Raw genomic sequence first — 72,089 nt, forward strand, 5'->3', positions numbered from 1 at the left:
ACACATGCACATATGCATACATAGGCATGTACATTTAGACATGAAAACAGACATGTGCATACATGTATGACAGCTACATGCATGCATGCATGCACATAGGCATGCACACATAGACATGCACACTTTCTTTTCCATATGCACACTTCACTAGTCAGTTTATTCTGTGGCACACGGATTATAGTAACTACGTGGGATCTGCATATTTTACTTTACAGCTGGTATTTTTGTAACCCACCAGTTCAAGCTGAAAACAACCAGAGCTGGGATTATCCCTCAGTGGTAGAGGGTGGGCCTAGCACTTGCAAGGCCTGGATTTGATCCCAGAATTGACAGGAAAAAAGAAAAGAACGGAGAAACCAGAACGACTAATGAATTCATAAAATTTGCAAGATAGGAAACCAACACACACAAAAAGTCTACGAAATTGGGAAGGAAAAGACACTGCTGCTTCACTATTGACTCATTTGCTGCTCTCTCTTAGCCGTTCTGCCACCAGAAAAAGATGTTGAGTAAAGACATCAAAAGGGATGGGTCCCTGCCACTGTTCCCAGTGCCAGGACTGGCCACATCTGGAGGAACCGAGCTCTGGAGCTTCGGCTGAGGCCATCGGCTCAGCTTCTTTAACCTCCAGAACCTTGAGAATGGAAGGGCAGCTGACTTCTGGAAAGAACTGTAAACCCGCTAGTCACTTCTGTTCTGTTCCAAGCCTGGGCTGGATACAAATAACTGGACATCACCTTCCTTGTGTCTTCCCTTTTCCATTAAGAAGCTGGGCTTCTTCAAATGGTGGCATTGAATGTTTCCAGGAGCTTGATAAAGTTAGTTCCTGATCCACAGAGCCTTGCTAAACACAATTTCCTGTTGTGTTCCGAGCGCTGAGACTGGAGCCCTCTTGGGAAGAAGTGACAGATTCTGGGCCCTTCTCTTAGGGAAGCCACTGGAACCAGCCACTGTGCAAAGAGGATGGTGTCAGCCCAGCTTGGCAGCTAGCTTACAAAACCCATGAAATGGGGGCTTACAAAGAAAGAAGATGGACTAGAGAGATGGCTGTCCCTTAAGCGCTTGCTGTGCAAAGCAGAGAAATCTGAGTTGGATTCCATGCCCCACATTTAAAGAGCTGAGTGTGTTTGTAATCTCTGGGCCTTACCTGCCCACCAGCCTAACCTAACCAGCAAATTCTAGACCAGTAAGAGACCCTCCATCATAATTGTGACAGACCAGATCTGAGGGGTAACACTTGAGATTGACCTCTGGCCTCTGTACATGCACCTGTACCTGCACAGGCACCCACAGAAACAGAATCTCCCACCTCCACCAGGAGAATCAGCAGCCAGCTAGTCATTGTGATCATCTGGGCCCAAGAACACACTCTCCTACTTTTTTTTTTCTTGGATATTTTCTTTATTTACATTTCAAATGTTTTCCCCTTTCCAGGTCTCTACTTCGGAAACCCCCTATCCCATCCCTCCTCCCCCTGCCTCTATAAGGGCGCTCCCCCACCCACCCACCCACCAACTCCTATCCTCCCTCCCTGGCATTCCCCTACACTGTGGCATTGAACACCCTCAGGCCCGAGGGTCTCTCCTCCCACTGATGTCCAACAAAGCCACCTTCTGCCACATATGTCGACAGCACCATGGGTCGCTCCATCATACTACCCTACTTTAGACACTGTTGGGAAATTGCTTTTCTCATTGGATGACATGACCACCTCAGCATGGAAGTATATATAAATGTTATGTGCCTTCCATGATGATTCCTTCATATATGTCACACATATACACACACTCACACACATTCACATGCACACATATGTATCACACACTCACATGCCCACACACATACAGAGCTACACATATGGACACATACAAAACACACACACACATATGATTCCCTGCCAGCTCTTCTGGGGTTGAGTTCCTTGCTGCTGTGGCTAAGTTTGGCTCTCTGGTTGTCTGTTATGGTGACTGGCATCCTGCTATGGCTCTTGCTCATTCACAGCCTACATGTGCTAACCTGCTGTTTCCGCCATGTATATTTCCAGATACAGAAGAGCTAAGTTTAACATCATGCACAAATGTTCACAAACTTTGTTCCCCAGAAAGTCAGCAATATCTCAAATGTCACTCATAGAAGGAGAAGTTCACACTCCTTGGAGACCCTAAGATAGCAATGGAGTAACTGTAGAACCATGTGTGATGTTGAACCCAGTCACTGAGCCTGAAAGCCTGGGACTGACTGAAGATGGGGCTTGCCTGTCTGGCAAAACAGGAAAGAAAGCCTGGGCCTCATGGTTCCCTGTGTCTCTCTTGCTTCAAGGCACCTGCGAAAGCTGATTTTCCAAGAAGCCTCCCCTCACCCCCCCCCCATCCTTTATGGAATGAGTCTGTGGCTAACAGGAGAATCTCAACCAGTCTAAGCCTAGGAAGCTATTTTTGCATCAGGACATGGCAAATGGTGCCACGTTTGAAAGTGAAGACACAGTTCTTGATCCCTCATTACAAAGGAGCCTCTGGGCCATAAATGGGGAGTAATAGAAGCAGAGTGGGTGGAAAGACCAGCCCCGGGGGGCCAAAGGAGGTCAGCTAAGGGGAGAGAGGCTTGTTCTGGGTCACAAAGCAAGCACTGCTGGGAAGAGAGCTCGCTTGGTCAAGTGTTTGTCTAACAAGTATGCAGACCAGCATTTGACCTGAGAACCTATGTAAGAAAGCCAGCATGGAGGTACAAACGTGTAATCCCAGAACTGGAGAGGCAGGCACAGAGAGATCTTGGGGTTCACTGGAAATGCCTAACATAAGTTGGCAATCTCTAAGCTAGTGAGAGATTCTGTCCCAGAAAGAAAGAAAGAAAGAAAGAAAGAAGGGAGGGAGGGAGGGAGGGAGGGAGGGAGGGAGGGAGGGAGGGAGGGAGGGAGGGGAGGGGAGGGGCAGGGGAAGGGAAAGCAAGCTCTATAATGTTTGGTGGATGATGGGGTTATTTTCTGATGTCCATAGATATCACATTCACATGGGCTTGTATACATGTGTGTAAGTATGTGTATATGTGTGTATGTGAGTATGTATGTGTAGGTATATATGTGCGTGTGTGCATGTGTACATATGTGAATGTATGTAAGTATGATGATATGTGTGAGTGTATATGAATCTGAGTGTGTGTGTGTATGTGTGTGTGTGTGTAGGCCTGTGTAGACAAGTATATGTGAGAGTGTGTGCATTTATAGGTGTGTGTGTGTGTGTGTGTATATGTAACTGTGTGTGAGAGTGTGCATATGTGAGTGTATGTGTGTGTGTATAGGTGTGTATGTAGGTGTATGTGTGTGTGCATATATATATATATATATATATATATATATATATATATATTCTCATCATGAGTGAGAATGTATAGATGTGTGTGTGTGTGTAGGAACAGGTTGAGAAGTAGGCTGATCCAGTCTGTAAGTCTATAATGAGGTAACTCTAGCCTCCTGGGGAAACAGGTAACCATGACAGCACCGCATGCCTGGATCTACAGCATGGGGCTGCTTGCTGTCACCTCAGCACCTCAGCCATCATGACAGACCTTGTGCTCTGTGCCCACTGTTGCCCTGGAGCTTGGCAGGTAGCTGCTAAAAGCCCCAGATCTGAGAAACCAGAAAACTCAAGCCCTGTTTCTGCTTATCTCTCACTTTACTGCTGTTTTCAGGAGCTCTGCCGCAGTGCCTACAGGACATGAGGAGGACAGAGGAGCTTTGCATATGGATCTGATGGGCAGTGTCAGAGTCACCATCCTCTGCCTGGCCCCATCCCTCTCTCCAAATCCTCTGACCTTCCTTTCTTCATGGTGTGTGTGTGTTGGGCGGGGTGGGGGTGGGGCTGTTGTGCTGGGTGGGTTTAACTCTTCCCTCATTTTCATCTTCCTCCAGTTCAGGTGAACATAGTGAAGCTGGAGGAGGTGACAGACAGCAACAGATGGACCAGCATGTGGCCTCTAGACTAAAGGTCCCCGAGACAAAACACAGCTCTATGGGATGTCCTGCAAACACAGAGAAATCTTCGTTATGAAGAAGGTGGCATCCCACGGGTCCAGGGCCCACATACAGATTACCTTGGGCTATCTTGGCCCCCCTCTAAGCTAAAAAAAGAGGTAAGAGATCATTTATTCTGGAGGCAAATAAAAGTGACCAGGCCTGGGATACCTTCAATTCCATCTTCTACCACAGTGCAGGTTCAGGAAGCTTTTCTAGCAACAGAACAAGGCTAGTCATAAATCAAGACATTTCCAAATACATTGATAGAAATATAAAGTAGGTGAACTGTGGCAAACTGGGGACATCTTTGCTTTAGGCCTTAGATGCCCTGATGACATCTTAGCCCTTGGGTTGCTAGAAGCAAGGGGTCCATTTATGTATTCCAAATCGTCACTAGGGGTTGTGAGCAGGGGAATATGATGACCGTAACTGTTAGGCTCTGCTCTACTTCCCAGTGTTTTCACCTTCCCACCTGTACAGGAGTCCTCAGTCAAAGCAGTGCCTGCTGGGAAATACAGCTTTCCCTCACCCTTGGCAACCACCGACTTCCTTCTAGTCCCAACCCAGAAGGCATGTTTTTCCTGTTGGTGCTGTCTTTTGTCAGCGTGTGTGGGCATCAAATCCAGGATCCTTGAAGATGCCCACATGCCCAGAATGTAAGTGCTTCCTTCCATCTGCCTCAGCACACTGAGATCCCTGCAATACCCAATGCTCTGCAGTGACGTGAGCTGCTACAGTGTTTGGGGTGATCATGACAAGAAAAAGTAGGCATACTCAGTACAGAAGCAAAGATTGTTAAAAAAAAAAAAAAAAAAAAAAGGTCTGTGGTTCACTAAGTCCACAAATGGGAGCCCACAGACACAAAGAACTGACTACCCATTCACATGCAGACTAAGTACCCTGACCTGTAAGTTCTAAGTGGTACTCAAAATGCCAACTACGGCCACAGTTAATTCCCAATTACATAGATTCTGTGGGTGGTGCATTAGTCTCAGGCTGGCCTCTTAGGCTACTTAAGAGCTAAGTAGCCCTTTGCTCTCTCTTACCTCCAGCCCCTGTGCAGTTCTGGGGAGCTCATGGCAGAGTCTGACCACCAAGCTGCAGGTGGAAGTGATGTGTGCCATTTCCAGGCCAAAGCGTGGAAGAGCCGGGGGCAAGTCTCCAGCTGCTCCTCCGCCTGCTGCTCGCTGCAGAACCTAAGATCAAAAGCGCCTCACTTGCCCCCGGATCCCCGCTGGGAGCAGGAAGTAACTTGTTAGGCCGCTGGGCTTGAATACAGTAGATCACACCCCGGGTCTATTTAAACATCGCAGTCTTCTGTGTCGCTGGTCCAGGTCACCCCTTACAAGCTAGCTCCCATATGATCCAAAGCCCACATTAGTCTAATGGAGTTCCTTATAAGACACAAGTGGGGCGGGGGGAGTTGCCAAGACAGATACATGCATGAACACCTCATGGTCTACAATAGTATGTAGATCGGTAGGTAAGCAGAGAGATAGTGACATACACAGAGAGATGAGACAGACAGACAGAGACAGACATGCCAGTGTATCATGACTAGGAAACTGGACAGAAAAGCTCTTACAATTCTCATATTGTTAGGCAATATGATTTTAATGTCTGAGTTGAACAAGAGAAGTGGAAGTATTCCATTCTCATCAAACCTGAAAAGATTCTAGAATCCGACTCACGCTGACAACTACTCTGGGCCCACGCCACCATCAAGAGGAAAAAGTCCCATCTCTTAGGAAGGTGACACCAGAAGTCCCATTTCTTAGGAAGGTGACACCAGAATCCAGAGGCTGATGCTCCGTGATGGGCAGTGGTGAGGCTGGCAAGGTGTCCCGGCAGGACAAGCGCTTGCTCGCTGCCCAAGTCGGACAACTCACGTTCAACCTGGAACTTTGCATAAGCATATGAGAGAACAGGCTCCAGAGCACTGCCTTCTGCCTTCCACTACAGCACATGCCATGCAGGGGCCCCGTGAGTGCACACACACACACTAAGAAATTAAACAAAAAGTGTAAGATCCTAAAAGATGGATTTTTGTTGTTGTTGTCGTCGTCGTCGTCGTCGCTGTTAGTGGAATAAGAGATTTGGAGATAATTGTGGGAATGACTTTAACTCATCAAATTACACAATACATAATAAAGAGAAAGGGCAAGGCACGATCTGGGAAAAGAGAATTGCCAATTTGCACTGAATGAGAACCAGTACCCAGGATGGGTGAAGAAGTAACTTTGGAGAGAAGGAAGAAACCACCCACTGACAGAAGGACGGAGGCCATGGGTAGCCACTGCCCTCAGGTGTGGAAGAGTGAGGAACCCAAATGTGATCAACTGCTGTGACAAGCAGTGTTGTCCTCCAGGGCTGGGCTCTTAGCTACACTCTGTCTATCACAGGAAGCAAAATAACACAACACCCAAAGAGAAGATCTGCTTAAAGACATACACACACACACACACACACACAGAGAGAGAGAGAGAGAGAGAGAGAGAGAGAGAGAGAGAGAGAGAGAGAGAGAGAAAAGCATCTCGGGGTCCCTGTGCTGGGTCAGTGTGCACAGCCAGAATGACAGATACAAGCTACACTTACCCGCATCAGGAGTCCCTTCTCTTTGGTCCATTTGTTCTGCTATAACATGCTACCACAGACTAGAACATTTATATTGAACAGCACCTTCTTTGGCTCAAGTCTTTGGAGGTTGTGATATTCAAGGTCAAGAGACCACACGCACTGAGGCCATTCTGGCTCATTATTCCATAGTGGAAGGAGCCAGAGGGCACCAGCAAGCTTCAGTGTGTAGCTTCTCCCACATTGGGGTACCAACCTCCAGCCCATCTCCTCCCTACCTAAACACCTCATTTAGGCTCCACCTTCCAACACTAATGTAGTAGGGACTCAGTTTCTAAATATGCTTTTAATAGACCATCTTTACATCAGCCTTTGAGAGAAAGATGGGAACAGAACTGATAGAATGAATGGGTATCACAAAGGGATTTATTAAATTGGCTTATAGGATACAAGCTGGGTAGTCGATCCACTGTGAAGTCCAGCAATGTCTGCCTTCACAGTGCAGAGGTTGAAAAGGCAGCCAAGGGCCTGGAGCGTTTCTGGGAAGCCACATTGGGAAGCCGGAAAGGTTGGAGTCTGACATCAGTGAAGGACGCTGACTGCCATGACAACGGTGGGGTAATGGGCTCATCAGCAAGGACTGAAGGCAGGCAGGTAAAAACAGCCCTGCTTTTACTTCAGACATCTTCATAGCTGATCCCCCCTCCCCCCACAGGAAGTTGATGGCCACTCTGAGGAACAGCCTTCCTCCCTTCAGTCAGTTCTTCTAGAAAATATCCTCATAACCGTCGCAGAAGTGCGTTTCTCGATTGCTCTTGAATCTAATCAGGCTGACAACCAAGATCGGCTATCCCAGTTTCCCTTGTCCTCAGGATCTGCTTGCTGTCATGAAGCTTCGAGGATGCCAGTGGGATGTGTGTGTTAAGGCTCCCTTCAACAGATGCCTCAAGAAGACTTCATTGTAATTGGGACAGCCAGTGAGAACTTCCTGGAAACTGTTGTAAAATATTTCATGCTGCTGTCAAAGAATGTGTTGCTGGGCTGGTGCCCAGTGTTTGCCTCGTCGCTGTGGACAGACTGTAGCAGTCCACGCCTCGCATTGAAGTAGTGAGCAACGCTTTTGGGGGATTTTTTTTTTTTTTGCGTGTTTCACTGCGGGCAGTTACTTATTGGAAATGAGATTTATTGGTCCTTTGGTGAGATGTTAAGCTTGAAGCGTTAACTGAGGGCAGAAGCATTTGAAAGTAATGAGAACCAACTTTCAACTCCAAGTTACAGCAGGGACCCGAGCTTGCCCAGAAAGCAGAGTGTGGCGCTAGGAACAGCTAGGATGTGGACCTGCCATGTAGGATTGGAGGAGGTTGGGTGACTTCCTTGAGGTCCAGTTTCCCCATTCATAAGTTAGTGGAAGAATCTGCAAGTGTAGGAAGAATGAGAATGTCCACCATGTCTGACACGTTAGCTGTCAATCAACGTCAGCACCTGCTAGGAAAGAGAGGAAGGGACTGACCGTGTTTCTACCCACATCAATGACTCTTTCCCAGCCACAGTGTGAACACCGTGGACATTTCTCCACCAAAGCCCTGAGTTGGCTACAAGTTAGCCATGTCCTTCCTCACTGAACTTGTTGTGCCCCTCACCCTTTATCGATGAGACAAATGGTCAAGAGGGAGACCAAATGTGGACAAAGCACTATCCAGGTCCTTGTGAAGGAAGCTTTGATTGGATGCTCCTCAGGGTACCTCCCCTCTGGGTGTCTGCACTCAGTCTTGCCCAGAGGCCGGCTATCAGTTAGACAACCTTTTCTCCTACAACCTTTATGGATGTTCAACATACCATTTACTGTCTTCCTGTCCTAGAGCATTCAGGTCGTAGATGCATCCCAGTTTATATATGGGAGTATAACACCAAGTAACTCAGAATGGGACTGTCCTCAGAGATGGGGATTTTAAAGAGGTAGCTAAGGTAAAATGAGGTCCCGTGTGTGGGCTCCAACCTGACTTGACAGGTGTCTGTATGAGAAGAGGAAATTTGGACACAGCCAGATGTTAGAAAGATTCTGAGAAGATGACCAGCCTCAAGCCCAGGAGAGACTCCTGGAGAAGCCATGTCTGCTGACAGCTTTATCTCAGGCTCCTGGCCACCAGTACCAAAAAGAATTTGCAGCGGTTAAGCCACCAGCCTCAAGGCCTTTGCTATATAGGAATTCTTTCACCCCGGTACGTTTGCTGAGTGAGCCCTCTGTAGCTGAACTAAGAGAGTACAGCAAAGCACTAAAGATTTAGTTCTCCATCCTCAGAAACAGGATCCCCTCCCACATATACTCAGAAAGAGCTGCACAAATCCCTTAGGGAGTCTAGAGACTGATGTGCTTCCTGGTCTTATGGATCAACTTGACGAAATAGTTATCAGAGAAGAAGGAGCCTCAGTTGAGAAAATGCTTCCATGAGATCCAGCTGTAAGTCATTTTTTTTCAATTAATGATCAATAGGGGTGGGCCAGCCAATGTGGGTGGTGTCAACCCTAGGCTGGTGATCCTTGGTTCTATAAGAAAGCAGGTTGGGCAAGCCATGGGAGGCAAGCCAGCCATTAACACTCCTCTATGGCCCTGGCTTCATCTCCTGTCTCCAGGTTCTAGCCCTGCTTAAGTTCCTGCTCTCACTTCCTCCACGGATGGACTGTGATCTGGAAGTGTCAACCAAATAAACCCCCTTTCTCCCCAACTTGCTTTTTGGCCGTGATTTTTTTCATTGCAGTCATAGAAACTCTAATCCAAGCAGAGAAAGTTTTAATGCTGACAGACTCCAGACCTTCCCAGGCCACACTCTTACCAGGGAAGGCAGGACAGGCATGTCTAACCTCTGCTCTGGGTCCCTGGGGGGCACTTCTCATGGTATTGCTCATTGAGCAGACATCGGTGTCCACACAAGGACTTGGGCATGGGTGGGTGTGTCACGTCCTACTGAAGATTTGAAACGTGGCAAGACTGGCCACCACAGTCACACTTCATCCCGACAGAGAGGAGGGAGTCATGTAACCTGCGTCAGCTGGTTTGTTCCTGACTTCAGGCCTTTCCCCAAACCTTCAGGTGGCTTCCTGTCTAATTAGGAACGCTCTTTCTGCCTAGGCTTCATGTGGGGCCCTGACCCATCTGAGTCTTAGTCTAGGTGCTGTGCACAGAAGCACCAAAGGAAACAGAGTAGACAAGAAGAGGAGGTGGAGCAGCGAATGAAAACATCCAATCCATTAATTATTCTCTCTCGTTCTCTCTGTGTGTCTCTCTGTGTCTCTCTGTGTGTCTCTCTGTGTCTCTGTCTCTCTCTCTCTCAGGTCTGCCTCTCTTCCTGGGCATAAGATGGAGAGAGAGACAGAGACAGAGACAGAGACAGAGACAGAGAGACAGAGAGAGATACAGAGACAGAGAATATCAAAGAGGTATTCACAACAGCTTCACAGCATGCAAACACCACTAATACTGCTCCTTTGTCCTCTCCCGGATTGACCAGAGCTTTATCTGGGGTGGACACTGCAGGAGAGGATGGGCAAAGATTCCAAGAGGCTGAGATATGAGGTTGTGGTGACTAAGTCATCCTTGGTGCAAAGAGGCCATGTTGAGCACCAGCATAGCAGACAGAGCTCAGAGAGCAGAGAGTCAGGCTTTAACATTTGCCTATGACAGCTGAGCTAAAGCTTCACTGGCTACAAATGTCACCTCCTTTCTCCTCCCTGGCCCTGTACAAGTCCAGCTGAGCAGTCACCATGTCTGCAAAGCCATCTCTGACTCCTCTGCATCTGTAACAATCATGCTGACGCTTTTCATCTGTGTTGACATGCTGGGCAGCAGGAAGCAGGGAGGTACATGAGTGAGTCCCTTCTTTCTACCTGCACTCAAGCTTCAGGACACATGTTAGAATTCTAATCAAGAACCTGTGGAAGTGGTTTTTATTTAAAAAAAAAAAATCCCTTAAGCCAGTTTTTTCAATGTCAAGAAAAATGTGCAATGAGTCTCTGGTCTACTCTCTGCTGAGTGTTCCAATTCTAATGATGGATGGGGTACCGCTTCTTAAACACTCCCAGCTCCCCTTAATTGACTGGATTTTGGCTCTGTTCCTAGAATCCGCTCCTTGGTGGCCTCTGACCATGTAGACCATTCAATGTAGTGGAAGGAAGGTGGTGATTTCGCCTGTCTTTGAGCGACACCAGCTCCTCGATGCTGGCTTTGTTCCAGCCTGAGCAGTAGCTGCTCTCAGTATTCGGATAAGATGGTCTTCCCTCGTAATTCTTCCTGTGAATATCAAGGGCTCGAGCCACACTCTTACTAAAGCCTAAGCTTACGTCCCCTCACTGCAGTGTGGTACATCTCAGTCACCCGTGTGTGTCTTCGCTCTTCTGCAAACATGAAGGGAGAGATGTGGGCTGACAAACGGACTGTCAGCCAAAGCAAAGACACGGTGTGGGGTGGGGTGGGGTGGGGGAGAGACAGAAGAACACAAGAACTAGAAGAAAGGGAGAATTCATTTTCTCTTCACCACAGCAAAGCAAGCATGTGACAAAGCAGCCTTAGGGAGGAGGGTTTATTTAGCCTCATGGTCTCAGATACCTCAGCCTATGATTTCTGGGCCCATGGTGAGGCAGAGCACCATGACTGACAGCAGGATAGTTGGAGATGGAGCACTGGAAAGAGAGTGAGAGACAGGAAGGAGCCAGGAACGAGATAGCCTACAAACTTGCCCTGTGACCCACTTCCTCCCACTAGGTCCCGCCTTCCTTAATCTCCTAAAATGGTGCTATCTACTTTGAGTTCAGCCACTAACACAAGAGGCTTTTTGATAGAGATACTTCACATCCAAGTCATAAGCAAGTAGTGGGGAGGGAGACCATCCAAGTGAAGCCTTTGAGCCCAGACTCGTGTTCTCACCATGTCTTAGGTCCAGTGGGCTCTTTCTGGAACGCTTTATCCCCTCTTGTGCTGGCTTGAATGAATGGCCTCCACCGGCCCATAGACTTGAATGCTTGGCCATCAGGGAGTGGCACTACTAGGAGGTGTGGCCTTGTTGAAGGAAGCATGTCATTGTGGGTGGTCTTTGGGGTTTCAGATGCTCAAGCCAGGCCTAAGAGTCTCTCTTCCTGCTGCCTGCAGATCCAGATGTAGAACTCTCAGTCTACCTCTCAAGCACCATGCCTGCCTCCATGCTGCCTTATCTCCTGTCATGATGACAAGGGACTAAGCCTCTTAAACTGTAAGCCAGCCCTGAGTAAGTGTTTCTCCTTATAAGAGTTGCCATTGTCATGGTATCTTCTCACAGCAATAGAACACTCTCTAAGATACTTCTCAACCAAAGGTTTGGGAAGACAGCTATACTTATTTTGCAACCTATTTCTGGGGCTCTCTGCCTAAGACTGGTCACAGATAGAAGCTCTGGCAAACGTGGGACCTGAGTGTGGAAATACTTTGGGCTGACCCAGAAATTCTCCTTCCCCAGGCAGACTGGATGGAACCACCTGTAGCTGGGTGACATCATGACAGGGTCTTCCCTATTGAGCATAAGCCTTAAGAATTTGTTGCATTTACCTGGCATGATGATTAATTTTAATCGTTAACAGGAATCCTCTAGAAAGAGAGTCTCGATGCAGGATTATCTAGGTCAGATTGGCCTGTGGAGATTATCTTGATTGTGTAATTGATGTGGAAAGATACTGCCCACTGTGAGAGGCGCCATTCCTTAGGTTTAGGTCCTAGGTTGTATAGGACTGGAGAAGGTCCATGAGTAGTAAGCATGCCTGATTATTTTCTCTGTTCATGACTGTGGACGAGAATGGCTAGCCATCCTCCTTTTTGCCTTGACTTTCCTGCTATACTAGACTGTCCTTTGGAATTCTGAGCTAAAATAAACTCTTTTCTGACCTACTCTCTGTCAGGATATTTTATCACAGCAACAGAGAGAAAACCAAGATACTTGGACTATCTTGGTCAGTCCCAGGTCAGTATTTCCACGTTTGCATATTTTTGCTCTTGCCAGGAGACATATATTCATTTCAAGAGCAATCACTTGCTGGACAATCCACATACTTACATAAGGAGGATCCAACTGTACTTCCAGGTCCTATGAAAGTGATTCTTCTTTGAGTTCTGAAGCCAGCAATCAATATGAGCAAACCTGGTCCCTGGAAGATTGTATGTGTCCCTCATCTTATCTTAAAGGCAGACATGAGGAAGCCTTGGCCTTCTGGTTCTGAGTCTTCAGCAGTTTGCTTTCCAATGTTCACTGTCTTCCTAGTTAGTCAGCCTTCTATGGCAGTAACACTGCAGATTTGGAAGGTCCAATAGAAGGTACTCTGTCTCCTGGGAAACTCTGAAGTGGACATCATGTGACCAAGAAGGATACAAACCAGGACAGAGGTAGCTGAAGTGTCTCAACTCGGGGCTTGGTGTTTTTTGTAAGAGGAAAGATCATGTTTGATCTTGCCCAGCTGTGCAGAGGCAGGGTAGGGGGCACTAGGCTCCTCCCCCTGTGGTCAGGACTGCTGGTCTGTGTAGGCCTGAGCAGTCCTACCTTTTTGCCTGAGTACCTGCTCATGTAACAAAAGGTTTCCAAAGGCCTTTACAAGAAAATAAAAGAAACCCAAACCTTAAGTGCATGTTAAATAGAGAGCTGGGTAATTAAGCTCATTAGCAGAGAATAATTTGCTCAGCTTGCTGCAGGTCGCTGGCTCTGGGCTGCCCATGGAGCTTTAGAGGCAAAGGAAGGAGACAGAACTGGAGTAAGGGATAGAGAGTGGGGAGTCAAGCCTGCCACAGCCCCAACTAACGGGGCTGGTGAGGTAGGAAGGAGCAGTGGTCTCTGCAGCACAAAACAGGGCGAGCTCAGGAGTCTACAGAGGGTCATGAACCTAGGGTAAGTGGGTGTCTGATGGGGGCAGTGCACAGGCGTCAGAATCCTCCCTGCAGACTCTATCCTGGGAGCACCTCTCTCCAAGGCACACGCCCTTGTTTGAAGACTGTCTTTGGTTTGTATCAGCTGCCAGAACACATAATGCAAAGTATTCTTATTTTCTCCTTTCAAAAGGAGCATTTTACCTTATCTGCCCTTCTTTTAGACTCCTCATCGTTCCCATGACTTAGAGGACAGAGCACACTTCTTTGCTTGATTATTCTTAATTTCTTCTTCACCACCCGCTGCCCCTCTTGCAGCTCAGCCCTTTAGCCATCCTGTCCACCGGTTCAGTGTGGAAAGCTTCCTAAAGGCTCACTACAGGCCGGTGAGATAACTCCGCAGGCAAAAGGGCTGCAGCGCAAGTGTGATCCAAGAGCCCATGGGCATAAACTGGAGGTAGTAGAGAGCATGTGTCTATAGCCCCAGCACTTCTAGGGTGAGATGCAAGGCAGTGGCAGGAGAATTTCCCAGATGTGCCCTGCCTAGCTAAGCTGTATTATATAGTGTGACAGAAACAAGAGAGCCTGCTTCAACAAGGCAGGGGGAGACACCTGGATTCCCCAAGTTGTCCTCTGGCCTCTATACACATGCCTTGGTATGCACATACATGTACCTGCATATATAAATGATGATGATGCCTCATGACTTACATATACCCTCTCCCCTTAGTCTAAAATTCTGTTTTTCTTCCTTGTTTGCTTGGCTAACCCCTATCCATCCTTCGAAGTTACTTATTCTGTACATTCTAAATAGCCGCTTTGATATGCTTGAAGAATGCTATTCTCCCTGTCTCTCATCCTCTCTCCCTCCATCTCTCTCTTTCCCTCTCTCTCCTTCCCTCTTCCTTTCTTTCTGTCCCTCTCTGTCTTTGTCTCTGTCTCTGTCTCTCCCTCTCTGTCCTGTGGTCAGTGTATCCAAAGCACAGAGCTGGACATTCTATCCCATACATGACTTCAGTGTTTTTCAGAGACTGCCCCAAGGTAGTGAGAGCCTCAGGGGCATAGTGATGTCTTTCTTGTGTTAATGCCATCAACATTAGATTGAGGGACAAAGCTGTTATGGGCACCTACATTTCTGAATCCTGGCCTGTTCCTGCTTCTACATGCCTAACTGACCAGGGTCTTTCGGGCCTGCAGCACAGGGACAATACTTGCTATCATGACATTTCTTCAGTCTCTCTCCTTGCTCTCTGTTCTGAGCCTATGGCCTGTGCTTTTTTGTTTCTTATCTCCACCATCATCTTGATATATCCTACTCCTTCTAGTTTGCCTCAGTTTACCCACAAGTTAAATACACATAAAGAACACCCCCAATTTCTTTTTACATCCAATATTACATGCTAGCAAAAACATGTAATTAGTGTCTGCCAGTCAACCATTGTGTAAAACCCAAAGGGAAAGTAATGGTGAGGACAGATCCCGCTCCACAGCGGTTGTTCATGGCATAGAGGAGAAAGCGTGCCCTGTGCTGGTAACCAGACTGAAGCGTGCTGGGGGCTGTACAAGCTCGCATGTTATAAGCTGAAGAAGCACATAGAAGGGAAGAATGTGCGGTGTTCACATCCTGCTACATATTGACGCATTTCCCCAAGAGTGAGAGTCTCCACCTGTCAAACTCTGGTGCAGCATCTTTCTGTAAGACCCTGCTCAAGAATACAGCAAATGGTGTTCCCAGGATGCCTGGGAATATCAGAAATGAATGGTCTACCTCCTAGGGAGGTAGAGGAGGACTGCAGATACAGCTAGGTGGTAGAGCACTTTATAGAGCATGTACAAGGCCACAAAACAAGCAACTGGGGAAAGGTACAGAGCAGTGCTGGTGGTGGGTGGCAGATGGCTGCTGGTATGGACTCTCAGGAGACTGCAGATCTGCAATGAGCTGTCTCCAGGAACATCAGAAACACTCCTTATAGAACAGACAGGAAGCCCAGAGATCCTGGGCCATAGAAGGCATCCCTGGTCCTCAGCACCATCCAAGGGGATGCTGAAGCCAGACCAGTGTTACTAGGAAGCCTGGTCTCCTCCACATGCAATCGGTAGGGTGCTAGGGACTGTGTGTGTATAATATCACGCACTCACACACACACAGAGACACATATACATACACACAGAGACACACAGAGACACACATACACACACATATACAGAGACACACGTACATACACACACGCATACACACAGAGACACACATACATACACACATACACACACAGACACATATACACACATACCACACATACAGACATAAACACAGAGACATAAAGACATACACACATAGACACATACATATACAGACACACAGACAAATTCACACACACACATATATATATTCACACACATACACACATAGAGTGAGCATGCACATTTGGGAAACTCCTCCTTAGATATAAATAAGTGTGTTAGAGATTTTTCAGATTCTTTGATAAACTACTGTGTTTTGGAAATTTCATAGAGGAAAATAATCGGAGTAGCATTTCTCAAGCCTGTTAACTATACAACCGATATTTTATGGAGGGTTACATTGAACTTGCATTACCTATAGTAATAAGACACTGGGAGACAGCGAAGGTGTCTCTTTCTTCCTGGTTCCATCTCACCTGAGTTCACTTATTTAAGAACAGCCGCTTACCTCAGAGGGGCGTTCAGAAACTGTGGATGCCCTGCCTGTGTCTGGCTGATGGGAAGAGAGGGACTCACAGGACAGTGGCTGATTTTAAACCTCAAAAGTCTTTCCTGGTCTTAGTATATTTTTCTTTGTTGCAAATGTCACCTGCAAGGAACTCAAATGATGGACCACTTTTTGATCCAATTGTATTGCGGCAATCCAGACTGGTTTTGACCAATTCAGTGAGACACAAGGCCCAGACTGCTCGTCTTGAGAAAATGGGCTCTGGTTTTGGCGCTCTCTGTGAATTTCAGAGCGGGAAGAACTGTGAGAGTCATCGAGAAATCTCCCAAATCTTTTTCTTTTTCTTTTTTTTTTTCAAGATAGGGTTTTTCTTTGTAGCCCTAAAGAAAAGTGGCTGTCCTGGAGCTCACTCTGTAGACCAGGTTGGCCTTGAACTCAGAAATCTGCCTGCCTCTGCCTCCCACGTGCTGGGATTAAAGGCGTGCACCACCACTGCCCGGCTCCAATTCTTATTCTACTGGATTCTTGTTTACCTGGAGACCTAAGCACAGACAAGACCACACTGAGCTTGAACCCATTTGCTTAAAGTGGCACAGACTTTAGCCATCCCCCTACCTATTGGACATGCACAGCACCTTCTGGGACCCAGAACTCCTGACTGTCAGTGAAGAGAGATCACATATAAGGATAGTCTGCTGGGTGCGTTAAGCTCCTGGGCTTGCCTCTGACTCCTCCCCCATTTTCATGACAGAAAGTTCTTACTTGTATAACACTGATGGGTATTTTGCAAGCCCCCTCCCCCCACCTGTCCTTTTTCACTTCTTTCCAAGCTCGCAGGCTTCTGCCACCTGGCCAGCTTTTCTCAGTCTCATCTTTATAGTCCCTTTTCAGTCCTCCTTGGCCGGGTTCTGATTGATTCATCTGACTACAAAGTTCCTTCTCAAGTATTCTGGGCACTTGTTGAGTTTGAGAGACTCCTCTGGGCACCAATCCCCAAAGGTTAGCCTGCTAGCTGATGCCCCCACCCGAGAAGGCTGATGGGCAAATCGCCTATGAATGGTGGTACTGTCAGGCCCTCCGCCTCCACCAGCATGGGCACCTTTATCTCCAGGCTGAATGGTGGAGCACAGGAAATACTCTCCAAAGAAATCAAGCCGATCTGCCTAGAAGGGCCTGGGGTTCCCAGGGTGGAAGCTGATGCCTGAGAATAGGGCCCGCCTTGTTTTGGCATCAGTCAGAGCATGGGTTCAGATTTCTGAGGGGGGGAAAGGAAGGTTTAATTCTAGACTTCCAGTGTTCACAATACACCTGAAGGGAAACCCACGGTATGATGTAGGAGAGACAGGAGTCAGAAATGGCAGAAGGAACCTATAGGAGCCATACAGGAACCAACCGAATGCCACACTTAACAGCAATGGATAGCAGACACAGAGGCAAACAAGAAGCAAGAAAAGGTGTGATGACAGACATTTAATCCATCATTTTTTTTTCTCTTCCTTTTAACACTGTACATATGTGTACTGTGTGCATACCTGGTTCCCATAGAGGCCAGAACGAGGGTGGTGGGGCCTCTGAAACTGGAGTTGCAGACAGTTGTAAGGCATCATGTGGGTGGTGGGAATGGAACCCAGATCCTGTGCAAAAGCAGCAAGTGTTCTTAATCGTCGAACCCTCTCCTCAGTCCCCCAACTGCTGCTGCTGCTTCTGCTTCTTCGTCTTCGTCTTCGTCTTCGTCTTCGTCTTCGTCTTCGTCTTCGTCTTCGTCGTCGTCTTCTTCTTCTTCTTCTTCTTCTTCTTCTTCTTCTTCTTCTTCTTCTTCTTCTTCTTCTCCTCCTCCTCCTCCTCCTCCTCCTCCTCCTCCTCCTCCTCCTCCTCCTCCTCTTTCTCCTCCCCTTCTCCCTCCTCCTCCTCCTTCTAAATGTACAAAGATCTTTGAGACAAAGGCATCTTACTCAAGGGGAATCATCTGGGTAGTGTATGTGCTTTTTGAATTAGTCAAAACCAGCCTGGAATCCAGCAATGCAATTGTATGAGAAAACTTCAGCCGTCATTTGGGCTGGGGAGAGGGGTCCACCTGTAAAGGTGCTTGCTACCAACCACGAAGATTTGAATTAGATCCCTGGAACCCACATGGTAGAGGAAGAACAGTAAGGGCTATATTCAAATCTGACTGATTACATTTCCATTGGTGGGGTGGGGCTACTAGCATTGATACTAGATTTGCTGGAGTGCAAGCATTGTGCTTAGATGTGTATGTGTGTGGTCTCATCTACCATGCATGCTATGGCAGACACACCTAACACATAGACTCCTCTGATGAAGGCACTTGAGGTCAAGTCATTTGTAGAAGGTTACATGGCTAACAAATTGAGAGTTCGGCTCATCACTAAGGCAGTTTGATATGAAGTGCCCGGTCAATATTGACAAATTACCACTACCCTCCAAGGTGGACAGAAGTATACTTTGGGTCTAGTTAGAACAGTTTAGTCAGGTGTGAAGAAAAACTTAGAGGAGGAGATTTGGAGCAAGATATGAGACTCAGAAACCAAGTGGCCTGGGGGAAGGAAGAAGTTGTGTGTGAAGCCTGTTATGTTTATGGTTTGCAACAATTGGTAGGGGCTCTAAAGCTCTAACTGGCTCTAGTGTAGAGTTGAAGAGGAAGCTGAGCTAGGAGCCATTCTCCCGAGAAAGGCTCATTATAGCTCTCTCCTCTCTGTCATCTCTATGACTATCTATCTATCTATCTATCTATCTATCTATCTATCTATCTATCATCTATCTGTCTCTTTCAGGGAAGAGCTAGTCTTGGTCACACACATGCACATGCACACGCACACACACCCTTCCTCACTCCCCAGAAAGCAAATACTACTCCAGGAAAACACAAATGAACAAACACAAATAGTAATTTAAAAAGAGTTGCAAAAGCAACAAAACAAAGGCATCCAAGAAGCAAGTAGCATACCCTGAGAAAGGATGGTCAGTTCTGGTTACAAACAGTGACTGCCTGGAACAGGCAGGAAGCAAGATCACAAACCAGAATCACGAAACTCATGGAGAAACAGTGGCAGAGCAGTAGAAAGAAATGAAACAGGGGTTTTCTGCATTCTGGAATCAGGATTTCATTGGTTTAGTTAAAAATTTTTTCCATATAAAAATGTGATAAAGTATCTGGTTTCTTTTAACATTAGAAGGGAAAATAAAAAATCTAAACAAACTACCATAGAAATACATCTTAAATTGGGTGGGGTGGGGTGGGGTGGGAAAGGTCTCAAAAGTTCTCCAGGCTACAGAAAATGAACATTATAAAGAGGGTCGAAATAGCTCAAGGAGATGCCCCTGTGGTTAAAGCGCTTGCCGTGAAACCGTAAGGACCACAGTTTGGATCTCTAGAACGTGGGTAGGCCAGGTAAGCATGGTGGCTCGCCTGTAAACCCAACACTCAGGATACAGAGACAGGGAGTCCTCCAGAAAAACTAGTGAACCCTAGGAAAATGGTGACGTCCAGGTTCAACAAGACATCCTGCTTCAATATATAAGGTGAAGAGTTATCACATACACACATACATGTAACCCCCCCCCCCACACACACACACATACATGAGAATATACTAGTAAAAGAAATTAACAGCATCCAATATAAGTAAAAAACAAAAAAGAAATAAAGAAAACCTGGTGTTAAATACACACACACACACACACACACAGTTAAAATAAAACTCTAAATGTGGAAACTAACAAAACAAAACCCAAAAACTCAGGTGTGATGGCTCATTCTGTAACCTGAGCAGTTGACCGCATGATAATTTCTCTCAAGAGAGAGAGGGAGAGAAGGAGCTCAGGGGTTATGATTCAGTCTATGGTGTGCTTGCCTTACAGGTGAGAAGATGGAAGATGAGTCCCTAGAAGCAATGTATAACCCTGGGCGTGCTGGCATGTGTTTATAATCCCAGGGCCTCAGAGATGGAGAAAAGCATATACCTGGGGTTTCACTTAACCTGAGAGAAACTATCTTAAAATGCAGATGAATAACACCTGAGGGATGCCACCAAAGTTGTCCTCAGGTCTTCACATACATGTGCATACATACATGGTACACATATTGATGCATGCATGCACATACGCACATGCAATGATACAGGAAAAATAGAAAATAAGTTCAATATTCATATAATTGTAGTCTCCCTCCCCTCTGCCTTGATAAAACCTGAAAGCAGGCAATAGTTTGGTGCTGGTAGAGGGCATAGTGGTTAAGAACACTTGCTGTTGTTGCAAAGGACCCAGGTTCAATTCCCAGCACCCACACAGTGGCTTACAATCATCCACAACTCCAGTTCCAGGGCAACAGATAGAATTTCCTGGGAACAAACTATAGATCCTATCTCATGTCTCCTCACATTCAGCCCCAGAAGACAAGGAAGCAATATTTAAATGGCATTTAAGGACTGAAACCCCAATGGTTCAAATGTTTTAGAATGTGCTGAACTGTGTATACCTAGTTACAGAGAAAACATCTTAAGATGAAAACCTCAAAAGTAAGATGATAGCAGTGTTAAATACATAATCAAGAAAAACCAAGTCCAGAGCTTTAGCAACAAACCAGATGCCAACATTGTTGGTCCAGGGTGTAGAAGCAATCCAGCTGGTTACATTGTTGGACAATCCAGCTGGTTACATTGTTGGTTCAGTGTGTAGAAACAATCTAGCTGGTTACATTGTTGGTTCAGTGTGTAGAAGCAATCCAGCTGGTTACATTGTTGGACAAGCCAGCTGGTTACATTGTTGGTTCAGTGTGTAGAAACAATCTAGCTGGTTACATTGTTGGACAATCCAGCTGGTTACAGTGTTGATCCAGTGTGTAGAAACAATCCAGCTGGTTACACTGTAGAGAATATAAAACAATAAGAGGAAAGAGAGTTTAATGAGGGGAAAGGGCAAGCTGCACAGTTCCTACAGCATCTGGATTGGGATGCTCAGCCATACAAGGTGAATACTGAAGATCCCATTGGTGAGGAGCTAGTAAGGAAAGAAAGGAGACATGCTAGGGAACAAGAAGAAATAATAGTCATTTAGTCACTGGTCCTCGTGATCAAAACACCAGAAGGTCAAGAGCACCAGAGTGTCATAGTGGCCACTGGAGGATAAAGTGAGCCTCCTAGATCTCGGAAAAGCAAGATGCAAAAGCTAATGAATATCATAATGCCAAACTTTAAATACAGATAGAAAAATGGGAATAATGTGACCAAACAAAAACTATAAATTTGTTATATTAAAATATGTGTGTTTCACTTATCTAAAGGGGGAAGTTATAACAAAACTCAGTTTTATGCAGTAATATACTCCACAGATGAAAACAGACTAAACAAGTTCAGAAAAGGGAGAATTCTGGCCAAAAATAAATACAAAGCAAGGAAGGACAATTTGAAATGTTAAACGCTGAGATTCATTGTAACATAGATTTCAAGAAAAAGAGAAATTTAGGAATTTAAGCCAATATCACAGTAGTGGAAAGCCTACCTTTTCTGTCCAGGCCAGACAGACGATAGAACAATAATACAAGTAGGTGTCTATCTCAGGCACATGTTTATAGGAACATAAACATGCCTAGTTTCTTGTGTTGGTTCTGGGTACTGAACTCAGGTTTTCTTGCTTGCAAAACGATAATATAACATAAATGAACATGGTAGTAAGTCCCAAGTGTAACAAAACAGGCACCTCTCCTATCTGCTAGGGCCCATACAGTAACCTCTCCCTGTTTAAAAACTGATTTCCACCATGATATCACATGAAGTCAGATTTCCATCTGAGCATATCAGGGCTAATCTTGTCTGAAGTGCTATTTAGGTCAGATAACCAACCAAGACCTGTTCCTCTCAGCACTCCTGGTACCAGCATCCATATTATCCAAAGGCCGTGACCATAAATGACACATATCAACCTTGGCTAACAAAGCATGGCCATACTGGGAGTTGGGAGAAGGTTGGGGTAGCTGGAGAAGAGGTTGAGAGCTGAGATGTCTGGGCTCAGAACAAAGAGAAGACCAGATCCGGGAACATCAGATCTGGCTGAAACTTGCAGGCATCATCCCAGGGACACACTTTCTTTAGTGTCATTGGTCTGTGGGACTTCCAAACACTTCCTTACATTGTTCCACCAAGATCCTAATCCCTGGGGGCTGAGAGATGTCTCAGTGGGTAAAGTACTTGCTGCACAGCATGAAGACCAGAGTTCAGATCCTAGCACCCACATAAAACCCAAACAGCAGGGAGTGACTGTAACCCCACGTTGAGGGGGCCAGGAATGGTAGGCAGATAGAGCCCCTAGGCAGAACACTCTGGCAGACAGCCTGGCTGAAATCGCAGGTCCTTGGTTTAATGAGAAGATCTTGCCTCAAAAGACAGAGTGGAGAATGATTGAGGGAGAACCTGAAGACCACCCCCACCCTCCATAAATACACGCCTGTGCACACATACATTGCACACACTGCACACACAATACACACACTGTATACATGCCCACTGCACACAAATGCAACACACACTGAACACACATAGTACACATGCACTGCACACACATACATTAAACACATAGCGCACACATTGTACATATGCACACTGCACACACATTGCTCACACATGCTGTACCCACTGCATACACACTGCATATATACACATAGAACACACACACACTAAACACACACAGTGCACACACACTGCACATACACACACTGAACACACTGCACATACTGCACACAGTCCACACACACACACATACATTGCACACACATACATGAAGATTCCTCCTCAAGTCCTGTTATATATTCGTGTTTCCCTGGGAAGCCTGCCCAGATTTTCCTCCTTATCCTCCGTGGTGCAGAGACCTTGCCTCCACACCCCACATTGTTCTACTTTATCCTAAGATGTAGGTACACACTGCTTTCATACAGAGCAACACACAAGGTAAGAAGGCAACCATCTCCTATGAAGAATGAAACAGACAGATGGGTTTGGTTGGTTTGGTTGGTTTGGTTTGGTTTGGTTTGATACTTTGTCTTTAGTTTTGTTTTGCTTTTGGCCAACAGTAAGAATGAAAGGTAACCAGAAACTCTGGTTGATAAAATATTGGCCTAATCTGAACTCTAAAATAGATAAATGCTATTTGCTCTCTAGCCGTCTGGCTCAAACTTTTAATACATCTCAGAAAAACTGAAATACAGCTATCCATCACCACGTACATGTGACAAACAAAAGAAATGACATTACCAGGGGGTCAGAGAGAGCTAGAAGGGGGAGGGGGAGTGAGAGATGTTAGCTTCCCATAGAGCCAAGAAATGTCGTTTCTAGTGAATGTATCAAGACATAAAGCTTTGAGAACACTATTAAAATTTATGAACTATATCAATAGAACAAACAAAAAAGAACATGTGACAATATTCAGAGGTGGCAGAGGTGGGGGAGGGGTGACTAAGGTTATTATTAAAATACTGTGCCAAAAGTTAAGAAAAAAAAAACCCAGAAGATTAAGCACATTAATCAGATTTGTGGGAGAAACGACGAGTACTAGCAACGAGGACTGGGAGGTGGAGGGAAAGATTTCACTCTTGACTTGGTAGCGTTCTGCTTTGATCAGGACAGGCACAGTCCCAGTGGGTGACAGTTCATTTTAGATTCAGTCTCAGCCCTCAGGCAAGACCCAGACCTGGTGTCTGTGTGTTAGTCTGTTCTGTGCTGCTGTAACAGATGATCACAGACCGAGCAGTATATGAACCATAGGAATTTATTGCTTGTGACTTCTGGAATCTTCAAATTCCATTGTAGTTCTGACAACATGAATTAAAAGCAATCCTTCTCCGCCACTCCCAACTATGCCTACTCCACTGCTACCCTGTGTCTGATGAGAATGGTGACCCCTTCGTGACAGTGCTTCTTACTCATCTTTCGTGATTCTTAGCAGGGTCACTACTATTCATTCAACAAACATATCCTGCATGTCTACTAAGTGGCTAACTTTCCAATAAAATTACGGACACAGCAAGGAACAACTCAGGCAGAACCTCGGCCTCATGGGATGTGCATTCACTGTGGGGTTTCAGCCTTCTGGGGCCTCCCAGTGTAAGCCGGCTGCCATGATTCTGTACGCCTCGGACATGTGAAGCCTTTATCACACCGTTGTAAGTTTGGGAGTTTGGGACAACATATCTTTTTCTGTTTTACTGCCTCCTCGGAGCCTCAAATACAGATGCTCAATAAATACTCGAAGAACATCCACGTGTTAACTAAGATGGTGCAGAATTCTGTCACCTCATATTTGTTCTCTTTATTTTTTTTCTCCTTTATAAATAAACAAATTAAATTACTATTGTTCGGGGAGTCTATCCTCCTATACATGGACATGATCCAAAATTATAGAAATGATAGAAAAATGCATGTGAATCTGACCCTCCAAAAGGCTGCTAGAAGAGAACACAAAGATGGACCAAAGGAGGCCAGTCTAGAGCAGTAGACACACTTGTCATAAAGTTGTAAGGTATATGCCAGATTGTCACAGCCTGAACCCCAGGGTGGCAGCCATGTGCACACAGTGTCTGTAGAATGGAATAAAATGCTGGGTGAAGTTTAAAAATGTGACATCATTTCCATTTCTTGCAGATGAGATGGGAGAGAGAGAAGCTCAAACCAAAGCTGGTTTATCTGAGAACAGATGGGGTTGGGGGGAGACAGCCTGCCCGAGAGAGGTGCTGTGTGTCTGCCTGCGCCTCTGTCTGTACCCCGAGATCTGAAATGATTAGTAGAGAGTCCAGTGTCCTGGAGCCTTTCAGGGCTCTTAGACACAGCGAGCAGGAGGGAGGCTGAGGCCGGAGATGAGCAAGGGATAGGATTGATGGCAGTGGCAGGTGCCTCTCCCAGCGCCTCCTGTGAAGCGCTCATCTTGGACAAAGGGGACACTCATGCCTATTGTAACAATGCTGCTGGGAAAATCAGATTGTGGACGGTGTCCCCGGCCAAGCTATCGTTCCCAACTGTCTCAAGGCAGAGGGCACTGAATAGAGAGCCTGAGCGAGGTAGGACCAGAGGCCAGACAGAAGGATTTGCAGACTCCACTCAGGTCTTTTTCCCCTGGGCGCAGACAGATTAGAGGCAAACTGTTTCTTTTGAAATATAGACATTACTGTTTGAACCATAAGGTAATGGCACCAGGATGCCAACAGGGTGTGGGCTGCAAAGCTCTAGATGCTCACCAAGGAATTCTTCTCAGTGTCCTCTTTGAAAGAGAACAGGCAAAAGGGACCCTCCAAAGAGATGGAGTTGGGGGTGCTGCTGGGAGCCAGGTCTCGGCAGCCTGAGGACTCTAGATTTCTGGCTCAGTGATAACTCAGAGTGGTTGTTCCCTCTTCCCTTCTCAGGAGGAGGGACTTGATAGTAACTGCTCTGTTTCTTACCAGCCACTGACTGCTGGGGCCTCTACGCTAAGAATATATCCTAAAAGCAAGCCCAGTCTCAGGGGATTGGCGATTCAGGTACAAGGCAGTAAGCAAGTGGCCGAGGGAGGAGATCTATTCACAGAGGAGGAGATAGAGGTTTGATGTGTGGTGGGTTGAATTCATGCTTGTCCCTCAACATGGCTTCAAGCTAGACTACAGGAAGGGGGTGGGGGGAGGAGGGAGGAGGGAGGAACTCCCAGCGTCTCTCTCCCTGTTTGACTAGAGTAACTGGAAATGTTCTACTCGGTTCTCCATCACTGTAGGGAGCACCTGAGGTAGTAACTTAGAAGGGAAAGGCATATTTGGGCTTGGTTTTTGCATGTTTAGATCCATGATTAGTTGGCACTGATGACTGGGGGGCCTGTGGCAAATTAGTGCGTTGGGCGGGGAGCGTGGGATGGAGCGAACTGCTCATCTCAGGATGATTAAAATCAAAAACAAGGGGAGAAAAGATGGATATCCTACAATCCCTTTCACGGGACTGTGGGGAGGGAGAGGCACCAGATTCGGGAGTCAGCAGGTGCTGGGTTAGGCGTTTTTTATAAAGCTCCTGGGTCCTCCCACTTTTCTTACACCTCACCCAGGCATTCACCACGGGACATGCTTTTTCCTCTAAGCCATTTCCCCAGGAGCAAGAAAGTGGTTCTCTTAAGGAAGTCTATGCCTGACCTCCTTATCTACGGATCCCCTACTAACTCACCCTTCGCCTGAAACCTCCCAGGGCTCCGTCATTTAAAGACTGTTTCCTACTGGTGCCAAGCTGAGGAACACATGACATTTAACACAACATCCTTTGGGGGAACATTCCAGATCAAATCCTAACAGAGAAAAGAAGAAGAAAAGACCAGAGACTGGTGGAGATGTATCTGGAGGCATCTGGCCTTGGATGCCAGAGGATTTTAAGCATATTTGCCTTCCGTAGCACATCCCAATGTCCTTACAAGTCCACAGGGCAGAGAGTTTGGCATGTGCCAGCACCAGCCTTGGAAGGAAAGCAGAAAGCCTTGAGAAAGCAAAAGTAAGCTTTCTGCTAACTTCTCACTTGACCCTGAGGCTTCCTGCCCCTTGGCAAAGCTCTGCAGCCAGAAGGTCAAAGCCTGCAGCCTGCGGAAGATTCCTCCTGATAAAGACTGGGTCCTGATAAACTTACTTCCTCTCAGCTTAACAGGGAACAGTCCCTTCCCAGAACCCAGCCTCTGCTTCCTTTATTACTCTCCAGAGCCCAGTACTAGGAAGGAAAAAAAAATTCCCTAGGGCCATTTTGCTTTTGGAGTCTACCCCTCCCAACCCCATCATTAGAACTCAGAGTAATTGGATGTAGGCTCCAGGGTCAACCACAGTTTAAACAGTGCTGTAAAGATGGAGACTTCTCTGCCCAGGTTCAACTAAAAAGGAATATAGATATGTATTTCCTTAGAAAAGTAGCTATCCAGAAAGCAGAAGTCTCACACAGATAAAATCCGGTATAAAATTCTACCTGAAGTATTTATAAAATCTGTTTTAATGGGCACTTACCAGCTCACTTGCCAGTCCCACTGCACAAATGTATAATGTATGACTGAGAGACCTCTTTACCAGAAACCTAAGGTCTCCCAAAAGGGATGTGTTTCAGACAGGAAACCAAAGCCCAAAGATAAGGGGATAAGCATGTGCCCAAGGACTGGCCTGGCCGTTCGAGGGTCATCTCATAAAACAAACTGCACAGGTCTGGCTGGAAACTTGCAGTTGGAACTGGGTCCTCCAGTTAGAGACTGGCTGTGTGGATCAGGGCATGGGACAGACACCTCAGAGGCTTCTGCAGGAATGAGGGGAGACTGTGTGTTGCCAGAGTTTGCTGGCTCTCTGTAAGAAGGGAACTGGAGACTCTCATAATGGGCACCTTCAGAAGGAGAGGGTTCCCCTTGCAGCCTCCTGTCCTTCTGGTATCTTCTCCAGCACATGGAAGGAAAGGTGAGCAGGATCCAGGAGTAACTGGGGCAGTCATCAATGTAGAAGGACTTACCCTGTCCTTGGGCAGCTGACATTTCTGAGTGTACACTCTGCTGGCTAGCCCCTGTGTGAACATTCAACTATGACTCCAGTTACCAGCTGTACTGTCATTGTGACACAAACTAGAGTTGCCTACAAAAGGGAACCCCCAATTACAGAATTTCTTTGATCCAATTAGCCTGGAATCATGTCTTTGGGTCACTGGCTTTATTGCTAGTTGATATAGAAGGGCTCAACCCACTATGGGCGACACCACCCCTAGGCAGGTGGGCCTGGGTGATAGAAGAAAGCTGGTTGAGCAAGAGACCATGCAAGAGGAAGCCAATGAGCATATTCCTTCATGGGTTCTGCTTCAATTCCTGCTGAGTCCCTGTCCTAATATCCTTCAGTGATGGGACTCTGACCTGGAAATATAAGCCAAATAAGCCTTTTCCTGCCACGTTGTTTTTGGTTCAAGTATTTGTTGCAACAACAGAAAAGCAAACTAGAACACCACCTTCCACAAAGCTACATGGTACCTGACTTTCATTCTTCTTTTCCAACGGAGTTAAAAGAAAAATAAAACTCACAGAGATGAAGAAATCCCCAAGGTCAAGAGTAGTGGTGAGTGCCTTTACTTTAGTTCTCGCACAGGTAGATTGCTATTGGTTCAAGGCTAGGAGTCTATATAGTGAGTTTCAGGCCAGCCAGGGCTACATGGTGAGACTTGTTTTAAATATATATATATATATATATATATATATATATATATATATTTTTTTTTTTTTTTTTTTTTTTTGAGAGACCAAAAACTGTAATGATACGTGGTGGTAGGCCACAGGTGGCATCAAGGTTGGCAACCCCACATGCCTGTCTTCAATTCCAGGCTGTAAACCACAGGATAGACAATGCTCCCTTTGCTGTGCCCTAGGAAACCAGCACACACATGCTTTGGTTAGCCCATGAGTGAGCTTGGGCCACACTGCAGGGGGTCCCCCAGACCCAGTTCCATGCCTGGAACTGCTGAGCTGGAGCAGTCTGGAAGGAACTGAGGGGACCGGGCATCTGGGTCTGGGTTCCTTTTCTGCCTTTCGACCGATTTCCCACTATCCGGAAAATGGCCTACTGGGTAGAAAGAGCACATTGGAGCTTCATAGATGAAGAAATGCAAGGTGGTTTTCCTGCACCCCTTACTGAGCATTGTGGTAAGAAACAAAAGTGAAGAACTAGATGCCTTGGAGGACTAGGCTGCCTGGCTAGAGAGACCAAGTAAACTCAGGTGAACCGCCCAGGATTCTGTGGAAAACGGCAAACCCAAACTGTTGGAGCAGCTGCAGAGGAAACAGGTGCAGGGCTCCTGAGACAGCCTGTGTGTGCAGTTGTGGGTCTGGGAGAAGCCAGAGAGGACAGCACTTGGAAATGGGAGGTAAAACAGGGGGAGGAGGGAAGGGCCTTTCCCTGAGACTGCTTTCCTGCTCCAAGCCATGTAGGTGGTGAGGAAGAGGAAACAGATTAGAAGCCTCAGCTGGGAGGCCTGGTCCTGCATCAACGCCTTGGGTCTATATCACTGCCTTTCATGCCCCTGGCTCTGCAGGTCACTCCACAGCAGCTATTCTGTGGCTCCCTGGGAGCCCACACACTTAAGAGTGTGCTCTGGTAAGGTCTTTCTTAGAACCCCATCCTTTGGCTCCCAGGGAGGTCTCATAGTTAACTGAGGACTTGTGAGGACTTGAATTTGCATATAAAGATTCTTGAAGTCTTCAGAACTACAAAGGGGTTTTATGGGCCTGTGGATGTGGACTCCCTAGCATACAGAATGCCCTCTCCTCTGACCATGTTTGTTCCTTTTTCCTACCAAAGCAGTTAGTCCAACAAGAGACCACATTCCTCTAAACCTCTCCCCTTCGTACTACCTTTTCATACTACTCCTCTTCATACTACCCAATTGCATCAGAAATCAAGCTTCCACCAATGAAATGGGACACAATGACCACCTGCTTTAGGGATAAAAGACAGACAGTCTTGGCCAACATTGCAGACTCTTCTGTCCCCAGCACACCATGCGCCAGTGGGTAGGTGCAGTAAGTAACAACTTCAGTGTCAGAAAATAAAATTAAACAGGATCCCATATGATAGTCCTGTGGGGGAATCCAGATCTTCAAATAAACAGCAGAGAAGGGGCCGGTCTGGGGTGAAGGTGGCTTAGTCTGAGACCCTGTGGGACTTCAGAGCTTGTTCTCATAGCCAGCAGGGGTGGGTTGAGAGTGACCTAGAGCTACCATAGGCCTGAGGAAAGAAAGAAATACGAAAGGAGTGAAGAGAAGCAAACAAGGAGGAAGCTCACGAGTGACTGGGCAAGCACTTCACCACTGAGCCACATCCTAGCCAGAGGCAGGATCTCTGAAGGACACACAGACCTTGGTCATTCCTCTGTGCCAGCCAAGTGTCCAGCCACTTGTGCAGGGTTTGGCCCAGATCTCTCTCTCTGAAGTCCAGGAAGAGAGGGGATGAGGAGCCTCGGGTGTGTTCCCACACCATTCTGTCTTCAGGAGCCAGGGAGAGGATGAACACTTGGACAGGAAGCCAGCACCCACCGTGACATGTCCATTGAGAGCCACTGACCTGCAAGGTGATGCATCCCAGTCCGCGCCTTCTCTCTAGTTGTCTCCTTTTCTCCTCGTCTCTCAACTTAGTAGAAAAGGGAACATTAATTAGAGGGAAAACTGTCCGTAGTCTGGGGAACTTCCCAACTCAAGGAAGATCTGCTTTCAAGAAGCTACCTGGAGCCAGACACAGGCAGCTGTGGTTGCACCTGAATCATTCATAAGGTGTATGGGAGGGATTGCTTAGGAAAGGGAGGCAGAGGCTACCATAGAACTCTCCTCGTTTTTTTCAGTTAGCCTGGAGCTGAATTCCGAATGAACAGATTTCATGTAACACAAATATCCCTTCAACTAGAGAGAAGGACAGTGGGATGGTGAGTTAAAAGGACAACATTATACTATATAATACAGCAACTTCACCCAGTTTCCAGGAGCTTTAGAAACAGAAACAACTAAGTTTAGCCTATCCTTAGCAGAGGTGTGCAGAGGCAAGTTAGCTCTGAGCATGCTCAGAACATCTTCCTCTGTCCCCATGTCATGGAAACAGTTCAAGGAGAAGTTCACTTGTGCTTGCTAAACTCAGAGGAGTGGTATGGTTACCAAAGAGCACGTCCCCTTGAGCTTTCGGATTCCCCCAGGTAAGGTAGAACCAAGACAGTTGTGGATGACTTTGAACTTGGGAAGGAGGAAGTGGGAAGAGACAAAAAAGAAAAAAAAAATCAGCCTAAGGTAATTTACTGCTTCTCTCACCAAAACTCATCCACAAGGGTGGGACCTGGTGAAACATTTCTTAGAAGCAGAAAACTGCTTCCTCTGGGATAAGCTGAAGAAAAGAGGAAGCTAATTAAGTAAAAATTGAGGAAGCTGTGGGTCGCTAACCTGCTGAGAATGTTCTAGAAGCCACCATCAATCATCGTAAACCACTGCTCACTCAGACTCTTCCATGCCACCCTCTGTGCCAAGGGCACGGAAGATGGATTCTGGGTGAGACCAAGGCCCATGCTCCTTCTCACAGAGAAAGCAAGATAGCAAGTCACAAGGGAGAACATGGGTGAGTACAAGGCATATATGCTGTGTGAATGCAAAGGTGTGCACACATCTTCTACCGGAAAACAGCAACAAATCTGTCACTTGTTTGTCAACAATAATGGAATTTTCTTGTTGTTGTTGTTGCAGTAGGGGCTTTACTGTTACAGCTTTTGAAAAAGGTTTTCATATCTCTATGCTTTGTTGTTCCATTTAGAGTAGAACCTTCCTAGAATGATTTAGTACATCTCCCCCATCCTTCTATCCATCCATCCATCTATCCATCCACCAACATGACATTTCCCCTTTTCCTTTTCTCTACAAAAATGCAGGAAAGACTAGCACTTGACACCTGATTCTTGTGAATTTATGGTCTTATGTGACATAAATTTATAAGTGTTTGCTATTAGACAGTGCAACTTGATGCCTGTCATTTGAAAATGGGTGTGACCATTCTAGAGTCTCAGAATAGTCACAGACAGTAACTTATAAGAGCTTAGACCCTGGAGTGAAGACAAATGATGTTTAGGATCTACTTTTTTTTTTTTCTGTTTAGTTAGCAATGTGACCTCTGTAGGTTATTTAAACTTCTTGTAATAGGAAGTAAATAGGACCTCTTTCAGATGGCTAAGCAGACTAGTAAATGACATAACACATTTACATGCTCATTGAGGGTCTTACACAGAAAGTGATCAAGAAACAATAGGTGGAAAAGAGAGGGGGAGGGATGGGGGAGGGGAAGAGGGCGAGGAAGAGGTTGAGAGCCAGCATCATAATACTTAGTCTCTACCCTCCGTCCTTCTGGTCTTCCGCATGAAGGGACTTAACAGCTTTTCCTTGGGGCATTTTCAAACTCTCTGCATGCTGCTCTCCTGGGTGGATGGGTGATCGGCCAGGAATCCGAGGAGGGCAAGGCGCCCAGGAGCCTGTGAACAGCACTGACCTTAGTTTCCAACTTGGGAGTTCTTTATCATCCGGAACCAGCAAGGAACTGAAGCCACTCACTCACAGCTGATGTGCGTGAAAGCTGCTTTAGCTGCCACAGTGAGCTGCAGCCCTGTGCTCGTCTTCCTGAGCCCCGTGGTAGATACTCCCACCAATACCAGCTCTTGCCCTGAGACGGTGCTTGAGCTGGGCTCACATTGAGTCTCACTGGGAGCAGCTGACATTGCTACCTTCCCCTCTCCCCCAGCTGGTGGAGGATGAGCAGATGAAGTCTCCTGACAACCTGTAACAGGGAGGCTGCAGAGACTAAGTGCTTGCCCAACGAGCTACCAACCAGCTCACTGGCAAAGGGTTCAGCCAGCTGAGCAGTGCATGGGATTAGTCCAGCAACCATTTTCATCTGTGTTTCAGTTTAGGCGACCAAGAGCTCGCTCATCACCTCCTACGCACTAACCCAAGTTACCCCACGCCCTTGCATGACATCTTGTAGTCTTCGAAGGACTTTTGCATACCAATCTCTACTTGATTTTCATAACCAACCTCTCTGAAAATAAGTTTAAGAAAATAAACTCGGGGCTTGGGAGATGGTTTGATCCATAAAGTGTTTCCAATGCAAGCATTAGGGCCTAAGTTAAAAACGAAAAACAAAAGCAAAAAAACAGGTGCGGTAGTGTGTGTTAGTACTCTCAGAGTGCAGAAGGTGAAGACAGACTGGTCCCTGAGCTCGCTGGCCAGCTAGCCTGCTCTACTTGGCAAATCCCAGGACAGTGAAAGACCAAGGTGGATGACCCCTGAGGAACGACGCATGAGGTTGGCCTCTGCCATCCACACAAGTGTGCACACTCCCATACAAGAATATCCACACACATGCACATGTGTGTTTGTGCAAAAAGAAAAGAAACAAAAAAGTTAAGATATTTCATCTGTGGCACAAGGCAGACCAGGTATTCTAATTTATACAAAGTTGCTTTTTCCACTATGAGGGCGAGGAAGGGACCAGCACAAGCCTGTACCCAGGCTGCCAATAACAAAGGAGAGAGAGAGAGAGAGAGAGAGAGAGAGAGAGAGAGAGAGAGAGAGAGAGGAAGAGAAGAGAAGAGAAGAGAAGAGAAGAGAAGAGAAGAGAAGAGAAGAGAAGAGAAGAGAAGAGAAGAGAAGAGAGAAGAGAGACCAGTGAAAGTAACGCTGACATCCAGAAGTTCAGGGCAACACATGAGCAGTCCAGAAACGTGGACACAGAAACCAAAGACAGAGTTTTCTGAAGTCCATGGGGTCAAGTTTGTCACAGTTCTGTTTTTAATACAGGAGACAAAATCCCCACTGTGGGGGGCAAGAGACAACAACTGGCAACAGACAGTGGGCTATGATGTGGAGTCGCGTCCTCAGAACTCAGTGTCAGCTTTCACATCATGCGGATCCAGGTTTACACTTTACAGACTTGCTCATCCCAGCACATAAGGCAACTACCATGGCAATGATACCCATCACTATGACCCACTCTGATTGGCCAAATCTGATCACGTGCTTACCCACAGGCCAAGGGATGAGGTCGGTGTTGTCAAAATCAGGTGAGCTGATGGTGTGGGGTGGGGTGGTTCTTCAACAGAAAGTTGGGGCGCTATAAACCGATACAATGGGAGGGCTGGGCAGAGAGAAACAGTCACCGGGACTGTGTTGGCTCTGACCTTCCGGAAGCATCCATGGATGGGGCCAGCGGTGATAAAAGGACTTGATACAGGGCTGCAAGGTAGCACTAGGCAGGGAGTCACAAAGTCCTTGGCTGTAATTCCAGCTCTCTCCGTAACTACTGATGTGACTTTGAACAAGTCATTGAGGGTCTCTGGGCTTCAGTGCCTCCTATGTAACAGAGAGCAGTAATTTAAATAATAGTAATGGCAAAAGCTCCCCAGGTTGCTGTGAGGATCCTGATGTGATCCAATTGGATGAGATCATAGGCAGAAAAGCCTTTTGAAATGCTAAGTGCAAAAGATTTATAAATATCAGAGTGTATTTGAGGCAGGAGAGTAGCATCGGCAGAGACATGAAACAGGAGCAAGCCCTGTGTATAGGAGGAATAGTAAGCAGGTTTGGCTTGGAACCTGGGAAAAGCTGGGCTTGGGGATGGAAAGCTAACATGGCGCGACCCCACGCAGCAAAGCCTGAATCGTAGTCAGCCCCAGGAAGTTCTGGTCTGCTGAAAGGGAACATACAGAAAGGCAAAGCAAGTCCTTCCAGTTAACGAGGACTTTCCCATGAACAGCCAGCTTTCTCCTCGGGGAGACACCGTCAATGCGGGCTGTGCCCCTGGCCAATATTTGGTTTCTGGGAGGCCCTTGCCCCTGTCTCTTACCAAGGAATCATAGGAACAGGTGGAGAATGGAGCCCTAGAGGAGGGCCAGGTCAAGGTCCTGGAGGGTGGGGCATGGGAAGGAGGAGGAGGAGGAGGAGAAGAAGAAGGAGGAGGAGGAGGAGGAGAAGGAGGAGGAGGAAGAGAAGGAGGAGGAGGAGGAGCAGGAGGAGGAGGAAGAGGAGGAGGAGGAGGAGGAGTGGAAAGTAGCAGGTGGGCCTCAGTGATTGTGACCCTCCTGTGTAATCAGCCCTGATTAGGGAAAATCACTTGAGTGTAGAAGCCCCATGCGTTGGGTCCCTTCCCAGAGAGCTAGATTGCTAGGCTTCTTTGCCCTGTCAGGAGGGTTTACTGAGTGTGCAGAGCAGGTAGGAAGAACTTTCAGAAGCAGGTCTCTCTAAACGATTGTTGTTGCTGCTGCTGCTGCTGCTGTCCACCTCTCTACTCTCCCAAGGGACAGCAGTAGGAAATGAGAGGTGTGCACACCCAGGGAAACAAGTCTGGCCCTTGCCTTGCTTGGCTCCCTAGTCGTACAGCCCGTGGCTTGTTGTGTGGGATTGTGAATGGAAGTAGGAAAGATATCCATAGATAAGCACCGACTTGCTTCCAGCACTCAACAGTTACAAAAGACTCTCCTTCACGTCCTGTCCGTGAGTTCTCCCACGATGCTGGCACACAGGGTTGATCAAGCACTTCAGAAAGTCTGTGTCATTGGCTCACAATCCCAACTGCCACTACACAGGACAATCAAGACCTGTGTGAACTCTGTGGCTCACTACTGTGTTGCTGTGGATTCGGAAAGCCTTGAGAAGCCACTTCCTCTCAGCCTAGGTGGCAGTGTCCTGGAAGGCCCCAGTGGGCTTTCATTGCTGGGGAATGACAGGTGAGGTCAGGGTGGGGGTCTGGAGGTGTGTATTTCAGCTTATCCTAAAAACTCTGGGGAAATCATGTAGGCCTTAGGGTTGTCATCTACAGAATGGCGGTGGCACTGCCCATGTGGACCATCCTACAGAGCTGCCTTGATAATGTCCTCTGAAGACGCCCCTGTGCTATTCCAGGAGTTGAGCAAAGCCTTCCGTTTCCCGTTCTTCTCCCTCCTCAGCTATTAACAGGATGCTCCCTTCAGCCCTAAGACAGAGGGAGGTGATGTCTGGCTGGACCTAGGCTGCAGGTGCTGGTGGAGCTCTTTTGTGCTGTGGGACTTGGTCCCAGGTAGGTTTGCCCAGAGGCCATTCTGCTGGAAGGATGAGCTACGGGGAAAGGAGCTTCACCACAGGTGAGCAAAGAGAGACAGCCGGCTCGGAGGCTTTTAAATGTAAAGTGCTCTCTAGAGAGTTCGCAAAGGCCCTATTCCAGGGAGATCAAAGTCGGAAAAAGCTTGCTCCTCCAGAATCAAAGGCTCCTTGCTCTCAAGAGCAGACAGCAAAGATCCCCACCCCCACCCCCACCTCATAGTCCCCCACCCCCACAAGAAGAGCCAAGCAGAACAATGGCGAGTGGCTGCCTGCCCCCAGAACAGACGCCGGGCCAAGTCTGCAAACATCTGCACCTGGGATGCACCTGCCAGGCAGGGCTGACCCGGAAGCAGCGAAGCGCACCTGCTCTTTTGATTTCCCATCATTCACTGGGTGCGGATGGTCCCATGGATTCTTACACTGCCCTCTTCCCTCCCTCCTACTTGTGGTTGGCTGAAGGGTGTAGTGGGCAGGGCAGTTTCCAGTTCCTTCTCATCTAGTCGTTCCCTCTGTGACCTTAGACTGTCCCTAGCTTGGTGAGGTTTGCTGAGTATTGTAGATTCAATCCTTCTGCATTATTGACTCTCAGGGTGCTGTGGATTCAGTTGGGACAATGGGTGGGACTTACACTACATTCAAGAATGAGGCATTCATGTGGCTTTGACTGCAAGACAGAGGAGGAGAAAGAAAAACTTGAATTCTCCACAGTACTCACTCAGTTCCAAATAGTTGGTTGGTTTTGTTTGTTTGTTTGGTTGGTTGGTTTGGTTTGGTTTTTGATTCATCAAGAAAATTGATGGCTATGGGCTCACCTCAGTGGTACAGAGCAAAAAGCCCTGTGTTCCTTCCCCAGTGTGTGTGTGTGTGTGTGTGTGTGTGTGAGAGAGAGAGAGAGAGAGAGAGAGAGAGAGAGAGAGAGATTGGTGGGAGGAGAAGAGGAAGCAAGGAAGGACCCTCACCTACGCAGGTGACCTCAGACCTACCCATCCTTAATCCTTGCACCAAGTCTGAGGTCACCTGCCCCGCCCTCAAGGTGGCCAGGATACTCTTCATTACTCCCTCTCTGACACCTCCTAGGCCCGGATCTTTCTTGTATTCACTTTTCCTTTGGGTAAACAGTGCTCCCCACTGTGCCCCAGCTAGGAGCACACACCTCTGTAAAACAGAGAGAAGGTCTGTCTTCCACTTGTCCCATCCCCCCCCCCCTGCTCTGACCTCATCTCCCTCCCCACCCCCACCCCCTTGCCTTTCTCATCCACTTCTTGAAGACTCAGTTACACTCTGGGCCTTGAGTCTGCGGCTCCCCTCAGTCTCAAACCAACTTCCTTCTGTCTGTTCTATTCTGCTAAACCTGCTTTGATTCATTGCCAAGTTCAAATCTTCCATACACAGGTCTTCTTTGCTGGCACATTAAGACATGCTCTTCTACTTACAGTTTTAGGATAAATTATCGTGCTCGATGCCACAGTGCTCAACCTTGTGCTTGCTCTGATTTACCCTTTACCTCATTTGCAGCGGTCCTGGATCTCCACACCCATAAGATACAGACATTCTAGAGCTTTCTAAATATTTTTATATAAAGGGGATAGTTTATTCTGTGTTTCATTCACATATAGTCTAAAGGTTTCAAATAATTATATCTCCAAACTTCTGAACATCATCATACGTGGTCAGCAGTAGCTGGATAATGGGTGAAGAGGGGCCTCTCAGCACGTGCCTACTCCTCCCAGAGGGTGACTATTACACCATTTCTGTCACAGTGGTCCCGCTCCCACCCAAGCTGTTCCCAGACCATAAGCCCAAGGCTTCATCTCCCTCCACCAAATGCTGTCACACCAAGACCTGCCAGCAACACCTCTTTTCCCCACACCTGTGGCACCCTCTCCTCTCGGTCTTTCACCCCAGTTGTGGTGTTGGTCCCTTTCCCATAAAATGGTACCCAATTCCCTGCTTGGTTGATCTGCCTTCAATCTTGTCCCTCTCAAGATCATCTTTGAAGAACCATCGAGAAATTGCACTCAATATCTGTCAGACATCCTCATGTTGTACTCTCTGTCCTCAGACAGGTTCCTACAAATCTCCAAGAATGATATCTAACTACAGCCATCTGCCTGTGCGCTAGATTTTTTCTTTGTGGGGGGTGGTGTTTACTTTATCTTATAGTCTCTCATCAGTGGAAGCTGGGGCAAAAACCGAAGACGGAAGCTTGAAACCAACACCACGGGCTTGTTTCTAGGCTTACGTTCAGCTACTTTTTTGTTGCAGAATTTATTAAAAGATGAACCCGCCAACTCTCCCCAGGGCCAGGCCACACTCCTGCATGCCTGCCACCACTGCCAACTCTCTGGAGCTAGCCCCCACAGCATCTGGCTCACTTGTCCCATGAGCCACAAGTTCCGTCTCTGCTATAATCCCCTGTAACTGGCAGTCCCACACTCCAGTAACAAAATAGATCTGCCATCCTGGTGGTCTGATAACACAATACACAGTAACCCGGTAAAATCAGACTCTTAAGCATATAGCTAACAAATTAGATTTATGTATCCATAAAAATCACAATTTACACGATGCCAATAAATAATTTCAGACCCAATTTATTGATAAAGTTTTAACCCATTATTTCTAACCTTATGAAATCACAGTGAAACCACGTGGGTTCATGTTCGTAACCAGGTTCTTCTTCCCCGCCTCCCAGAGGTGATCTCTCTCTCTCTCTCTCTCTTTCTCTCTCTCTCTCTCTGCAACTCTTAGCATCACAGGCCTCCTCTGAACTAATATAATTGGACAGGGAAAATCATGTAACACCTTTCCTATCTAGGCCAGGCCCACATGCCCAGGAACTGTTCTACCCATAGTACTCTGGGCCTTCCCACATCAATTTCCAATCAAGAAAAACCACCTCACTTGTGCTTCCCCTCTCCCAGGTATGTCAAGTTTACAACCAAGGTTAGCCTCACCACAATCTACCCCTTGTCAACTTGATACACAAACACGTCACTGTTGAATGATAACCTTTCCTTTCTTGTTTGCCCCCTAAGATCTTGCATTAATTTCACAATACAAATTAGTCCAAATTTAAGAATACCACAAGTCTATTAAAAATTCATCACTTAGAAGTTCAATTGCTTAGTAAGTCATCTTGCACTGAAAGAGGATCATGGGTACTAAGTAGAAAGAGGATCATGGGTACTAAGTATGCTCAGAACAGTTAACTTCTTTCTCACTTCCCTAGCTGACAATAGAAACTGTCTCATTCTGTGTCCAATGGTCAGGTCCTCTTGGGCCATGGAAAAGCGAATGCATACTGTCTTCTACCAGATCCCAGGGAAGTCTGCTGTAGATGAAGAGACAAGCGCAAAAGCATTGACCTCTACAGAAGCTGCACAATGGTGGAGAAATTCAGGTCAGAGATGTGGGGTTAGACATGGAGATCCCTCAAGGCTGCTGGAGTTTTCCATTCACTTGAAGCAATGAAGGCTGATGATTCTATGTGATTGCAGTTTGGGATAAGATGGACAGCAGCTGGATCTTCACAAGTAAATCATGGGTTAGGTTAGCAGCGCAGTGCATGCAGCTCCTGGACTGATGCACTATCATGATGTACCCTGCGTGTGACTCTGAGAAAGACCGTGCAAGCTGTGTGTCTAATATGGCGTTCTTCTCCAAGACCTTTCAGTGGATCCCTTTAGCTTCCTGGCAAGATTCTAACTCAACTACTCTTCCCATCTTCCTCTCTGGTTTGCTTTCCACTTCTCTTTCCTCAAAGACATGTGCTCCAACCATCTTGAAACTCATCTAATTCCGTGACTCCAGTATGTTCAATCTGGACCTCAGTGACATTGGACTATATTATTCTCTTCTCTAGACCACACTTCTTCTAGCTTCAACCAAATACCAGCGCTAGTTAGCATCCTTTATTCCCCTGGAGTGTTAGTGTCGCCAAGACACTGGATCCCTCTTCAGCACCTGTTTCTTACTGTTTAAATTGCTGGTTACCGGTCTGTCTCCCAGTTAATGTGGCCCCTGGAGCCCTTGCGTGTGTCAAGAAGGCTATCTCCAACGGGAGAAGATCTGCTGATAAACCTCCCATAGCAAGATTTGCCCAACGATTGGGAAAGAAAGGAATTGCCTTACGTGGGAGGAGGAGGAGGAGGGGATAGATGTGGTGACTGCATTGCTTCACGCTTGAGCTGAAAGTAGAGATTTGATTTAATGATACATGGCCACACATTTCCCCACTCCACTCACCCACAGGTGCGTGCCCCCAGGTCAGCTACTTACACCACCCATAGCCCAGCTTCCCAATTGTCTTCTTCCTCTTGGATGAGAATAGTGGGTTTGAGCTGCGGCTCACAATCCTTAACTGTGAAAGTAAAAGTGAAGCCGGCCAGATCTCCAACTGGATCTCCTTGCTGTGGGCCCCACTCACCTCCCCCACACCAGGTCCTGCCCCTGTGATCAGGGTTTAACATGCATCAATGAAATGTCCTCCAATCTGAGCTGATCCTTCTGCTAATACAAAGTGGCAGCTTTTAAATAGGGTAGCGTCCAATTGTCACTTCCAATCACAGGCTCTGCTGAGGGAGACTTAGAAAGACTTAATCGTCTTAAGAAAACAAACAGAGGCCTCTCTGCCGAAGAGCAGCAGGCCCACAGATAGACAGATAGGAGACAGGACAAAAGCAGGCATGTCCAAGATCCTTCCTGTAATCCACCCTGCACTACTCCAGCACTCACAGACCAGGGCCTGGCGAGCAAAACTGACAACTGGACATGTCCCTCATCCTTTCCAATTAGCATCTCGCTCCTGCTCTCTCCCTCTTGCTGTCTGTCTTCCTGTGTGTATCTGGCTCCTTTAAAGGCACAAGGTATCTGCTGCTAATCTCTAGACAACTCTCAGCTGACCTCAGACTACTAAAATTTAGAATATGGCAGGTCAAGAGAGAGAGAGAGAGAGAGAGAGAGAGAGAGAGAGAGAGAGAGAGAGAGAGAGAGAGATCTGGCCCCTGAGAAGCCTAGTGGAACGCCTTCATTTTGTAAGAGTGAAAGGAAGTCCAGCTAAGAAGAGAGAGCTGTTTGTAAACAGACACCTGGGCTAGAGTGACAAGTCTTCTGATTTCCTAGCACAGTTCTCTTCTGTGATACCCGTGCTCCTTAACTGCCTATCCACCTGCACCTCCAGTGTGTGTGTGTGTGTGTGTGTGTGTGTGCACGCACACGCGTGCAGATGTGCTTGCCTGTGCATGCCCACAAGGAGGCCAGAAGTATAGAATGTCTTCCCCAACCACTTCCTACCTTACTCGGTGAGAAAATGCCTCTCACTGGACCCGGAGTCTGGCCTTTTGGGTAGACTAGGTATCCACAAGCCACAGGACCCGCCTGTCTCCACTGTGATTAATAGATACACACCCAGATTTTTACATGGATTCTGGGGAATCCAAACTCAGGTTCTCAGGTTTGCGTGCCAGGCACTACACCACTGATCCATCTTCCCAGCCCTTCTCGTGGGCGTTTTGGAAAACTCTAGACTGAATGTCCCAAGCCCTGGAGTTCTGACTATTTGGAGCTTTGGCCATCACTGGCTTTGTGAACTTCCCATGCGACAACGTTCCGACTCAAAGATCAGAATCAATAAAGATGCTCCGTGCCTTTCAGCTTCTCTTCCAGCTCTTGTCGAAGCCGTGAGTGTGTGTCCGTGGGGCTGAGGGGAGTGGAAGTGGAAGTTGGGGCAGGGCTGTTACATATTGAAAGGTGGAAAAGGACTCAGTAAGGGGCCCTGCTGCTCAAGCTGCAAAGCTCCAGCTAGGAAGCCCCCACTTCTTCAGAAGGCACTGCCAATAGTGCTCACTCAGCCTCGCGGGGCCAGGCTTTGTTCCTGGGAGCTGGGGAGCTGGATACTAAGGGTTCGGGGTTTGTACAGGAAGTCGTGAGTACACAGGCTTCTGAAATCTGGGAGAACACATGTAAAATCCCTTCCGACCTTTTCAAAGGCACCTGCTTCTGAAACTTCTGACATCACCCTCAGGAAGTCAAACTCAGCTGGGCTGAAACTCACGCGTCCCCTTAAGCACAGGGTGTTGTATAGCGTTTGGTTTACAGTGGCTATTCTAGGCCTGTTTGAGGTAGACACGAAAACTCTGAACCCATAGGTAAGGAGCCAGAAATAGACATGGTTATAGGACAAAGAAGCCATGAGCAAACCTCTCTAGGAGGGCAGCTGGGCAAATGCCCTACAGCAGGCCCACACCCGGTAGATCACAAGACTCGCTGGAGGGCTTGTAACGCTTAGCCCCCGCTGAGTCACCCTCTTCAAGGGTGGCACCTGGGGACCTGCACCATGTTGTAAGCACCCGAGGCATTTCTGTGCCTGCTCAGGTCTGTCCTTTCTGCATGAGGAAGCCTTCAGTCTGAGCTTGAAGCTCCATTCAGCAAAGTAATTTGCACAATGGGACAACTGACTGTCCTTTGTCAAGTCACCTTACAGCCCTTAACCTTTTCTCTCACCCAGAGAAACCATAAAACATATGTATGCATATGTGTGGGCTGTAAACAGGAGCAGGGGTCATGCCCCTGCCTCAGTCCATCAGGAGAAAAGGAGCCCCACCCCATACTGATCACCAGAAGGTTCTCGAATTAGAGAATGGGCTTCGGGGGGCTTCGTAGAACCCAGAGAGTTTGTACCCTGTTCTCCCCTATGCTGGTCTCTTTGAGATGAGTAACTGGCTATAGGGAGTGGCAGGAAGACCCCCCCCCCCTTTGTCATGTGTCTCCCAGGGTCCAAGAGCAAGGCAAAGAGGCTGCGGACTTCCCCTCCAGGAACTCACTGGCCCTTACACCTGCTTTGCTCACTGTATGGTTGGCACAGTCCTCTGGGTTTGATTGTGATTTTTTTTGAAAAGTAGTGATAAAGCTGTCTTATGTCTTTTCATTGTCACTGAGAGTCCAGGATGAATTGAACAAGTGGCCCTCAGCCCCGCCTTCCTTAAGCTGGTCATGACTGAATGTGGTCCACACTCAGCCTCTGTGAGAAGTCAGGAGCACTTCCTTACATGATTCCTAACAAAGGCATTGTGGGGGAGTTCACAGTTAGGGCAGAAAGACTTTTTTTTTTTCTTTCCATTTTTTATTAGGTATTTAGCTCATTTACATTTCCAATGCTATACCAAAAGTCCCCCATACCCACCCACCCCCACTCCCCTACCCGCCCACTCCCCCTTTTTGGCCCTGGCGTTCCCCTGTTCTGGGGCATATAAAGTTTGTGTGTCCAATGGGCCTCTCTTTCCAGTGATGGCCGACTAGGCCATCTTTTGATACATATGCAGCTAGAGTCAAGAGCTCCGGGGTACTGGTTAGTTCATAATGTTGATCCACCTATAGGGTTGCAGATCCCTTTAGCTCCTTGGGTACTTTCTCTAGCTCCTCCATTGGGAGCCCTGTAATCCATCCATTAGCTGACTGTGGGCATCCACTTCTGTGTTTGCTAGGCCCCGGCATAGTCTCACAAGAGACAGCTACATCTGGGTCCTTTCGATAAAATCTTGCTAGTGTATGCAATGGTGTCAGCGTTTGGATGCTGATTATGGGGTGGATCCCTGGATAAGGCAGTCTCTACATGGTCCATCCTTTCATCTCAGCTCCAAACTTTGTCTCTGTAACTCCTTCCAAGGGTGTTTTGTTCCCACTTCTAAGGAGGGGCATAGTGTCCACACTTCAGTCTTCATTTTTCTTGAGTTTCATGTGTTTAGGAAATTGTATCTTATATCTTGGGTATCCTAGGTTTTGGGCTAATATCCACTTATCAGTGAGTACATATTGTGTGAGTTCCTTTGTGAATGTGTTACCTCACTCAGGATGATGCCCTCCAGGTCCATCCATTTGGCTAGGAATTTCATAAATTCATTCTTTTTAATAGCTGAGTAGTACTCCATTGTGTAGATGTACCACATTTTCTGTATCCATTCCTCTGTTGAGGGGCATCTGGGTTCGTTCCAGCTTCTGGCTATTATAAATAAGGCTGCTATGAACATAGTGGAGCATGTGTCCTTCTTACCAGTTGGGGCATCTTCTGGATATATGCCCAGGAGAGGTATTGCTGGATCCTCCGGTAGTACTATGTCCAATTTTCTGAGGAACCGCCAGAAAGACTTACAGAAGGTAAGTGACTGGAAGGCCCACAAGTGGAGGTAGGCAGAATGGTGTCCACTTCCCATTGACCAGGAGGACTAAATATTCTCTCCCAAGTTCAAGTATCTGACCTGAACCCACATTTTGGAGCTGAGACCTGAGTCTTCTGCCTTTCCTCAAAGCAGGACTTCAAATCTGCTCACTGGCAGAGGTGAGCTCAGGAATAGACTGTACCACTAAGAAACCATTTCTCATCAGATCATGTTTTATCCATTCAACACTGCACACTCACTGTCAAATAACCTGGACAGTTAAAATAACACTTTTGTCCAATTGTGTCCAACTGTGGCCCACAGGCTGCGTGTCCCCTCAGATGGTGATGAATGTGGCTCAGCATATTTGAAGATGACAATATTAGGTGGCAATTGCAAAAGGTTAGAAATAGCTACTAGTTTAGGACTGGGCTCATAGGTTAGTGGCTTGCCTTGTACTCACAGGCTCCTAGGTTTGATCTCCAACGCTATAAACAAATGAAGCCAAAATAAATAACATTAACTTCTTAAGTCAATGTGTCTCCCCGCAGGGGGTCATGGCGGACATGATTCCAGACAGAAAGCAGAGATGGTAAAACTATGTTCACACTGTAAAGGGTGTCCTTCACTCTTTTAGAGGGTTTTCCTAAATTGATTTATTTTTATTTCGTTAAGTGGCTGAAAAAGACAGGTAAGAAGAGTGGGGCAGGGAATTAAAGACAAAGCAAGCAGGAATGTCTCCACCTAGCCCCAGAGTCCTGGAAACACAGGGTCCTGTCTACCCAAAGGAACCTCCTGATCTACAACTCTTCGGAGGGACACAGCTTTCACACAAAGAGAGTTGAAGCTTCCTGGTGGTGAATGGGAGGTTACAACTGAGGCTCAAAGGGCTGGACCCGTGCCTGTTCCAGGAGAAGCCAAAGGAGATGAGAAGCTGCCATTCCCCTGTGCAACCCTGCCTTCCCAGTCGCAGCCTGGCTGTCCCAGTACAGAGATCTATACCCCAAGAACCTGAAAACCTGCCAAAGCCATCACCATGATGAGCAGGTGAGCCTAGGAGCCCGTGATTTATGTCACACCATCCTATGGGCAAAGCTGCCTGCGACAGGCTGTCAGACTGATCAATGGATAAAGGGAGCTGCTAACTAGGGGCACGGCTCCTCACTTCATTTTTAGGGATCTTTGAAATGAAATATCACTAAGTTCCATTTCAGGGTACGACGGCTTTAGCATGAAAGCACCCTTTTAATACTTTCTTGAGGCTTGGGAACAGGGAGGAGGAGGAGGGACTTTTGCTGGTGGTTCCCAGGGAAGATATATTCACCCCACCAAGTAGCTCTGGTGTGAAATGCTGTGCTGGGACTTCGTGAAGTTGCAGGGCCCTGATCTGCATGGGGAAAAGGCCAGATGTGTTGTGTGGATGCCTGCTCATTCGTCAACTTGCTCTGGGACTGAGCTCAAAATGGCTGTGTAAATAACTCAGCCAGGGAGGCCGGCAGAGCAAAGCTCTGGCAGTTACCGTGCTATGAAATATGCATTAATTACATTAAACATTCAGTCCGAGACTCAGCAGTGAGGTCCTCTTTGTCAGCTCTTATAGAGCGAGCACAGAGAGGCCAGAACGCGACAGCAATGGCCTTCTGTAAAAAGGCCCCATTGCTGAACGTAGCACCCCGACCTTCTCCTCGGATGTCCCTTGTGTGGCCTGGGGGTCCCTGCCCAGCAGCACAGTTGCTAATGAGGCCAGGGCCCACAGTTCTCACTCCCTAGGACCCCCCCACCTCTGCTCTGCCTCTCAAATGCTGCCCACCGTGCCTTGAATCTCAGCCAGGCATCTCTCGTGTGTGTGGCTGTTCACAGAGGAGCTGGGTGTGAAGGTGGAGGTTCTGCAGAGCCTGGTACCATCAGCAGAAAACAACCTCGCTCCAGGGAGAGAAGATGGTCCAGCTTAGATCATTGCCTGATAAAGGCAAAAACTAGATGTAGTAACAACATGCCTTCGGAGGGAAGGTGGGGGTTTGACGCATACTCGATGAAGAGAAAGACATGTACGCAATACACATATACATGGATTCACAAAAGATGGAAAGATTCACAAAAGATGGAAAGAGATTAACATGTGTTGAAGGTACACACAGAGAGATATACAAATTCACACCTTCGATGTACCAATTACTTTTCTATTGCTGTGATAAAACACCAGGACCGAGACAACCTACAGAAGAGTGAGTTTATTTGGGTTTATCGTTCTAGAGAGTTAGAATCCATGAGGGTGGAGCAAAAGCAATAGACAGACGGTAAGAATGCAGCAGGAGCAGAAGCTGAGGCCTCACATCTTGAACTGCAAGAAAGAAGCACAGAAGGTGAACTAGAAACCACTCAAGTCTTTTAACTCTCATAGCCTGTCCCCATGATGCAAAATTCCCCTAACAAAGCCATCTCTCCTAAGCCTCTCCAAACAGCGTCAACCAAGTATGAGCCAAGAATTCTAATGCCTGAGTTGAAATGAGAGGGGGGGGTGGGGTAGAGACAGACAGACAGACAGACAGACAGACAGACAGACAGACAGATACTTATACAAGGTAAAGAGGGACACACACACGATGGAGAGAGGAGAAGTGGGACTATGCATATGTCTGAACCCTTCGGTAGGACAGAGCACTTGTGGTACTCTGGACCCTTGTGTCACCTGTCAAGGCCAGCCATCTGGTTTCACTCCCCATAGACTGCCTGCTGTGGCAGAATCAGATCACCTGTTCCCTGAGCCTGCACTCTACTGCTTTGGATGACATGAGTCCAGCCACAATGCAGAGAACTGGGAGGACAGAGGATTCGAGTTGGAACACAAAAGTGCCATGTCCCTGGTTGTACATCATGGCTAGGCACACCTGGTCATTTGGTCACCATGCAGAATGAACAGCTCTTCCACATGCCTTCTGTACGAGTCCTTTAATGCCCTTCATGGACAATCTCGTTGTCTTCAAACTGTTCTGTAAGTTTACATATGAATTTGCTTCTTCCAGTAAACCTGTAATAAACATCTTTATGGCTCCTTCAACAGCAAAGCATTTGTTCATCTACAGTCTAGGGAGGGCTCAAGCGGTGCACAGCCCTTGGCTGAAGATGGTAATCTACAGGTACTGTTGCAGTGGAGGGCATATGAGCCAGTCCCATCAGATTTACAGAAATGGTCGATATGGGGCAAGGAGGGGGTCAGAGTCAGGGGACAGGGAAAACTGAAGCTGAGTTCAGAAGTCCTGGTGGCTTCCAGGTGAGAGGTCACAGCATGTATGCTTCAAGGACTGACTGCAGCCACAGGGGACCTTTCCCTGTGTGATTTTTTTTCTTAGTGTAATAATAATAATAATAATAATAATAATAGACAATCATTTTGGATTATTTGGGGGAGTCCTATAGTTGAACCTTTCATCTTGGTATAAATCTCCAGACTTCATATAGAAATTAAGAAATTTTAAAAGAAAGATAATTTGAAACACAATTTGTGTGTGTGTGTGTGTGTGTGTGTGTGTGTGTGTGTGTGTGTGTATACATTCACATGCTATGATATACCTGTGCAGGTTAGAAAACAACTTTTGGGAGTTCTCTCCTTCCACCATCTGGGCTCCCAGGGTTGAACTCAGGTCATCAAGCTTGGCTGCAGCCCCCTTCCCTGCTAAGCTACCTCGCTAGCTCAAGCTACATATTTTCAAGTGAGATTTGACTACACACACACTGTTTCATAACTCACAACATGTATGCATGTGTCTGAATGCACACATTTGCCATGCCAGTTTTACAATTATATGTGCTTTATTATATTTCTGTGCCTTCATTCATTCGATCAATCCCAGTTATTGAACATCTAGACAGTTTCTCAGTTTAACAGTCAGACAGAGCAGCTATAGTTAGCATCCTTGAAAACACATCCTTGCACAGCGTCCTAATTACATCCGAAGTTTGAACACTGGCATCCCAGGGACTGAGAACAAACATGGTTTAAGGCATCGGATACATGCTAGCGTTTACCCATCTATGTGTACTGAATAAAGGGCTTTCCTCTCCATTCTGAAGCCAATATATGTTTTATCCAGTTGCAATACCTGAAGTCCCCAAGGGGCATTTCTGTAAATGAGTGCCAATTTTCACGATCACCACCAAATACTCGAAAGCACGAGGGATAAAAAAGGGGGGACAAGAAGTAAGGAAAACTCGCAAGCAGCCAGCTCCTGCAAAAAGGTCCTTAATCTGTCTCCTTAAGCTCCTGCTATCAGAGTTCCAGCCACTGTGTCTTCATAGAGGTGCTGAACAGCAGCTGCTCACCTGGCCACCCAAGCTCTCAGAAGCAAAGCCTCCATGTGCTGTGGAGAGAGGCATGTGAACAGGTCCCTAGAGAGAAGGGTCCCTCTCTCTGTGTCTGTGATACTTTGATCTGAGAGACAGGTGAGACTCATGGAGGAGAGCTGAGTTGTTTCTCTTTCCAGAGTTCCCAGGGCTTGCCCAAATATTTATTGTTCAGCCGTGAAGTAAGCAAAGGAGTGAAGTTTGTTAGTTTCCCTCTCTTGGGTGCAAGCTTTAGAAGCGAGTGGCAAAGTCAACTTAGAGTCCCAGGCTTCAGGGAAGATGTGGCAATCGATTTATTCATAAGTTCAAAGACATCTTTACTGGGGAAGGGTCTTCCATTTGCTAAGCTAGGAAAAAAAAAAAAAGGAGGCAGGGAAGGCAGCTGAAGCCAGGATCTGAAAGCAGGAATAAAGTTACCCAATAGTCAGAGACTTCAGCCTCACCCACACTAAGCATTTCCTTACAGACAGATGCTGTTTCAAGCTTAAACACACAACCAGGGATGCAGAGACCTCTGCTCTCAAGGTTCAAGTGTGGAAGGAGTCTCCGATGGCCTCTGCAGGCGACCTGTGGGACTCAAAGGCTGGGTTGATCTGTACAGACAGCAGCTATGACCCTAGGTCGTAACAGAAGCAGGTTTCCTCAACTAAAGCCATCTGCAGCACCCCCTGCCCTACTGTGTGCACTGGGAAAAGGAAGTTGCTGCCCTGCAGTGTGTAGTTTGTGAGCCTCGTGTTTTCAGTCATGGCTCTCTTTATAAAGATCAGGGGTCGGGGGCCAGAGGTCAGGGGCCAAGGAGATGGCTTGCTTGTTAAAGTGCTTTCCCACAAGTATGAAGACAAACAGGATGGCACATGCCTGTGACCCCAGCACTAAGGAAGCAGGGACAGCTGGATCCCCAGGGTCTAACACTGCTCAGCACTGTCAGCCTGCCGACACATCACATAGCAAGTACCCAATACATAAGTGCTGGTTTACCTTCTTTTTCTTTTTCCTTTGGTTTTTAAATTTTTATTTATTTTATTGTATGCGTGAATGATATGAGTATGCACACCACACGCATGCCCAATACTGTGCATGGTATTGGATCCTCTGAAACTAGTATTATAGACAGGGGTGAGCTAGCTGCCATGTGGGTACTGGGAACCAAGCAATGGTCTCCAGCTCGAGCAGCCAGTGACCCTAAATAGTGAGTCGCCTCTCCAGCCCAATACCACTGTGCCTTCTAAGTGACCTTGTTCTTCTAAATGGAAAGTCTTCCACTTCTGCACATGAGAGTTGACACTTCTTACATTCTCCAAGTCTAATTTCAGTTAATTCAGTCCCTCTCTTCCCTCTTCCCTGTCACTCCAAGGGAGTTAACGATCTGAGCCCCCGCCCCATACACACATTCATTTCAAAACGAACCTACTTCCTGAAGAGAAGGCGGCTCCAGAGGCTCATTGTAGTCACCTGCATGTAGAAACCCAAAGGTAACATTGAACCTGTGACCTCAGATAGCTTAGAGAACACCAAAGGTCACCACAACCGTGATAGCTTGTTCTGAAGGCCAAGACTCACACCCTGTGGAGGGCAGACAGTAGATTTCCCATGAGAAATTTTCCTGGTGTCTGGATTTCTCTGCAGCCTGACCTTAAAGAAATAAGATAAAGGCTGGATCAGCGGAGGTGTTATCAGGTGAGAACTCAGGATGAAGGAGATAGCTTGTCTGAGGAGGATAAATTGCTTCCCCTTTCCTATCATGTGTCCTTAATACCTCATGAATCTAAAGGTGTTCATTTATGCCTGACTTTGGGGGCAATGTGTATTTATAGTATACACAACTCTGGCTTGTATCTGTATGTATAATTTGTAGAATAAATGTTAAATGAGCTGCACTACTACAAATTGGAACTTGAACGCGTACGTACATCAAAGATGAATTAAAAGCTTCTAATAGAAAAGTACTGAAATGAACAGTCATTTGTTTTTATATGAGTTCAAAGGTAATAGAGCAACTTTCTCTTTGGACATCTGGCTCCTAACTTAGCCTACCGAGCCATAGGGCTTGGTTTCAAAGAACATGGACTGCTACCCCAAGTTCACCCTGCCTCAGCCTTCCTCTCCACAAACACCAGCTGAGGGGCTTGGAAGATGCTTAGTCAGTGAAGTGCTTGTAGCACAAACACGAGGACTGGGTTTGAATCCCCAGCATCCATAAGATCCATCCTGATGGCAGGCACTTGTATCCCTAGCACTGGGGAAGCAGAGACAGGCAGATCCCCGAGGCTTGCTGGCTAGCCTGTCCTGCCACATTAGCAAGCGCCTGGTCAGTGGTCCAGTGGGAGGCCCTGCCAAAGAGTCAGATTGAAAGCAATAGAGGAAGATATCTGATATCAATCTCTGGCTACCATAGATATACTTTCACACACACACACACACACACACACACACACACACACACCATACATACATCCCATACCACATACACATACCACACAAATACAATCATACATCACACCACACCACACCACACACATATCACACACACACACACACACATACCATACACACATACCATACACACACATACACACACCACATACATATCACACACACACACACAAACACACACAACAGACAACCACACACACACATATTACACCACAGCACACACATACCACACCACGCCATACACATATCACACACACACACCCCCCACACCACATACACACACACACACACACACACACACGCACGCACGCACGCACGCACGCACGCACGCACGCACCAGCTTTGACTATGGATGTATGCTCTCAAATGTATAGGGTGGCCAGGACCACTGGCTGGCTTTACGTCAGTGGCAAGATCGAGGAAGGAGACAGTGGATATGAAGAAGGAAAATCCTATTGCTGCTTCCCCATTGCCTTCAACAACACCCCTCAGTTCCCGTCAGTGAGCTCAGCCAGTCACCTAACTTCATGCCTCCACCCCCGCATGTACAATCCAGGATAACAGTTGATTCTTTTATTGCACCATAACCTGATGAGAAAGACATTGACACTTTATCTGTACCAGATTCTCCCTCCTCAGCACGGACGATCTGTCCCACCTCTGGACTGCCTGTCCTCAGCCTCACTGGCTAATTTGTCTCTGTGTTGAATCACCAGCCTCTCTCCATCCACCTTGCCCTTCCTCCACCACCTCAGCTGCCTTCAGTGCCTGCACATGTGAGATCTCTCCCCGTTCTGGGGGGAGGAGGTGGCCCCTGACTCCATGGAGCCCCATAATGCAGCCTTTGCTGGATCTTCAGGATCTGCAGCACGGCTGTCCCCAGCCACACCCGTGTGACAGAAGGGGCTCCCAGAACCATGTCAGAGCTAGCCTGGGCCGCTGGTTTAAGAGGATGGCTTCTATACAGTCTTTTTAAAAACTACAGGAATCAAAATGGAACAAAACATTTTAGAAGGGTTATTCTTGGCCACTTCGATAAGCTTTGCTGTTCGTTACCCGCTTCCTTCCCAAAGGTGGGGATTTGATTGTTGCGCCTTCAGGATGACCTCAAGTGAATTTGAATCTCCAGCCCTCTGTAGACCCCCAAAAGTAGCAGAGCGCCTGGATGTCGGCAGCCTCTGATAGATAAAATGGGAAAGGGAAATAGGAAGGAAGGAGAGAATGGAGTCAAGAAGGAAGCCTAAGCCCACAACCCCTGGAGACCGCAGTGATCCACATCCCGGCTTTTATCCCCTCCCATCGCAAATAGACCCTCTCTGTTCTCATCCTCCTGGCCTAAATTTGCAGCAGTTCCCGTGTTTGCTGTGCTGTACCTTTGAACCAAGCTCTCTGATATTTTGCTCTCTGATATTTTCATCCTCAGGTCCCTTGGGACGGGGCTGTCCTGTTGGCTTTCTTGACCTTTCGTATTTCCCTGGCTTCCCCTCTGAAGAGTTTGTCCGTTTCTGACACTCGTCATTGCCCACCCTACTATCTTCCTGACAGTTCCAGCACACATACAAATTGTAACCACCTCTACCTCATTTTTCAACAAATTACCTTTCCCTCATCTTAGTCATCCGGCCGTCTCCTTCAGTGACCCACGCTTCCCGCACACTTGACAATTCCCCGAAGTCATCTGAACCTGTGCTCCAGCCTCCTTTTCATTTTCCTAACTTCGCCTCCCTTATCTCTTTTACACTCTCCGTACTTTGTTCTGTAATCTCCCAGCTGTACCTGGTGTTTAATGCCTGACACACTTCTTCTTCTACATTGTGAATTCCCTTATTGCCAGGGCTGTATGTGGGATGACCCCGGGTTTACGTTAATTTATGGTTGAATGCTTCTCATTTCCACCCACGGTCTTCACTTCTTCCCTGACTTCAGCATCACAAGGAGCGACTTCTCCTGGCTTCTCTAATGCACTCCAGACTCGTCCTGTGTCTTCACACTGTGGAGGAAAGGCACTGATTCTTCACTCAGGCCCAAGGAAGCAAGTGGTGACCTCTCGCAGAAAGCCATGCCGAGGAGGAAGTCACCCTTGTAAGAGGTGGGAAGGAACCTCTCTTCCAGTGTCTTATCTGACCACATGCTGCAGGTAACAAACATCACAAGCCAAATGCAGAAAACAGCTCCTTTCTGCTGTGCTCTACCCAGCTCCGCTGAGCCCACAGGGATGCTGCCAGGGTGACCTGGACCTGAATTTGGGGCCACTGAGTCTTGCCTTGGCCAAGCACCTTTCCCTTCTCCCCAGTCTGCTCCTTGGTGTTCACATCTGTAAAAAATGGAGCCAATCATGAAGCCCTTTACCTGGGAACCAAGACTGTTCACTGTGACAATGCTCTCTCTGCTGCTGATATCATCAGGACATCAGCAGACTGCACTCTCCGCGGGCCCCCTTCTTTCTTCTCATCTTCTTTGGAGGGTCTGTTTCTTCCACTTCTTTCTGGTCTGGGGCAATCATGCTCTGAATAAGCAAGGTGCCTCTCTAGTCTTCCATGGGTGACAGGGGTACTGTCACCATTTCTTTGGGGGCTCAGATGGCTGAGGAGCAATGTGGGGCCGTAGGGTAAGGGTGAAATGTCACTCCATAGCCTTGGCCCTGTCACTTGGAGCCCCTTTGTTTCATTAGAAGAAAGAACCCAAAGTCAGGAGGTTTGGGGATAACCAAACATTGACACTCACAGCGGGTAAGGTTAATAATTTACACAGAGGAAGATAGCATTTGTAGTTTATACATTTAAGGGTGTTTTAAGATATGCTTTTAATCATGCATATGTGGCTGTTTCTGTGTGTGGGCTTGTGTATATGAGCACACACGCCCATAGAGGCCAGAGGTACTAGATCCACTGGAACTGGAGTTACAGGCAGTTGTGACCCATCCAACACGGGTACTGGAAATCTAGAGTCTTGGGGAAGAGCAGTATGTACTCTTAACTACTGAACCATCTCACCAGGTCCAAGTCTCCAAAGCTAAAACAAAACATTAGACTCTATAATCAGGCTTAAAAACCAAACAGTGAATTAAAGGGTTTAGGGCAGTGGTCCTCAACCTGTGGGTTGTGACCCTGTGGGGGTCAAACAACACTATCACTGGGGTAGCATATCAGATAGCCTGCATTTTAGATATTTACAAGTCATAGCCATAAAAATTACAGTTATGAAGTAGCAATGAAAATAATTGTATGGTTGGGGGGGGTCACCACAACACGAGGAGCTGTTTTAAACGGTCACAGCATTAGGAAGGTTGAGAACCACTGGTTTGGCGGCTGGAAGGTCGTGCTTAGCTTCCCGACACCTAGCGCAGAGGCTGCTGCGTCCTAGAAACACATGCCCAGGTCTAATGGAACTAGGATCTCGAGGCTTTGACCAGCTATATTATTTTGTATCAAAACCTCAGTTTCCATAGAAATGTTGATTTTTTTTTTCATCTTGAGTGTAATAACTAAGAAATGTTTCAGAGAAATCCCTCTGAAGTGGGGGTTTTCGACCAGAAAAAGCGTATGATCTTGGAGACCCTTTCTTCTCGGTTATAAATACAACTTGTAACCAACCATGAGGTGACCTAGTTTTAGATTTCTCTCTGCTACTAGTATGTGATGTGTAGCTTCTCTGGCACATAATACTTGGCCAACTCACACAATCCAGCCCGCTTCAGATCTTCCCCACAGGTAAGGGGGGCAGTGAGAAAGAGAGGCTCTGTCAAGTAATAGCATGCTTCAAGGTCAGGATTCCACACCCCAGGGTGATACCTATACTCAGGGGAGCCACCTTAGCGGCTGTTAGAGCAGCTGATCAGATTCACCTAGATTTCAGGGACACCTCAACACCTACTGGGGGCTTGGAAGGCAAATCACTCAGCTCAGCCAAACTGGAACACCTGGATAGCTAGAGATTCTGTCCCATGAGAAACAACCCTTAGAGAGACTCGTCTGTAACTTCCTCTAAGCAAAAACCACCTTTCCACGAGGCAGATGGACACCACTGTGAACACACCCCTGCTTCTGAGAACACTGCCCTTGCAGTCACTACGTTGCATGTCTGAATCCACGCTGGCTAATTTGGAGGGGCGGGGCTGCTTTTTAAGGAAATTAGAGCGAGGATGCTCAGAGACAGCATCAAAGACAGAGACACGTTTGCAAGACCCGTGCTCATCAGAAATATTGCACATAAATCGTTAATCCCCTCGTGCCATCCAGAGCCTTATCCACAAACATCTGGGCGAGGGGATGGCATCCAATCTGCAGAGCTCTGAGACGGCCCTATGACCCGCCCGCCCTTGCCATAAGGCTTGGCTGACAATAATAAATACTTCCAGTACTTAAGGCTGGATTTAGATTTTTATTCCATTTTAGTAAAAAGGTGGGGATACAAGGTCAACTTCTTCCCCGGAAGTCCACAGTGGACACGGACATAGTGTATTGCTTTCTGAACTCTATGTTCCCTGTTGTCATTATTCGAAAAGCTATTTGACAAGTTCAGTGCCCACAGGCTCAGCATTTCCAAACATCTGTCTTGAAGAAAGGCCTGGACATCAGACTTTCACGGGATGATCAAAAGCCACTTTCCCTTTCTCTGGCTAAACGGGAACAGGGCAGGAGGTCCGACAGGGACAGAACTATGTCTCTGAGTGACGTGAGAGAGAAAGAGAAAGACCTGGAGCTTTCAGAGGCTTAACCCTAGAGTCAGCTTGGCCTCACAAAGAAAGCCCTCAGCCAAGGGGCAGGCAGGTAGCCCGTGGTCTGGAACTGGCTGTACTTCAGGTTACCCACCTGTAACTATATTCCTCCTATTGAGACACTGCCTGTGCTGGGACTTTATTTAGTCTGCAAGAGGAAGTACTTAAGTGTCCCGGACACCCATTCTGTAATTTAAATTTGACAAACAAACAAACAAACAAACAAACAAAATCGCACAACAAAAATGTGGGCTATAATTTATCAGCCTAAGGAAACTGAGCACGAATAGAAACAAAACCATGATTATGACTCAGTTTTGTCCGCTATGAGTGAAAGTCACGGTTCCAGCCCCAAACAAACAAAAACAAACAAACAAAAAACAAAATAACTAAACTCCTGAGAGTCCCTGCCCCTCAGGTATAACCAAGGGATATCAGATGCTCCCCTTGACCCTAAAGACAGGGGACTCTCTCAAGACTGTAGCTGGCAAAACCAAATAAGGAGAGAACAGAGGAGAAAACTGCCAATGCATGAATATAACATACTTATTATTTACAAACGTACTTATTCATTTTCTGTGTGCTGAGTCAGGGAAGGGCAACTCTGTGGCGTGGATTTTCTCCTCTCACCTTCTCACAGGTTCTGAGGGTCAAACGCAGGTCAACAGGGTTGTGTACCACGTACCGTTACCTGCTTAGCCATCTCGCCTGCCTGTGAATTTACTTCCACTAAGCCAGTGTGAGCTTGAAATCAACTACAGAAGATTAAAACTGTCCGTAGCTTTTAACTACGTGTGTTCTGAAATCATGGAGTGGAACATGTTACAGAATGCACAGTTGTTGTATAATTTGCGGGCATCCTCCTGGGGGCTCCCTCACTTGTTAGCCCTTCCTCCTGGGCATACTTAGGGATAAATGCTACACTCCAGACACCTACAGTACTCAGTCTCTTTACCTGCAAAATGGGAACACTGGCAGTTACCTCTTACAGGGTTCTTGAGTGGACTAAAGAAGGTGACTTGGAAGGCCCACAGATACAACTGCAGTGGACGGAGGAGAGCTGTTAGGGGTGTCATTATTGATCCATCTATCAGACACTGTCAACAAATTACACACAAAATATTTAATTACCATCAATGTTTATAAATCAGGAATATAAAATTAGCATGAGTGCTAATTTATGCTGATGATTAGCATACATTAAAATAGAATAATTATCATAATTACTCTAGAGGAATAATAGATTACAATAAGAATAAATAGTAGCCAGGTATGGATGCACATGTCTGTAAGTCCAGCTACTTGGGAGTCTGATGCAGGAGGGTTACCACGAGTTTGAGGCTGCATAATAAGTTACAGGTCAAGTTGGGCAACTTAAAGAGACTCTGATCTCAAACTAACACACTCACACATACACACACACTATATACATATATCTTTGTGTGTGTATATACACAAATATATATTTGTCCATATATACACAATACACATACACACACTAAGAAGTGCTGTGAGTTGAGGTGTCACAGGCATGTGTAAGAATCCAAACACCTGTGGAGAGTTCCAGAAGGTCCTGCCCAGGCTTCTCTCGGCTCACCCTCCCAGAAAGTAGGGAGGTGTGAGGCACAAAGGGAGCAATGAAGCAATGACTTCATCTTTCCTTCCCTGAGCATTCGGCTGAAAGAACAGAATGACGTTAATCCCAAAGCTTGAAAGGCTTATTGAAGGATAAACACAGTCATCAGAGAAGCTGGACCAAGGAGTAGAAAGTTGCCACCTTCATGGCCCTGGCCGTGCTGAGTCCTAGGTCTTCCTCATCAGCTTCCCTAGCAGTTGTGAAAGCTTGGATAAGGTTCGAAACTTCTTTAAATCTAGTACTTCCTATTCAGGAACCTAAACATGTCATCATTGGGTTATTATGAGCACAACATGATATTCAACATACCCCACCATCAGAAATCGTCATTGACGGTGCAGGTTCCACTGTGTGCCTGTTTTAGGCCTGGTCCTACATAATGTAATGTACTTAAAGAGGCCATGAGGATGTCTAGTCAGTGACACCAGGATACAGTGGCTCCTGGAGTCACGTCTGTCTCCTCTGTCTTCTTAAGCCCCATCACAAGAGGCCAGCTCAGCTCCACATACCAGCCACTGGCTGCCTGGTGGTGCTACCTCTGGGTGTTAGCCTGCCCAGCTCCCCCAAGATGCTGCAGCTGAATCCTCAGGCCAGACAGTGAGGGGAAGTGTACTCGGAATCATAAATGTAAGAAGCCAGGTCCCCTCCCTGGGAGGTCTTCTCTCGGCTCACCCTACCAGAAAGGATCTCAGTTAGGACCTCCAGCTTGAGAATTACAGCCAGCTCTTTCTCTCCCATCTACGGGGTTGGTGGTTCCCCACTCCCACCCCCCGCTCTTTCTCTGTGTGTGTGTGTGGTTTTTTTTTTAACATGCAAGTTGCCATGAAAATTTTGCTAATGAAATATTTGCTCAGAAGTCTGCTCTGGGCTGGGCTGATAACCTATCTGTGTTTGAGTTTGGCTGCCCATATTCTAAATAACCATCTTCTGTCTGTTTAGCTTATTGATTGGTTTGGCAGGAAAAGAAGCGTTGTCATCGGTGACCAAGGTCACACTAGACAACAGGGAGGAGGAGGAGAGGCGGAGATGAGCCGATGGGCTCGGGAGGCAAGGGACACCTAAGCTAGTTTCCTTGAAGGGCCGGATCAGCTTGTCTAAACCACCTCTCTCCATCCCTCGCTTTCAATTCAGCTTCAGCTGGCAGGAGACACTGTTGGCAGAGGGGACCTGGACAGGGGCTTGAGAACAAATGTGTAAAGGTGAGAGGTAAGCAGATGGTGTCAACTAAGAGGAGGCTGCTCAGCCATGCCTGGGTAGGCACGTTAGCGAAGAAGAGATAGGGCAGCCCAGCTTCAGGCACAGCACTCAAAGGCTTTCTGATGTCTCTGCTGACAGCTCAGTTCACATTGTAGGTAGAGGGGGAATGGAGGTTCAATTAAGAGGAAAATCAGTGGGCAGGTGATCTCTCTGGCACGGAATGACGGCCCCAGTCACTGTGACCCACAGCAGGTGTGATTTACAGGGGCTGGAGGCTTGACCTACTACTTTCTTCTGGCTTGCTCCTTGACTGTGTTTTGAGAGAATGAGATCTATCGAGGCCGAGGGTACGAGGGGGTGACAGATGGGCAATGTAGGGAGTGCCTGACTGAACAGAAAGGGGCCCAACCTGGGCTATAGAGTAGGTCCTGCTCTACCCCAACAGCTGTAGGACCAGGCAGAGCTTACTTCTTTGCAGAGCTCATTTGGAGAGGAAAAAAAAAGATTCCATATAACTCAGAGAGGCTGTAAGGAGGAGAGAGGTCTCATCAAGCAATGGCCGCGGCAGCTGAAAGTCTAGAAGACACTGTTTGGGATCGAGAGTCTGCTCAAAGAGCACCCCAGTACATCTCCTCCCCCTCCCCACCATCCTGGGCAGCCCAAGCAGGTTGATCACGCACTCTCAGAACACAGGACACAAAGAGGTGTCAGGCACACTCAGCTCAGGGGATGTAGGAGGGAGCCCATGATGACCATGCCTTGTCTGAAATGCTTCGAACCTACTGTATTCTGGATTTCAGCCTTTTTTTTTCTCAGCATCTGTAATATTTGCAGATAAATGATATCTTGAGAACCAGAGCCCAAATCTAAATACAAAATGCACTTGTTTCATATGCACCTTTCATCCAGAAACGGAAGGCAATTTTCTGTGGTGTTTTTTTAGTGCACCTGTATTGCTGACTGAGATTTACCTCATGACTTCATGTGTGGACTTTTCCTCTCTGATCATCCTGTTGGTTCTGAGAAAGTTCCAGCATTTGGAGCACTTCACAGTGTGGATTTGGGGACTAAGGATGCTCACCGTGTACAGGTTAGACATATCCATGCCCTTGAGGATATCATTGTATGGCTTAAGTCTTTGGGGATGGGGGAAAACAGAGACATGGTAAGCCCATGACCACAGATTCTGAGCCTGGAGGATATCAGGACATGGCGGCCACTTCTTCTTGGTGGAACAACTAGGCTCTGAGAAGATCCTCAGAAGTGGGCGTGGCCTGCCACATGGGCATCAAGTACACTCTGCTCCATCCCCCTGTGCTGTAGAGCAGCGTGGGGTGGGGTGAGCCACTGAAGCTGAGGAGAAGGAGGGAGGGGCAGAGGGCTGAGGTGGGGCTCAGGTGACTGTGAACCTGGCTGCTTCTCTGGGGAATGAGTCAACTGATAAGAATGGGGTGATCCGCTATTTGTTGTATGAAACACAATGTAGAAGTCCCTGGGGCAGGGGGAGGGGGGGATTGTTTTTAAATTTGTTTGTGTGCACACAACTGTGCTCCACAGTGCACATAGAGGTCAGGCGATGACTTTCAAGACTCAGTTATAACCTTGCGCCCTGTTGAAGGTAGTCTTCTCTTGTTGCCGCTCAGCTCCAGGAAAGAGGGTTTATAATCTTCCAATCTGCCCCCCACCCCCACCCCCATCTCGCCATGGGAATAGCTGGGATTACACACGTGATCCACCACATCTGTGTTTTCGTTGGGTATCAGAGATCAAACCAGATTGTCAGGCTAGCATGGCACATGCCTTTGCCTGCGGACCCGCCTGCCCGGCTGCAACATTACCACTCACACGCTGTGTAAGAAGACCCAGTAGAGAAGCTGACTGATTCTTGCATCGTCTCTTGAACAGCCTAAACCCTAACTGTAGGTATCCTCAAAGCATTTCCTCCTTGTAAGGTTTGCCACACAAATAAAACTTCTGGGGTGCTTGGTGCTGGCAAGATGGCTCAGGGGTTCAAAACACTTGCTGCTCTTCCAGAGGACCCTAGAAAGACTCTAGCACCATGCCAGGTAGCTCACAACTGACTGTAACTCCAGTTCCAGAAGATCTACCAGCCTCTTCTGGCTTCAGGACTGATTCTCACATGCACAGTACATACATACATACACACACACACACACACACACACACACACACACACACACACAAAATATTCAACTATTCTGTGCTTGCCTATGAAAAGGTAAACTAAACCCAAATGCACTAGATTAAGAGTGGTTTTTCAAAACTCCAGCTGAGCTCTGTCTCTCAGGCCACCGAGGCCACCATTTCCAGAGAGTGACTGAGCTGCCTAGGAGACCGCTATCAGCCAGTCTCGGGCCCAGACTGACATCATGAAGTGGGTCTGACTTCTTGGCAGAGGCCAAGCAGCAGGCTGGGCCCTCGCAGGGCTGATGTTGATAAGTCGGTGCTGCTGTTGACACATGAAGCTTCAGTGGCCCGACCAAACTGATCAAATAGAAACCCAATTTCTGAGCTGCAGGGTTGGGTGGGCTAACAAATTACATCGGAGGCTTTGCGCTCAAGCCCTTAAGAAGCGAAGCTGTTGCTGTGAACCCGAGTCTCCCGCCCATTCTGTCTCTAACAGTCTTCCATGATACAATCTCAGAGCAAGTCCAGACCTTATCCAGGACAAGTGATGATGGAGGTGACCCTAAGGGTGGCAGGGAGTTTGAGAAGCACCTTGTTGGTCCAGACGCTCATCTATGTCATTCTTACAAAAGTCCCCAAAGTCAGCAGGTTGTCACCCCTCTGCACAACATGAGTTTTGTGCCGTATTTACCAAAGAAGCTTTTACCCTAATGACTTTTATTTTCTGGCCAGCTCCTGCTTGCCTAAAATATACCAGAGTACCCAGAGCTCTTGAAATAGATGGAAATATTCAAAAACTTTGCTCCTGGCACCAGGGACTCTGAGCCTCTTTGTGCTCAGTTGTCTCCAGCAAGTGCGAAGCATCGCAACATCGTATTTACCCTGCTCAGGATAAAAAGAGAAAAGCCAGAAAAGCAAGAGCTAGGCCGAGCCTGCCAGCCTCTTACACAGCTTCCTTGCAAACTACACCCACTGATTCTCGTATCACCAGGAAAATAATGAGTGTGCCCTAACCCGTGCTACAGGGCCTTCTGCAAGATGCCTCCTTTTGGCAAGCAGCAACGTCTTTGTGAATGACAGATACAGGTTGAAAGTATACTCAAGCGCCTCTGTGTTTCACAGATCCAATCCTCAACAATAAAAATTCCTCAGGAGGGTAAATGTTTACAACTTCTATAAAGGACAAATTGACAAAAAAAAAAAAAAAAAAAAAAAAAAAACCTACCTAAATTGTGTTTATATCCTTTGAACAATTGTATTTTTGAGTTTGTTTTGTACATATCTTAAATGTTGTACATAGCACTTATGTGTTTTATACATGTTTGAAATAGCTCATACTACAGAATTAAATTGAAGCTCCTTAAAACAATGGAATATAACAAGGTCACATAAAACCTTGCAGACAAATATTTTTCTATTAACATGACATGATCCTACATACATTGTGAAATAAAGAGGTATATTGCACACATATAAATATACACTTATATGAGGGACATATGTATTAATGTATATGTGCACACATATACACACATTTTTATAAGATAGAAGAGATAAAATTATGTGTCAAAGAAATTACAAGTCACAGGATAGAAAAAAAATATGCTTCTGGATATGAATTTAAAGAAGTTGGAAATATATGCCTGTGTAGAAACTACATGTGGATATTGACAGCAACTTATTTAGATTGTCAAAACATGGGAGTAGAGGTAGGCATGGGGGTACATGTATGTAATCCTGGAGCTTGTACAGCAGAGACAAGAGGGTTGTCAGAGGCCAGCCTGGGCTAATCAGCAAGACTCCATCTCAATGATTAAGAATCCTTAATACATATTGAGGAAAGAAATTGTTTGATTGAGAGTGGCTTCCATAAGCTCATATGTTTGGATACTCGGTCCTTGGTTGGTAGAAGTCTTTGGGAAGGATTAGGAGGTGTGGTCTTGTTGAAAAAGGTGTGTCACTGGAGGTGGGCTTTGAGGTTTCAGAATGCCCTGGCATTCTGAATGTGCTCTCTGCCTCCTGCTTGTGGAACAGGAAATGAGCTCTCTGCTGTTCCTGCGGCTGTGCCCTTGCTCTGCCATGTTGGACTCAACACTTTGGAAGCTTATGTCCTGCTAAGCACTGCCCTTTGTAAGCTGCCTTGGTCATGGAGTTTAATAATCGCAACAGGAAAGTAACTAAGACAGATTCCAACTACACGATGATCCAAGGTACACTGCAGAAACAGCAAAAGATCACACATTGCCACACACAGCTACCCACTCCCACACATCACCAAACACTGCCCCATATTGCCACGCACGGCCACACACTGCTGCTGCATACTGCCATGCATCACCACGCATCACCACACACTGCCATGCATTGCCAGGAGAATAGAATGGTAAAGGGAGAAGGTGCATGATAGAAGCCAAGATTTTGGGGATGTAAAATACAGTCTGACCATGCTACAGGTCACATGTTGTTATATATTTGTCCAAACCCATAGAGTGTGCAACCCTGAAAGAGATCCTAACGTATACTATGGACTTTAAGTGATAAGGAACTGTCAGTGAGGGTTCATTACTTGTTACAACTGTGCCACCCAGGTGTGGCTGGTGTAATGGGGAGACTGCATGGGAGGGGCAAGGGGAATGGTAGAAATTTCTGTACTTCTGCTCGGTGGTGTGTGTGTGTGTGTGTGTGTGTGTGAACTAAAATTTGCTGAAAATATTAGGTCTATGAAAATTATAAGTATAAATGCATTTAGTTGAATATACTTAAAGTATTTACATATGTGTCTATAAGAAACTGAAACTATTTCTTTCTTATTGTAATAAAAATTTTTGGTGTAAGTATCAGGTTAAAGCATTATAAGGAAAATAGATGCTACTGTCATGTATATGGATAAATATGGAAGTAAGTAAGTCCTTAACTAACTTGACCCTGCTTAGATAAGAAAATGATGAGGATGTGGTATGGATTATCCTATGAATGCATGGATGGCTCAACATTAGGCAATAATCAAGATGTTTTAGACATAGCTATCTAAATAAATGATAAAAACCATTTTGCTGTCTACTAGAAATCTGTATAAAGCATTATGTCTCATGATGAGATATTAAAAGAATTTTTGATAATATTGAACCAGAACAACAACATTTTCTCTCTTAACTTCACTTAACAACAGACTGGTATTTCATCCCACACAACAAAATAACAAATAGGGGAAAGAAATAATAGAGTTAAAGAAATAAAAACAGTCATTTCTAATGTAATACATGATCATGAACCCCAAAACATAAAGAGTCAGTTGATAAACTGCTCAAACTATTAGGTTTAGTAAGGTTCAGAATATAGGGTCAGCATAAAATTCCCAGTCATCTAATAACCAAGCAAAAAATAAAGTAGAAATTATATCTCTCAAAATATCTATGAAACTATGAGATATTTACCAGGCCCCAAGCTCAAGTTATAGTACAGAGCTCTAGTAATAAAAACACTATGGTATTGGCACAAAACAGAATACAAACTAATAGAACCTAAGTCCATACAAATGCCAAAAATAGACACAGAAGAAACATAGCACCTTCAACAAATAGTGTTCTCACTCCTAGATGTCCTCATGCAGAAGGATGAAAGGAGAAACTTTCCTCTAACCCTGCAAAATATTCAACCTCAAATGTATCACAAGGTAAAACTTCAAACTCCCAAACTTTTAAACGGGGAGTCAGGGAGGGACACTATGAGGCAAAGGCATAGGTAAGAACTTTCTAAACAGAGCTCCAGGGACCAAGGAGGGGCCTCGGGAGTTAAAAATCCTTGTTGCTCTTTCAGAGAACCAAGTTTGCATCCCAGACCCTATGTTGGGCAGTTCTCAACCACATGGAACACTCCAGCCCAGGGAATCCAATGCCATCTCCTCCTCTGTGGGCACCCATCTCTCTCTCTCTCTCTCTCTCTCTCTCTCTCTCTCTCTCTCTGTATGTGTGTCTTTTTCATACACACACACTCACAGTCACACACAAATAAAATAAATAATTTTTTAAAATAAATAGAATTCTGGTTGCTCAGAACATAAGGCCAACAATTGACAGATGGGACCTTGTGCAGTTAAAATGCTTGTGTACAACAAAGTAAGAAACAAATTGTGTGAAGCAGCAGCCTGCAAAATGGGACATAGTCTTTGCTAGCTATACACCGACCAAGAATTAATATACAGAAAACGCAGAGGGCGCAAAAGTCAAAGGACCAAAAAATAACCCTCTCGAAATATAGGCTACAGATCTGGACAGAAGATTCTCAAAAGAGGAAATACAAATGACTAACCAGGGCTGGTGAGATGGCTCAGTGGGTAAGAGCACCCGATTGCTCTTCCGAAGGTCCGAAGTTCAAATCCCAGCAACCACATGGTGGCTCACAACCACCCGTAATGAGATCTGATGCCCTCTTCTGGTGTATCTGAAGACAACTACAGTGTACTTACATATAATAAATAAATAAAAATCTTTAAAAAAAAAAAAAAAAACAAATGACTAACCAGCACTACAGAGCAGTGGTTCTCAACCCTCCAAATGCTGCCACCCTTTAATGCAGTTCCTCATGTTGTGGTGACCCCACAGCCATAACATCATTCCATTGCTACTTCATGACTGTAATTTAGCCATTGTTATGAATCATAATGTAAGTACCTGATATGCAGGATATCTGGCATGTAGCCCACGAGTTGAGAACCACTGCCATAATTATTGTTCAATGTCGATAGTCATCAGGATGATGTGAACCAAAACTGCTTGAGACGCCAACTAACTCCAGCGAAAGGCACCGTAACAAATGCTGGTGAGGATGTGGAGGGAGAGGAATCCTTTTGCACTTTGGGTGTGGATGCAAACTGGAGCATTCCCCTCGGAGATCAGTGTGGAGATTCCAAATAAAACGTGAGATGGAAGTACCACGTGAGCCAGCTATTCCTTTCCTGATACAAAGATGCATTCTCTACATGTTTATTCCTGTTTTTTCTTAGTAGCAAGGGAATGGAATCAACCTAGATGTCCATGAACTGATGAACAGATGAGAAAAATGAAGTTCATATACACAGTGGAATTTTTATCAGCTGTAAAGAAAATGAAACTGAAATCTGTAGGTGAATGGATAGAACCAGAAAACAAAATGTATTGTGTAAAGTAATCTAGGAACAGACGAACAAACATGTTTCCCTCCTATGTGTATTCAGGTTTCAAGTCTCTAACTTTGTGTGTTCCATTTAGAGTAGCTATGGAAGCCAGACTGTTGGAAAGGAGTCATAAATGTGGAAGAATAGAGTATAGAGTGTAGAGTGTAGGTAATATGAAAGTATAGGGGTGGTTGGTGGAAAGGTTTAAGAAGACCATAGGGTTTACGGGATACAAGGGGATTGGAGGGGTTACATAAAAATCCACGTGGAAACCTACTGAACATGAAAGTAGGTCCTGCCCCATTCGTCAGTTGTGGACCTTATTTCAAGAACAAACAGAGTTTTACTTATTTTTAAGTTTCATTTATTTATTATGTATGAGTGTGTGTGTGTGTGTGTGTGTGTGTGTGTGTGTGTGTGTGAGAGAGAGAGAGAGAGAGAGAGAGAGAGAGAGAGAGAGCTAGCAGACAGGCACACACAGAGAGACAGAAGACAGACATACAGACACTACATACACACACACACACACACACACACACACACACACACAGAGGGGGATAGGGAGAAGGACAGGAGAAGGAGAGGGAGGAGGAGAGGTAGAGGGAGGAGGAGAGGTAGAGAGAGAGGGAAAAGGAGAGGGAGGGGGAAAGGGAGAGGGAGGGGGAGGGGGGGGAACGCCCACAGAGGCTAGAAGAGAGCATTAGTTGCTCTGGAACTGGACTTCTGTCCAGGTACTTGAGACCTACCCAACCTGAGTGCTGGAAACATACTTTGCATGTGAAAAAAATATGTAAAAATAAACTTTAAAAAATATAATTTGTATAATTTAAAGAGAGTTTGAAGGGAGATACTCTTCGGGGCTAGAAAAAGCTTCTCCCAGATGCTATAGATTAGTAACAAAGACTCTAGTGCCCAGAATGGGATGTTTCCTTATGATCACTAGACCAGGATGCCCTCAAAAGCCTCCAAAACAATTCAAGCTCTTGGCACTCTTGGTTGTCCTATTGCTGAAGACACCATGTACCTTGGGTTCACTCTATAGAAAAATCAAGATGGGACTGAGCTCAAAGCTTCCTCCCTAGCAGATAGCTTGCATAGCCTCAGAAGGTTCTATGCAGGTGGCTTGAGAAGAAAATGTAGCTGTGAAGCCTATGCCCTATAAGACAAACCTGCCAGCAAGATATGTCCAGTGTGTAATAATGGCACTACTATTGTGGAGGTAACCAACTCCTCTCAGAATTTCAAATCTACTCCATAGAAGGGACTCCATTTGTGGTGCCATAAAGATAGTCAAAACTCATGACACGATAGATCACAGGCTCTAGAAAGAAACTGAATAGCATCAGCCTGCCTTCTAAACATTTGCGTTTATACCCATAGATAAATGCTACTTTCAGCCTTGGTCAGAGATGCCCCTCTTTCCTGTGAGTGGTGGCAAATCCAGAGACTTAAGGTTGCCCAATAAGTGCAGAGTAAGCAACTGACTATTACTCCATCTAAACAAGGCACGCATACTACCTCCCCTAAGGCTCAGATAACATGGAGGACGAGGGGTTAGAAAGAATGTAAAAGCAGAAAGATAGGAAAGGGTGTTCTGAGAGGTCATCTTCTGGGCACAGCACAACCATTCCAATCATAATCTCACCGTCAGCATGAGTGGAGGGAGGGCTCAAGGGTCCTAAGCTCTACTGCTGAACTGTTTGCTACTGCTAGATTCAGAGTAAAGTAGGATGATTTCCTCCAGTTATGAAGCCATTTATGGTCCCTTCTCCCTCCATGCTCTGATGACCCAGATGGCCCTGGTCAAACTAAATGGGTCACAAAGTCACAAATCTGGAAAGGGAACTTGGAATGTGGGGGTGTGGGTTCTGCAGAAGTGGGGCAAAAGTCCATTTGTTTCCCTTTCTTCTGGTTGATTTCCTTCCCTTTGCTTGGACCAGACATGGAAGAGTCAAAGGAAAACCAAAGCTTCCCCAGGCCAGCCTACAGGAAGAGAATCCTAAGTCAGCAAAAACAGAAACTTTAGGGCTCACAGGTTGGAACCCGCCTGCCACTCTATCTGGCCACCACTTTCCACATAGTATCTATATGTTTCAAACAGTATCTATATGTTTCAAACAGAGTCCAGGGCCTTATAATTTAATATTCAAATGTCGACAGTGTACTCCAAAATTGCTCAGTAGATGGAGAATCATAAAATTCTTAACTTTGGAGAGGAGATGAGGAGGAACTTGGAATTGCCTGATGAAGACTTTGAAGGTGTTGTTCAAATGTTTGACAGAACAAAGTTAAGAGTCCTGAAATCATGTTGTTGTTGTTGTTGTTTTTAATGAATGGGTTAAAAAATAAGAAGATATTTTAAAAATTTAGGAATTTTTGGAACTAAAAAAAAAAATAACATAAGTAAAAATTAAGGAAGGCCATGCAAGGGAGGTCAGTAAGTTTCAAGACAGATAAACAGATGTGTGCTAGTGTGAGCAACAGAGATGTCACAGTGCTGGGGATGAAGAAGGCTGACAGAGCCTAAGGCACTGAGGAAGGCAGCACAAGTCCAATGCTGGTGTCAGGAGAGCCCTGGTGTTGTGGGAGCCCTGGCGGGGGGTTAAGAGAGTGATGCTATCTTTTTTATTTTTTAAAATAATTGATCTGGAAAAGTTCCAATTTTGGAAAAAGACAACAAAAAAAAGTTTCAGAAGCTTGGAGGATTCTAATAAAATCAGAGAAATGTGGGTTGTCACGAAGTCGCTGAACATTTCCCCAAAAGACGAGCTTCATTCATGTGAAGATAGCAAACGTGGAACCTCAGCTAAAGAGAAACAAGCTGAGTCACGCCAGACCCCTTCTCCAGAGTCACAGCCATCAGGAAGAAGGACGGGGCAGCTCTGAAGGGATGGGATAAAAGAATCGTTGGCCTGGAATTTGATTTCCATCCAAAATATAAATTAGGAATGACAGCTGAGCAGTGAGAGTCACAGAAAGAATTTATCTTTTCAAAAGGAAATTGAAATGACTGGTCCTTTGTGGGCCCTGTCCTGCACTGGTTTCTTCTGAACCGACGTCTTCTCTCTTGGAGAGGCTCAGGAGGTGAGCAAGTTCTAAAGACCAGAAACAAACTTGGAAGTCTGACACAGCATCTCCACACGTTTCCAGAAGCAGTAACCGGTCATCAAGAGGAGCCCGTAGGTTATGTTGTGCCATGGGCCACTAATGAAGCTCAGCCTCCTGAGTTGGATCACAGTTCTAACACAAGGTTACCTGTAACCTGTGGAGAATACTCAGACAGAACAAATTGGGGGGGGGGGGGGGATGACGATACATGTAGTCTCCCCTCCCCCAGCCTGAAACCCGCTTGCTCAGGGGTGGAGCTTGCTGCTTAATTGTTCTGCCACGCCCACTTCTGGAGCCTGCTGCTTTCCTGTTCCGGAGCCATCACGTGTTCACCTGAAACCTTACTCCTAGATTATTTGGCAGGAATCGGGCCCCTCCCCCTTCCTTCATAACGGAGTGTCGAAATAGTAAAATTGAACCTTGAGCAGAGCCTTGTGTTGGTTCCGTCCTTATCTCGCGCAGCCTAGCCCCTCTTCTCTTCCAGGTTTCCAAAATGCCTTTCCAGGCTAGAACCCAGACCTGTGATCTGCTGGCTGGACACAACAGATACAGGCACCTCACCAAGGAAGATCCAGGCATAAGTTAAAGCGGTCGACATCCCCCACTTCTAAGAAAGTAGAATAAAAGCATCGTGAGTTGCCATCTACTGAAACCACTTAAAACAAACAGGCAAAGAACAAAGGCTCCAGCATTCGCCAGCTTAGCAAGAAGCAGCAGGTTTGGTTACCCACGCCCCCTTCGGTTTTTCTAGTCGGGATTTCTCTGTGTAGCCCTGGCTGTCCTGAAACTCTGTAGATCAGGCTGGCCTTGAACTCAGAGATCTGCCTGCCTCTGCTTCCCAATTGCTGGGATTAAAAGCAGGTGCCACCACTGCCCCATTAAAAATCAGCAGTTTTTAAAATATATATGTTTCTGAAATATTGATTACTATGACAATTGGCTTTCATCAACATAGGAGTGTGAAGAAATGGACATACTGAAAGATTACTTATGGCAGACTAAATTGATAAGCTGTTTAACCATGAATTTACCCATTATAATGTTAAATACACATTATGACTCTTTCACTATAATTAGCTTATAGAAAATACCCATTCACATCTCCAAGGAGATTTCTCTTCCAAATATATTTCATTCTGATTATTTATAACCACAAAAAAGTGGAAATAGCCTAATGCCCATCAATAGGATTACCAAGAGTATCTGTCTACACTCAGAAATGCAATTCTTTGCTTAAGAACAGAGCAAATCTATTTGTAATGTCATGAGCTTCCAGATATAATTTTAAGTAGGAAAAGAGACAATGGTAAATCGGTTATGTAGCAGGCCTAACGGCCCATTTGTCTTCACAACAGCAGAATTCCTGAGGTCCAGTAGCTTCATAAATAAAAAAGATCTATTTGGCTCACAGTTCTGGGGGTTTGGTGGCATGCTGCCAAAATTATTTCAGTGCTGACAACAGCCCCTGGAAAGTGACATCACAAAGGTGGGACAATTTGTGAGAGGAGGTGATCAGGGGACAAGACAGGAAGCCAGGGCTGGGCTTGTTCTAATACCAAGTCCCCAGAGAACTCCCTTAATACCTGGAGGCCATTGCTCCAGTGACCTCAGACCTTTCCCAATCCCAGCTCTTAAGAGTCATGCCACCTAGCCAACACCTCACAGAGGACTGAGCCTCTGACACAGCATCAGCATCTCACTGCTCTCAGATGCAGGAGGACAGAAAACACAAGTAGCAAGCACAGGCTAACATGTGAATTAAAAGCCTGAAAGAGACACAAGACCACAGGACTGTCACTCTGAAGATGGAGGGACAGCAGGCATCCACGGAACACTGTGATTTGTATTTGCTTTTATTCACATCTTAAACTCATGAGTGCATTATTTGCTGGATCAAAATAACCTTTTGAAAGTGTAAGCACACTGTATGCTTTACAATGAATGTTTAAGCCCCCCTAAAATTCTTGACCTGCTCCGTTTCCAACCTCGGCCGGTTCACCCCTCCTTAGGCAACCTGGTGGTCCCCTGCTCCCGGGAGGTCACTATATTGATGCAGATCTTAGTGCGGACACCCAATCGGCATAGCGCACTACAGCCCAGAACTCCTGGACTCAAGCGATCCTCCAGTCTCGGCCTCCTGAGTAGCTGGGACTACAGGCGTGCGCCACCGCGACGGCCCCCCTAAAATTCTTATGTTCGGACCTTGCCTCTAATGTGGAAGTGACATTTTGGTCGGTGCTAAGGCCCTGAGGACCGAATCCTGCAGCTCCCTTGTGCCCTCTCTCACGTGAGACTGTTGTCTGTGAACCAGGCAGGGGTGGGCTCTGACCAGAAACAGAGTACTTCGGCACTTCCACCTAGGCTTCTCCACCTCCAGCGCTGCAGGCGATGCTCTCCTGTGGCACCTGTCGTGTCATCTTTGCAATCTCTTTACACCCAACACAGACCAAGACACTTCGGGACAGAAGATGGTGGACATCTGGGACTCGGGCGATCAGCATCAGCCCCACAGAGATGGATGATCAGGAGCAAAGCAAAGGAAGCCAGAGAACCGGGCGTGCCTGACATGCGCAGTTGGTGGGCTCTCCAGCTGTGGCAGCATAGAGGACAGGAAGTGAGGCTCAAGGTCTACCCCACTGACCCGCATCCTCCAGCTCCTAGAGTCCCCAGCCTTGTGAAACAACACCGCTAGCTGGTGCTGACTTGCATGAGCCTGTAGGAGATGTCTTCTATCCCAACCACGGACACCTGATAGCTGGCCACCCGGAAGGACGGTGCAAAGGCAGCCTCCTCCAGCGAGATTTCCACGGATGCCTTTGGTTTTCTCAGTGTTTGTGAGATGTGTTCAGATCCTAAATCACTCACTCCAGTGTTCATAACTCATTTACATCTTATGTTAATTTTTTTGCTAATTGCCTTCAGTCTTTTCTTTTTCTTTCCTTCCTTTCTTTCTTTGTGTTTGAGGGGGGGGGGGGTGGCTCAGGGACAGGGGAGGGAGAGAAAGAGCCAGAGACAGAGAGAGAGAGAGACAGACAGACAGACAGACAGACAGACAGACAGACAGACAGAGACAGAGAGAGAAAGCAAGAATGAGAGAGACAGAGAGAAACAGAGAGAGAGAGACAGAGGCAGAGACAGACAGACAGGCAGAGAACAAGACAGAGAAACAGAGACAGTGAGACAGATACAAAGAGACAGTGAGACTGAGACAGATACAAAGAGACAGTGAGACTGAGACAGAGACAGAGAGAGACAGACAGACAGAGGCAGAGATAGACAGAGAATGAGAGAGACAGAGAGACAGAGTGAGACAGAGAGAGAGAGACAGAGAGACAGAAAGATCAAGAGAGAGACAGACAGACAGAGAGCTAGAGAGAGACAGAGACAGAGACAGAGAGACAGAGACAGAGAGTGAGAGAGAGCCAGAGAGAAAGAGACAGCCAGCCAGAG

General features: G+C 46.6%; 3 long non-coding RNA genes across 8 annotated transcripts in view; 1 reads left to right on the forward strand and 2 right to left on the reverse strand.

Annotated features, from left to right (window-relative positions):
- The window catches only part of Gm29678 (predicted gene, 29678), a 13,498-nt gene extending 8,694 nt beyond the window's left edge, over window positions 1–4,804 (forward strand). Inside the window, exons 2-3 of the long non-coding RNA NR_151624.1 lie at window positions 3,685–3,822; window positions 3,905–4,804. This is a non-coding gene — a long non-coding RNA (predicted gene, 29678). The remainder of the gene's footprint in view (window positions 1–3,684; window positions 3,823–3,904) is intronic.
- Window positions 4,805–20,583: 15,779 nt separating this feature from the next.
- Window positions 20,584–30,462, reverse strand: Gm30725. Of its 2 annotated transcripts, none has more exons than XR_003948944.1 (2): window positions 30,218–30,462; window positions 20,584–21,028 (listed from the first exon to the last, which is right to left on the reverse strand). It is a non-coding gene; the product is annotated as a predicted gene, 30725 (long non-coding RNA). The 2 variants fall into 2 exon arrangements; XR_003948940.1 differs by lacking the exon at window positions 30,218–30,462 and adding an exon at window positions 27,630–27,678.
- A 13,376-nt stretch (window positions 30,463–43,838) lies between these two features.
- On the reverse strand, window positions 43,839–53,353 carry Gm30815. Of its 5 annotated transcripts, none has more exons than XR_865868.1 (3): window positions 51,738–53,353; window positions 49,656–49,880; window positions 43,839–46,935 (listed from the first exon to the last, which is right to left on the reverse strand). It is a non-coding gene; the product is annotated as a predicted gene, 30815 (long non-coding RNA). The 5 variants fall into 5 exon arrangements; XR_865864.1 differs by having other exon boundaries at window positions 43,839–46,248; window positions 46,796–49,880; XR_865863.1 differs by lacking the exon at window positions 43,839–46,935 and having other exon boundaries at window positions 47,699–49,880; window positions 51,738–52,671; window positions 53,031–53,353.
- Between the last annotated feature and the right edge of the window lie 18,736 nt (window positions 53,354–72,089).

The sequence above is a fragment of the Mus musculus genome, chromosome 1, assembly GCF_000001635.26.
Source record: "Mus musculus strain C57BL/6J chromosome 1, GRCm38.p6 C57BL/6J".
Lineage (NCBI taxonomy): Eukaryota > Metazoa > Chordata > Mammalia > Rodentia > Muridae > Mus > Mus musculus.